The sequence below is a fragment of the Grampus griseus genome (genome assembly GCF_964374135.1).
Source record: "Grampus griseus genome assembly, chromosome: 2".
In the NCBI taxonomy this organism is placed as follows: domain Eukaryota; kingdom Metazoa; phylum Chordata; class Mammalia; order Artiodactyla; family Delphinidae; genus Grampus; species Grampus griseus.
The window spans coordinates 176,836,314-176,908,402 of NC_139018.1; the positions used below are offsets into that span (position 1 = coordinate 176,836,314).

Here is a 72,089-nt window from a genome sequence, read left to right on the forward strand (position 1 = left end):
AAATATATTAGATATTGTAAGACATTTAAAATGTATATCATGATGATTTGATATAAATATACATTGTGAAAGGATTCCTCCCATCTAGTTAAATGACGAATCTAACATGTAATTTATACAAATGATATTTATCACTGGAGCTTGAAATGGGATTTCCAATAGCTGCATCTTAATCACTTAGAAACTAAGTGAGTTTTGGTATTTCCATATCCTCTTTGAATGCTTCAATAAGGAACTCTTCTCCATCAAATTTGTGTAAAAAGTAAGGCTTTTCTAACTTTGTTCACCTACTTTTGACCCCACTCCAGTGCTGTACTCTTTTGAGCTTGCACTTAGACATTAACATGGTTTTAAAACAAATCTGAATTCCTGTATTGTGCACATTCTTCAAATTTTTCCAAAGTTGGAAGAGAAAATCTAAAGGAAAAAGTCTATTTTTGATTTTATCTCCAAGTATAGAAATTGAAGAAATCTCCAAAAATAAATTTTATACACACACACACAGTAGAACTTCAATGGGTGTTCGTCATATTATTCTTTATAACATATATACATTACCCATATTTTCTTATAAACGTGAAAAAAATTAATGAAATAAAAACAAGAGTACAGGGTTGCAATATTATCAGATTAAGCAAAATTCAAGGTCCAAATGAATTAAACAAGATAAAGGGGCGTTTATGTAATGACAAAAGGTTCAAGCATAAAGAATATGTACATTCTGTTTCCTTATGGACTAAATAACATAAAGCTAAAACATGTAGCTCTACAGGAACTTGATAAAATCATCTATCATGATAATATCCTTTAACTCTTTCAGAATTTGACAGCTCAAATACACAAAATAACAATGTTATAGAAGATGTGAAAGATACATTTTTTTTTTAATTTTTATTTTTTTGCGGTACGCGGGCCTCTCACTGTTGTGGCCTCTACCGTTGCGGAGCACAGGCTCCGGACGCGCAGGCTCAGCGGCCATGGCTCACGGGCCCAGCCGCTCCACGGCATGTGGGATCTTCCCACAAATATATCTATTAAGTAAAATATGGGGCTTCCCTGGTGGCGCAGTGGTTGAGAGTCCGCCTGCCGATGCAGGGGACACGGGTTCGTGCCCCGGTCCGGGAAGATCCCACATGCCGCGGAGCGGCTGGGCCCGTGAGCCATGATCGCTGAGCCTGCGCGTCCGGAGCCTGTGCTCCGCAACGGGAGAGGCCACAACAGTGAGAGGGCCGTGTACCGCAAAAAACAAACAAACAAACAAACAAACTTTGTTCTCTGTAAATGATGTGTATTAAATTTCTAATATCCATGAAGCATTTTAAAAAATGAATCAAAATTCCAACTCTATTATTTATTAGCTGTGTGACCTTGGAAAAGTTACTTAATTTTTCTGAGTTTCTATTTCCTTCTCTGTAAAATAAAAACTGTCACACCTGCTCACTGGATTGTTGTGACAATTTAATAATTTTTTTCTACCACTCTTAGAGACATCTGTAACACATGTGTCTTTACATAATGTATTCCATGCAGTACAGTGTGGTGAATGCATTTGAAGTTTAATGATTAATGAGTGAAAGCCAAGCACAGGAACTGGCACCTAGGAGATGGTAAATAATAGCGTTTTTTTTCTTTCTGTAATTATCTCTCTTCTTGGTACCATCTTCTCCAACTTGCATACTAGTCCTTTTCATTCACATCACAGCTCTCCTCTACTTGGGAAATTTAAATGCTCTGAACTCAGCAACCCCACACACTGCAACAGTGTGCCAGGTAAACTGCTCTTGCCCTTGGTTGCCCTGGGCTATACAACTGCAAATCTAAAATAAGTAATGATAAAATATGAACAAACCAAACAGTAATAAAAAAATTCTTGGCCACCAAGAAAACCTTAAAGAGTCCCCCAAAATACAGAGATTTTATGTTCCACATTCTCTAACCATAACTGAATTGTAAGCTAGAAGTTTACAAGAAGAAAAACTAACCTAAAGAGAAAAAAACAAAGTCCTTACAATATGAAATTAAGACACTCTGAATAGTTTCCTACGCAAACATATAATTAAAATACATTACAAATAAAAGAATACTTGATATCAAAATATCTGGAACATAGCTAAACTATATACAGTAGAGAATATTTAAATGTTTCTATTACTAAAAAAGACTGACAATAAATAAGTATGCAACTAAAGAACACTTTATAAAATTATAATAAATCAAAAGAAAGCCGGAGAATTAAGAATCAAGGATGACCCAGCCCCCCACACTCCTTGGGGGTCTGGGTCATCATCCTTAATGATGCCCAGCCCTTCTGGGCATCACACAAATTTTTCATAGCAGCTTTGTTTGTAAAGCCCCAAATTGGACAATTAAAATGCCCTATAATAGGTGAATGAGTAAATGAACCGTGTACAGCCATATTATTAATTACTACTTAGCAATAAAAATAAAAGAACTGTTGATACATGCAACAACTTGGATGCATCTGAAGGGCATTGTGCTGAGTGAGAAAAAGCTAATCTTAAAAGGTCACATACTGTATGATTCTAGTTACATATTGGGTTGGCCAAAAAGTTCCTTCAGTTTTAAAGTAAAAATAAAAGACACATTTTTCGTTTTCACCAAGAACTTTATTGACCAACGTATTCACCCTTTTGTTCCACTACCTTCTGCCATTTCTCAGGCAACTTCATAATTCCATCTTCCCAAAACTTTTATCTTTTTGAGCAAAGAACTCTTCCAGGTGCCTTTTACAGTCTTCCAGGGAATTGAAAGTTTTTCCATTGAGAGAACTTTGTAAAGAATTTTGTAAAGAATAAATGGAAATCCAAAGGTGCAATGTCTGGTGAATACGGCAGATGAATCAGAAGTTCCCAGCCAAGCTGTAGCAGTTTTTGCCTGGTCGTCAAAAGAAATATGTGGTCTTATGTTATCCTGATGGAAGATTATGCATTTTCTGTTGACTAATTCTGGACACTTTCCATCGAGTGCCACTTTCAGTTGGTCTAATTGGGAGCAGTACTTGTTGGAATGAATTGTTTGGTTTTCCGGAAGGAGCTCATAATAGAGGACTCCCTTCCAATCCCACCATATACACAGCATCACCTTCTTTGGATGAAGACCGGCTTTTGGTGTGGTTGCTGGTGGTTCATTTCACTTGCCCTACGATCTCTTCCATTCCACATTATTGTACAGTAACCACTTTTCATCACCTGTCATAATTTGTTTTAAAAATGGAACATTTTTGTTACATTTAAGTAGAGAATTCCATGGGGAAATATGATCAAGAAAGTTTTTTTTGCTTAATTTATGTGGAACCCAAATATCAAAGTGATTAACATAACCAAGCTGGTGCAAATGATTTTCAGCACTTGACTTGGATATTTTGAGTATGTTGGCGATCTCCTGTGTGTTATAACATTGATTGTTCTCAATTAATATCTCGATTTGATCGCTGCCAACTTCAACTGGTCTATCCGACCGTGGAACATCCTCCAATGGGAAATCTCCAGTGCGAAACTTCGCAAACCACTTTTGACACGTTTGATCAGTCACAGCACCTTCTCCATACATTGCACAAATCTTTTGTGTGTGTGTTTCAGTTGGGTTTTTAACCTTTCTTGAAATAATAAAGCGTAATATGCCAAAAATGTTGTTTTCTTGCATCTTCAATATTAAAACTGCTACACAAAAATTCACCAGTTTTGATGTTTTTTTTTAATGCACGCTATGACAGCTGTCACAATACAATCTAACAAACTTGTTTCGAATGAAGTTAAAGACAGCCAAGTACTACTAAAGCCATCATACGGAAAACCAAACAAACTTCTTGGCTAACCCAGGAGCATTCTCGAAATGACAAAATTATATAGTGGAGAACACACTGGTTGCTGGGGGTTAGGGATGATGGGGGAAAGGGGAGGCATGACTATAAGAGGATAGAACAGGAGAGAGCTTTGTGTGATGGAACTATTCTGTATCATAAATATGGTGGAGGTTACACTAATCTACATATGTGATAAAATGTAGAAATACACACACCTATTGGACCAACGTCAATCACCTGGTTTTGATATTATAGTCATGTAGGATGTAACCACTGGGGGAGACTGGGTGAAGGGTGCATGGGACCTCTCTGTACTATCTTTGCAACTTCTTGCAAATCTATAATTATGCCAAAATAAAAAGGTTTTTTTAAAAATAAAGGATAAAATTATTAAGTAGAATTTAAAATATTGATAAAATAAAATCTTGTTCTTTGAAAATACAAATAAAACATATTAAACCCCAACAAGTCTGACCATACAAGAGAGAAAATGACAATACATAGTTAGGGGATAAGAAACAAGGTAAAACCCCAACTACAGAAGAAATTAGGAGACCTTATATATTCATCTATTTATATATGGCAATAAATTTGAAAATTTATGGTAAACTCATCTACTATAGGCCACTTTTCTAGCTAGGGCCTCCCTGGATGGCCACACAGCTTGTGCTCACTGAATTCACTCCCATAAAAGACGCCAGAAGTCTACAGGGTGGAGGGGGAAACACAATTGTATGCATGAGCTGCCCTTTTCTTGGTGCTGAGGACAGATCAATTTACAAGATTCCCTTGAGATAGCTTATAGATGCAAGAGCTACAAACATGTAAGTTGAATCCAGTAGAATATTTTTAAAAAATACAATTCAGACAAGTAAGATATATTCCTAGTATGTAAGGATGGTTTTGCAACAAGAAATCTTCAACATGATTCCTACATTAAACAAAACAATGAAACCATTTGCTTGTATCAATAGGTGGCAAAAAATAAAATAAAATTGAAAAAATTCAGCTGCCATTCCTAATAAGACTGAATTCAAATATTAAAAGTAGGAATGTAAACCAATATTCTAATTAGGCTATTTATTGAAATAAAGAAAAAAGCAAATAGTACATTAAAAGGCAAAATACTGAAACTATTGCCATAAAATCAGGATCAGATAAAATTATCTTTACTCACACATATTATTATGAACCTAGATAATAAGAAACACTAAAGAGATTAGTATTAATAAATTCATTAAGATGATGTTTATAAGAAACATATAAACTAATTTTTCTTTATTACAGAGAAAAAGAAATAAGAAAAAAACCCATGATATACTATAGTAAGAATAAAATGCCTAGGAATATATTAACAAACATAGCTAGGGGGTTTATATGAAGGAGATTCTAAAATTTTATTGAAAGACATAAAGCAAGAACTCAGTAAATGGAAAGATATGCCATGTTTCTGGATGGGAAGACTTTTTAAAATGTCAGCTTGTAAGTTAATACATAAATATAACGAGGCTCCTGTCAGAATTCCAAAGAACTTTATTTTGTAACTGGATAAAATGATTGCTGAGATAAGATGTTAAAAAAAAATTGCAAGGGGGAAAACGATTTATAAATATATTGCAAATCAAATCATTATTTGGACTACATTTGTGGAACAGAATAGAATCTAGAACTAATTCAACTGTGTATCTATTGATTGAAGAAACATCCATGACCCGTCTAGTACTTAGGCCTCTTCACCCCACATCAGGCACTCATACCTGTTTGTAACTGTGATCTACTCCCAGAATCTCACTAGCAAGCATCTCTCCACTGGTGCCTGTCTTTCTAGCTCACTTGCCTTGATATATCGATTCCAAAATATTTGACCCTACTGGGAACACCCATCCTTTGGTTCTACAGTTTCCCCCCATCAACAATTTCTTGTTGACCTTGCTAGTTAACAATGGCTGTTCATTTATATGTGGAATCTAAATAATACAACTAGTGAATATAACAAAAAAGCAGCAGACTCACAGATATACAGAACAAACTAGTGGTTGCCAGTGGGGAGAGAAAAGTGGGGGGGGCAGTGTAAGGGTAGGGTATTACAAGGTACATACTATTAGGTATAAAATAAGCTATGAGGATATACTATACAATATGGGGAATATAGCCAATATTTTATAATAATTATATATGGAGCATAACCTTTAAAAATTGTGAATTACTATATTGTACAACTGTAATTTATATAATAATGTACAGTAACTATACTTCAATTAAAAAAATGGCTCCAGCGTAGGAGGGTACCCCCAAGCACGTGAGTTTGTTTGTATGTCCTCCCAAAAACATGTTAAAAGTATATTAAAGAAATTGAAGAACAAATCTTCTTAGCAGTGAGGAACATTATTATTCTAGATTTATGCAAAATGGAGAAAAGGTGAATGGCTCTATTGGATAAAAGAGGAGAAACTGTAGGTCTAGAATTCGCAGGTGGAGAATACAAGAGGCCAGAGCCATTCTGCCGGGGGTCACAGAGGAAGCCCCAGGCAGTGTCAGGCATAGTGGAGATGGGAGGAAGAAGGGGACCAAACATTGTACACAAGGGAACTTTTGGATGTCCTGGTAATAGGAAGGTTCCAGATCTTGTGATAGCGGTTACATAAGTGTATGTATTTATTAAGACCCATCAAATTACAGTCCTAAAATGGGTGAATTTATTTTATGTAAAATATACTTCAATAAAGATTTTTTAAATTGCCTTAGGAACTTATCCTCCACAGATACGAAACAACACATACGGTTATTCACTGCCCATTCACAGGCAACTGGTTGAATAAACTGTGCAACCCAGGACAATGGAGGACTTGCAACCATAAAAAAAAAAAGAGGAAGAACGCTACAAACTGAGGATACATGGAGTGATTTTTCAGGTTACACTGTTAAGTAAAAAAGCAAGATTCACGAGTGTCTACAGATGCTACCTTTTGTATAAGAAATGGAAAAAAAGAATACTGCATAATTTTTGCAAAAACAAACATAGGAGGAATAAACCAGAACCTATTGATAACGACTACATATGGGGAAGGCAGGATCACAATGGGGTCAATAGGTTTGGGAACGTGACTTGTCTGATTTAGCTTTTTATATGGTATTGACTTTTGAGCCATGTGAAATGTTTTAATTATTCAAGACTAAATTAAAAGGGATGAAAAAAGTAACCCTAAAATTGAATATATGCAGGAACAAATGAACTTATATCAAAATAGATAGTAAGACCACATAGAAAAATATGTATTCAAGTAATTTGAACACTTGACTGTACATCCGTAGTGAGATAAACACCTTAAGGTTAAAAAGAATGCAAGTGAATTTTGACGTTTTCTTAGCAGGTTCATGCTTGGTAGATCTACTGGTATTATAACTCTGAAGTCATTTTGTAAAGAGTGATTTATTCGTATTTCTATTAATGAAAAGTGAACTGTGCAAGAGGTACGTGTAAACAGACATGTTTATTAATGTACATGGTTATTTATGCTCTCTATCCAGCACTGCAAGATTTATTAGTGTTGTTTTAGAGAAAACTTAGATGTTGTTTGTGTTTCTAACCGAAAAAAGGTGGTATGAGTGTGACACACAGGAATATTTAAGTAGCTTAAAATTCCTAGTGAAGGAAATATGGCTAAAGGCACGTGAATCTCAAGAGGACAGCTGCCTCGTGGCCAGGAGCCTGTCCTATTTCCTGACATGGTGGCAGGTGCAGACTTCAGAGGCTGGGACATGCAGGATGCCTTAGAGCCTGACGTGGGGTTGGCTGTCAACATCTAGGTCTTCACAACGCAGGGAACCTGGCAGCATCCTCAACAGGTGCCTCATTTGCACTTATTGGCTCTCCTTAGAAATCACTGTATCATTTATTTCCAGTTCACTCTTCTATGCTAGTTTTTGCCTGTTGAAAAGACCAAAGAGACAAACTGCTTGCAGAAGAAAAAAGGAAAATTCACATGTACACGTATGGAATGAGAAACTATAACCTTAGAAAAATAATTTTCAAATGAGTATACCCAATTTTGTTCCAGAAAAAATTTAAATCTCAAAAGGAAAAAAACCCCACTGTTTTCTCTATGTGAATTATAAAAACTGACTTAAGAATAGAAAAACTAAGAAGACCAATAATCATGATATGCTAATAATAGCTAAGCTTATTGAAGTGTACTCTGTCAAGCTTTATACTCCCTAATTCATTTAATGCCCAGAACAACCCTACAAAGTATTGAGACTATTATTATCCCATTTTCAATTTGAAGAAACTGAGAACCAAGTCTAGGAAACTTACAACAAACAGGCAATACCCATTTTTAAAATTAAGTATTCCAGCATGTAGAAAAAGATAGAATCCCCAATTTTATGAATCTTGCAAAACATGAGGTTAGCACCAACAGAAACAATAGCCAAGTCTCACTATGACTACGTAAGAAAAAAGCAGAAAGCGGTGGAAAGCTCTCCTAGGGAGAGCTCGGCCTGTGGAATTCTAAGAAGACCCCTGGCCTTGGAGAGGCTGGGAGGGCTGGTCGAGGAGCTAGCTGCATGTTAGTTGCCTCTTTGGAAGGCCGCAGACCCTAACAGCAGTTGTGAAATGGGGGGCTCCCTCCAAACACTTTGTCAAAAAGAGATTCAAAATGATATTAGAAACAAAACAGATGGCTGTAATTTCCTCTGAATAAATATATGTATTAAAATTACAAATTACATTTTTTCTATTTTACCTAGAAAACAAAGAAACCTTATTTTATTTTATTTTATTAATTAATTAATTAATTAATTTTTGGTTACGTTGGGTCTTCGTTGCTGTGCCTGGGCTTTCTCTAGTTGCAGTGAATGGGCGCTACTCTTCCTTGCGGTGCGCAGGCTTCTCTCATTGCAGTGGCTTCTCTTGTTGTGGAGCATGGGCTCTAGGCACACGGGCTTCAGTAGTTGTGGCTCGTGGGCTCTAGAGCGCAGGCTCAGTAGTTGTGGCTCACGGGCTTAGTTGCTCCATGGCATGTGGGATCCTCCCGGACCAGGGCTCGAACCCATGTCCCCTGCACTGGCAGGTGGATTCTTAACCACTGCACCACCAGGGATGTCCCAAGAAACCTTATTTTAAACCAAAGTACCAAATTGATTAGTCAGCTGGATAGACAGAAAAGTCAACAGCTTTTCCTTATTAGCAACAAGTTCATAGATTCTGAAATGAGAAGACCAACTCTACACACACACACACACACACACACACACACGAGTTCTTAGGAATAGTTTTGAAAAAGAAGGTTCAGGACCTATGTAAAGAAAACTATAAATATAAAAACAGTATAAAATCTGAATAGACAGAAAGATATCTCATTTCCTAATGGCAAGTCTTACCATTAAATTATCAGTTTTCTCATAATTAACATAGAAATATTTATCAGGTGATTCCAATTAGAATTCTAGTTTTTACAGACTGAAATGATTAAATTCTGAGTTTAAAAATTTTAATTATGCACTATTTCAAAGAAATTCAAAAGACAAACCACTAATTGTGACAAGACTTCAGGAATATATATTAGTGACAAAAGACTAGTATCCATATCACATTTTATAAAAGACCTCTATTAAAAAAAGGAACCACAAAAAGGAAAAATGGGCAAAGGATAAAGTGAAAGAATCATATGTAAAAAAACAAATTGAAAACAGTGAGAAAGGACTTCCTTATCAGCCATGAACATATTATAGAGCCACTAACGTCAAAACCTTTGTTTTGCCAGGCCTCTGCTACAGTCTGATGGAACCCACAGAGCCCTTCTAAGAACATTTTTTAAACATAAATGAAACACACGGGACTAAAGAAAACCAATTGCACTGAAATCCATAACCTTCTAAGGTGAAGAGAGCCCAAAACAGAAGGCCAAAGTAGATTCTAGTACTTACGGGAATTTTATCTAGGGCAAGATTGGGGTAAGTGGGGTAAAGAAAGTTTATTTAATGTGTAGTACTGACACAACTGGCTACCCATATGAAAAATAAGATGGCTCCCTACTTTGTGTCATAAGCAAAAGTGAATTCTAAGTTATTAAGGATTTAAAAAGAAAAAAGTAAAACAAAAGTCTCAGAAGAGGTTAAGGAGATTGCATGTACAGTCTAAGAGCCGAGGAACCCAAAAGGCATAAAATATTAAAAAATAAATTGTAAGAAAAAATATAGCATAAACAAACTGAAAAACAAACACTGGGTTAGAAAAAAATGCTTAAAACTTACATATATATGGGTTAGTATCTGTACTATACAAAGAGCTCATATAACATAATAAAACCAGGAAAAAAATTGAACAGAAAAACTGACAAATGATATGAATAACCATTTCAAAAAAGAGTAACTCCAAATAGCCTACAAACATGAAAAAATGCTCTGCAGAAAATGCAAACTAATGTACATCAAAGTGGCAAAAATTAAATTTTGTGAACACCTCCTACTGCTGATGGGGAATGCAGGGGGAAAAACAATACCCTTACATATTGCTAGTAGAAATGTAAATTGTTACAGTTTTTTTTTTGTTTTTTTTTTTGCGGTACGCGGGCCTCTCACTGTTGTGGCCTCTCCCGCTGCGGAGCACAGGCTCCGGACGCGCAGGCTCAGCGGCCATGGCTCACGGGCCCAGCCGCTCTGCAGCATGCGGGATCCTCCCGGACCGGAGCACGAACCTGTGTCCCCTGCATTGGCAGGCGGACTCTCAACCACTGCGCCACCAGGGAAGCCCTGTTACAGATTTTTGGAAAGCAATTTATAAGATCTATCAAAACTAGAAAATATATACACTTTCTTTGGCCCATAGATCCAACTCTTAAATATCTATCCCATAGAAACAAAACGATATGTGTACAAGGATACTTATTGCAGCACCATCTGCAAAGGCCAAAATGGAAACAATATAAGTGCCCATTCCTAGAAGAATGGTTAAATAAACTGTGATAATCCATACCATGGAATATTAACATTGTACAATCATTGAAATAGATAATAGATGCATCCAAGTTGGCTTAGAGGTATTTTCACAGTCTATTGTTAGGTAAGAACAGCAACATGCAGAGATGATTATACAGACAATCTCATTCTTGTAAAATAACAAGAGTAAAATAATGTATATATACATACTTGCATACGATTAAAGAGGCATGGAGAAATACAGAAAGGGTATACATGCCAGGTTGTAACAATGATTATCTCAGGTGGGAAAGGGGAAGAGTGAGTGTTGGGATGACAGAGGAAATTAAACCAAAAAACATGAGACCCTATAAAATAAGGAGTCCTTAAAATTATATATATGTATATATCCACAAATAAATATATGAAATAACCTCACTAAAATATTAAGTTACTTAAGAATAATGGTTTTTCAAGTGATAGTCATCAACGTACTGAATTCAATGTACAAAGAGCCCCTACAAAGACCATATACACTCACAGAGCATACATTTGGTTACAAGAAAAAAAATCCAACTCAAACTGGCTTAAACCAAAAGGGAATTTATTGGCTCACATAAGCGAAAAGTCCAGAAGTGTAGCTAACTTCAGGTCCAGTTTGATCCAGGGGCTCCAGATTGCATCAAGGGTCCAACTTGGACACACTTTTATTTTCTTAGTACCGCCCTCAGGCTGGCTCCTTTAAATAGAAAAGCTGGCTGCAGCAAGTTCAGAATTATCACACCACATCTCCAAGAAAGTGTCTTCTTCTGCAGTTCCTGAGGAAGCCTCAGCAAACATCTTATAACTAAGTAGCCTCATCTGAACCATTTACTGTGGGGACTTGGGGGGAAGTGGCACTGGTTAAAGATAACCACGTCAGCTCCAGAGCTGAAGGTGCGACAGTCCCATCCAAACTGCATGTGTGATGATGGAGGGCAGTTATCCAAAGAAAAAGTGGGAGGTGGATGCCAAATGGGCAAGCACAACATAACAGGAACAAGGAATAAAAGAAAATAATACAAATATCCAATAAAATATTAAAAGTGCCCAACCACACTAGTAATCAAAGAAATACAAATAAAATTACATAGTTTATTGTTTATCAGGTTAATAAAAGAAAAAGAAACATTGCTTTTGTGTGTGAGAGAGAGATGGTGAGGGGGCAGCTCCTGTGAGAACAGAAGCTCACAGTACTATTGGAAACGTTTGTGACAAAACAGTTGTAACTAAGAGGCACTAAAGCAAACTTTATACCACTATCAGAAATGTTACTGATTCCTAAATATGAAACAAAAAGCTAGCAACAAACAGTAAAATTTAAAGCCCATAATGTAACAGAAGTTGAGCATGTTTCTTTTCCTCCAACCTGATAGATGTTCCCATTAAAAATGATAATAAAAAATAAAAACGGAGATTCCTGGGTAAATCTATATTCCTTAGCTCCAAGTGTTGACTCAGCTTATTTCTTTCTGTTCTCTTCCTTCAACATTTCCAGACAAAACCCAAGATGAAATCTATAGTTGATTACCCTCAGCATAGCTGGGGCCAGAACTAGTATATCTTCTAAAACTGATTAAATGCTTTTATTCCTATCTCTAACAAGGGAAAATAAATGAAGGACGCAAAAACTTCATAAGTATGACTGATGAAATGGACCCCAAAATATAGAAGCATAATGCTTGAATACTGAAAAGACCTACAAGCTGTTGGATCTGGAGGATTATCCCAGTTCACTTGAAAATCAGTTAGAAAAAATATATATTAAACTGTATTTAAAGACATTATAGATATGAGGTAGGTTTGTGCTATCCCACACTTAAAACAGAATCATGTAATCATGTATATTTCAAGTATGCAAATTACAATGAATCAAAATCAAGTCCAATTTCACTGTATTCAGTTAGAAAGCCAAGTGTGAATTTATAGATGGCAACTGAGTACTTGAAATGAAAACATCCCCTAGATTTCAATTTTGAGCTGAAAGGCTGTTCCCAGATTTAATAACTTTTCCCATATCCAATTACAAATAGGAAATTAAGGTGCCCTAAGTCTCCTGATTTTGTACCTTTACTAAGTCAAAGATTTTCACTAAGAGACCACCTACTCTACTACCTTAACTTCTAGGTCAAATGATTTACACAGTTGGTTTACATCAATGGGATTTACTCTATAACCAAAAATCCTGAAAATCTTCTATTACACATAACAAAAGAATGATAAACCTGCTATGTTAAAACAAAAACTAGCCGTAGCAGAGGGAGCGGTGGTTAAGAGTATGGACTCAGGAGTGAAAATGCCTTGACTGGAATCCAGCTCCATCACTGACTAGCTCTGTGATCTTTGGGAAGTTACTTAACCTATCTATGTTTCATTATCCTCATCTTTAAAATGGGCATAATGGCAGTACCAACCAATCTCTTAAGGTTGCTGTGAGGTTTAATGACATAATCCAGCACTTAGAACTGGACCTGACACCCAGTAAGCTTTCAATAAATGTTAACTATTACTGTTAATATAAATTGAAGTTATTTTTTTGTTTAGGTCTGTCTCAGTACTCCCAGACTCAAAACACTATATTCTAATTGTTCTGATTTTCTCCATCTGCAAAAGGCACTTTAAAACTACTACAAATGACTGAGAAATGAAGAACTGACAAAATCCTGTTAAGTGACTAATTTTAGATATCACTACTACTTCACTTAGAAAACCTACACTATGAAACAAGAAGCTTGCAACAAAATAGTGACAATGGGAATAACACTGTATTCAGGACTTCCTCAGCTGATGAGAGTAATAGGGAAATGTATAATACTTCCTGCACAAATGCATCTAGGGAAAGCAGGCTATATTTATTTAAAAACTATAAAGGTTACAATATAAATCAAACAAAATTAGTTGTTAAAAGTTAAGTGACTCATATGTATCCAAATTCTGACCAAATCAAGACAATCCAATGCACAGAAAGAGTATTATATAGTTCAAGGAGCAAAAAGCAATAAACAGAAATGTCAATACAGAAACTACATAAATATACAAATCTACAGTTTTAATGTAACAACAAGTCGTTAAGTACATGTGTTAGCTATCTTTCTCCAACATTAAAGTAGTATATGTTTCATATTTAGTAAAAACATACATAATGCAGAAAACCTTTAATCAAATGTAATGTAGTCTAACAAGTGTGAACCACGTAGAATGTAAGGTTTTCTTATGTGAAGATGTACATTTCAGCCCATTATCACATATATTGCAAAGGTGACCCACAAAAATGTTTATCATTTGCACCTGTATACAGAGAACAAACTGCCTAGAAATTAATATTTCTTATTAATCTTACTGAGGGGTATTAGAGTAACCTGCCTGAAAGGACAAATTACTTATCTGGAGGCTTAAAATAGCAGAGATCAATGTAAATTAAATATATGAGTGAAAAAATATACAGTGTACAACAGCAAGAGGTTAGAAAACTGAATACTGTGGAGAAGATTTATTAGTCTGTACAAGTTGGTTTTGATAAACTATTGGCTACTTGTTACAGTAAATTACCAAGATTTTCATTGCAACAGTATTTTCCCACACACATCAAAATCTGGAAGCAATATGCCTTTCTCAAATTATAATTTAGTGTCTTTTCCCCCAACCCTCAAAACACAGAAGTAGGCTTTTGAGTATCAACTAGCCATTTATGGAAGTCATAAGATACAGATATTCATTAACATTACACAAGCTACGACTGAAGTGCTTGCACAAACACCACCAACATTTATGGAAAAAGGTGTTGTTTCTAAAAGTGGTCAAAGTACTACATGAGTTACGTAAACACACCATTCCTGTCCTTCTGAAAACAAAATGGGGAGAAACCTTATTGCCATCCTGTCAAATACCACATAAGCAAAAATGCTGCACAAAGGGTCATGAATCCCATGTACATATCACAGAATTAAAACTCCAGTTAAGCAACTGAGCTACTTGTGAACTAAATTAAAAGTAAGACCAAACTTCTTTAACATATCGATGCTATTTTAGAAGCATCATCAGAACAAACAGAGATTTAATTATAAATTGGCCTGGACTACATCCTGTAAAGAGAAATTTGCTTAGTACTAAAAGAGAATCCATCAGCAAACATCCTAGAAAAGTTATGGAATCATGCTCTTTGTTATTTCTGAAGGGAAATTTGCCAGGTTTGATGATACCTGTATGTCTCTCAGTGGTCCTAGGAGTTCTACATACCAATTAATTCAGTAATTGATGAGTATTTAAATGAAAAGGACACCAGAAATAGACCTTGTATCAACATACACTAGATAAGTGGATTTTTAAAAAATCACATGATGAATGTAAATCATAAAATCAAATGTACTTATAAAGGTACACCTATTTTATGTTACATAAAAAACTGCAGATTGCAAACTATGCATGCTTACCATAATGTTTTACCTGGAAACAGTCGATAAGTGGGATTTCTCGCAAGTATTTACTGCCATGATACAAAACAAATATGTGCAAACTGCAAGGACCCTAAAATAGCAGTTGAAGAGTTTATATACAGAAAGATGACGTTATCCGATCAAATATGCAAGAGATGGAGCTCCCCAGAGTTCATAACACAGAGCAGTAACCACCACAGGGCCCTCCCCCTTGCCCTTCTTCCCTGTGTGTCAGTTTGACTCCTTTATTCTGGTTCTCACTTTCCCACAGTCCAGGCGTCTGAATGATCTTTTCAACAAGTTCCTCAAAAGCACACTGTACGCCATCACAGGTTTTTGCACTTGCCTCTGAAATTCAAGGAAAAATGTCAGAGTATATTCTCTTCTGATCATATTTCTACGTTTTTCTGGAAAACTATTACAGCAGAAATATCAGCTGATGATATATAAAAAGCCAAATCTCTCCCCACAGGTTTAAGATTAGCGAATTTCCTGCAACTCTCAAAGTTGAGCTATTTAAGTTCTATCTATAAGACTAGCGGTATATAAGCCCAAGATTTTGTGATAGAGTTGTAAATTTTAAAGCCCTACTCAAATACTACGCCAAAGTTCTTTCCTTAATTTTTTTAGTTCTTAATATTAGCCCCTGAAGCAGGTATCATTCCCGTTTTAGAATAAGGAAATCTAGGCTCTAAGTTAAACAATCTGGTTGCTCTGTGCCTGGGACCCAGCAGCTATAGGTGGTTGGATAAATGACATACAACCATGAACACTAGTCCCATTTTAAATTTATGCTTATGAGACGCATGTGGACACTTAGCCCTGCTCCCCAATCCAGCCCTGCTCCCCAATCCCGTATTTCCCCAGTGACTACCTTTTTTTCCAGTCTGAGATGACTATTTATTCCGTCATCTTAAAGCTCCTCTACCTCAGCTGATGATCTAGCTCTATATTGAGAAAACCCGAAACAACCTGGCAAGAACTCCTGATCATCCCACTGACAGGGTTCCCAGCCCACCCACATCTGTATCCTTAGGCTTTGCCTTCACTCCTGTTACAACAGGTGAACCATCCCGGCTGCCGTCTGAGGCCCCCCTTTGTCTAGTTCCCGGGATCCCATCCCTTCTCATTCACTGAAAAATCATGTGCCCTCTCTTCTGGATTACACCAGTCAGCTTCAAAGCCCACCAAAATTATTGTCCGTCTCATTAAACACCCACCCGCCCAACCAAACAACCTGCCCTCCAGCCCACACCTCCTCCAGTAGCCACCTAGTTTCTCTACTCTCTCAAAACTGTCACAAAGAGTTGTCCATATAAGTTGTTTCCACTTTATCTCAAAATTTTCTTCAAACTACTCTGATTAGACTTTTGTTCCCACCACTCCATGGAAACTATTCTTTTCAAGACTACCAAAGCCTGTGCCTTGTCAAATCCAACGTCCTTTTCTCATTTGACCCCTTGCAGCATTTGATGTGGCCGACCGCCTTCTTCCTTTAAACACTTGGTTCACGTGGCCTGCAGGACACTGAACACTCCCGGCACCTCCTCTCTCCCTGGCGTATCTTTCGCAGCCTTACTTGCTGGCACTCCTCTTTCTGCTGACTTCTGATTGCTGGAGTGCCCCAGCGTTCAATCATCAGCCCTTTTCTATCCAGTTTTTCCTGTAGTGATTGCTCTAATCCCATGACTTTAAACGCCACCTAAATGCCAGTGACCACGATGTCCACTGGTTGTCTGAAAGACAGGTCTTACGTCTAAGCAGAACTCTTGGTTCCCTATTCCTCTGCCTAAACCTGTTCTCATCTCAAACTTCCACATCTCAGTTACGGCACCACCATTCACCCAGCTGCTCATGCCAGAGACCTGAACTTATCCTGACTGCTCTCTTCCCTTATCCTCCACACACAACCTATGTGCTGTTAGCTCTACCCTCAAAGCGTCTCCTGGATCTGCCAACTTCCCACCAGCCATGACTGCCACCACAGTCAGCGCCACCAGCACCCCTCATCTAGGCCACTGTAAGAGAATAAGCACCCTCTTGCTTCTGCTTCTCACGGGCCATTTGCTACACAAATGAGTCTCTTTAAAAGAATATCAAGTCACAGCACTACTCCCTTGCTTTCCACCTTGCTTAGAATAAAATTCATTTCTTTACCATAGCCTAGGAGGTCCAACATGACCTTTTAAGATCTCTTGTCCCATCATCACCACCCTTTCCTCCAGCACACGCTCTGCTCCAGCCCACAGGCTTCCTTCCTGTTGCTCAGACACACTAAGCTGGTTCCTACCTCAGGAAATACTCGTTATTCTCTCAGCCTGAGACACTCTCCGTCTTGATCTTCATACCACAAATTCTTGCTCAAATGGCACTCTCTCAAAGAACTTTTCCGTATTACCTCCCACCCTGGTCATTCCCTCTTCCCTTACTATGTTTTATTTCCTGCATAGCACTACTTACTTATACGAGTCTGTTTCCCAGCCTGGAATGTAAACTCCCTGAGGACAGGAAGTTGGACCATTTTGTTCACTGTTGTATCCTCAGTGTTCAATAAATATTAATTGAACAAACTAACATATAGAAATGAAAGACACCTAGCAAGTAAGCAGTAGAGATACTACTCAATCCCTGTCTAAAATTCCCTACACCTTCCACTTACACCACCCCACTTCTCTTTATATGTGATGTTCTCCCATTTCCATTTCCTGATTCCTACTGGGTTCTAATACAGTGGAATAGCTAAAACAGTAATTCCTAAGGCTGGCTTCACATCAGAATTAACTAGGGTGTTTCTTATAAACTGCCTTCGAGGCTCTGTTTCAGACCCGTGATAAGTAAGGCCCAGAGAGTGTAACTTTTAAAAGCTCCCAACTGGTAGAGCCAGTCCACTATGCCAGACAAGGGGCCAACAAACATCTTCTGTAAGTGGCTAGAGAGTAAATATTTTAGGCTTTGACGCCATACTGCCTCGCACTGTAATGGCAACTCTGCCATGAAGCACAAAGGCAGCCACAGACAGCAACGCAGGTGAGCGGGCATGGTGTGTTCCCATACAAACAGTGGGGCCACATCTGGCCCGTGCTGTATTTGCCAACACTAGCTCTACCGTGCTTCTCACATATTAACGTGCATACAGATCACATGAACATCTTTCTCAAATGCAGATTCTAATTCAGAAAAACTGGGCTAGGGTCTGAAATGAAGCATTTCTAACAAGCTCTCAGGCGGTGCCACTGCTGCCAGCACATGAACTAGCAGGTGCGACTGCAGGGCTGGGTCCCTGGCTTTCCTGAAGGAGAGGAATGGTGTGACTCTTCTGTAAGGCTTCACATGATGTGAGATCCTATTCTTTTTCACAGAAAGAAAAATAAGGAACCTGGTTCTACAGTTGGTTAGTTTCATAGCACAAGACAACCATGAGCTATATACACACATTTTATGGTTCATAAAGAGAACAATGTAACAGAAACTCCATTTAAAAACTCTTCATTAATAATGAAAAGATAAAGAGTCACACACCTACCTATAAATAACATGGAATGCTTCCGTGCAAACTTCAGGCCTTCATTTCTGTCAACTTCACGATTTTCCTAAAAGATAAATCAAAGATTAAGAAAAGCTACCAAAATATAGAGCCAAACTGCCAAGTGTCTGACTTCTCACCTTATCAATTTTATTTCCAACTAGCATGTTTACTATGTCATTTCTCGTGCAGTACGTTTCCAACTCATTTAACCAATTATCCAGTTTAACAAAGGTGTCTCTTCTTGTGACATCATAAACTGAAATAAAAAGAATCATTTATTAAATATCAAAAGTAAGAAACAATGGCATTACATTTCTGATATGTACTAGGAACTGACATTACTATACAGACAAGTCTGTTTTTTAAGCCTTCAATGCTTAAAAATCAGTGCCTACTGATCCAGATGGAAGAAACAAGTGTATTTAAAAAAAAAAAAATGCATTTACATACATACTTCAACTTTATTTACATATGTTGTGAGAGAAATGAAATTATATCCTATGTGATAACTGAAAATTAAGCAAAACAACAGCTGTGTCTCCATTTATAACAATAAAAAAAGTTTGTCTGAAAACCAAAAGGTGTTTAGATTCAAATCTGTGGCAAAATACCAAAAAATTTTACATAAATTTCAGCATCTATGACCCTGTTACTTTATTTCTCACAAGGACCAGAATTTGAAAATTTGAAAAAATATGTAAAGTTAGTGGGTGGAATCCTGATCGTCTTCCTCTGCTTTCACTTTCATCTCCCATCACTCTGCATTTTACTAAAGAGCTTATTAATTTAAAGTGTTTTCTAAACTTAGGAGATGCGGAACCAAAACTATGAGAGTCACTGTCAAATTAACAGAAATGAAACCAAAGCCTCACAAGTCATGATATATAAGAAGAGATTTCTCCCTACAATTGATCAATATTCATTTTAAACAGTTTCTCAGGAATATTAAGAACAAGCACTTTTCAATAAATTACATTGAAAATCCACACTTGGCTTTTAAGTTCTGTGCGATTATAAATCAATAGTACTAAGTGCTCTGTGCTATTTTTCAAGACTAAGAAAACAGATTCTGCTAAGCAACCAACACTCTCCTTCTTTTATAATCTGGCAGTTAATATTTGTAAGCTGCTGACTAAAGATTGGTTTCTGGTAATACTCTAAGACAGACCAATGACAGGAGGACTGGTCCTCAATTATGTCCTCAGCAACACGCGCTTTTAAACCAGATAAATTATAGGGGTGTTTTATTTTAGGTAAGCGATTTTTAGGTTGTACTTTTAAAAATGTTTTCTATGTATCTTCTTTCAGAAAAATGCATAAATCCAAACCACTCCTTAGTACATGTGTCTGATCTTTATTTTTTAATTGCTAGACAAAGGGCTGAAACAAAATTTTAAAAGTGTAAATATTCATTAATATTACATGAAGTTAATGTAACTTCAAGTCACATAAAAGTAGCCCTAAAGAAAAATGAAAGAAAAACTTATTGACCTTCACAAACAAGGAAAATTAGAAATTCCCCAGTAATAAAACAATATTTTTTAAACGGTATATTAAAGTAAAACCTTACCTAATATAACACCCTGTGCCCCTCTGTAATAGCTGGGAGTTAATGTTCTGAACCTTTCTTGACCAGCAGTATCCTAAAAGTGGCAATAAATTATTATTAAACAAAACAAAGTATAAATAAAAACCTTCAACATACTAATTTAAAAGCAGAAAGTTGAACAGCATTATTAAAATATCAAGCTCATTTAAAACTTAAAATTTAAATAAGACATTTTTTTTTTTACTGACAAGTGTAACATAAAAACTAACAAATACTGCCTCATCTCTAGAAAAAATGTAACAAAGTATAGGTTTTCTACAATTTTGAATTTAAGATTTTTATCACACATGAAACTCATTTCATTGAAAGCCATTGTTCTCAACTCCAGTGGCACAATAAAATTTCCTGGGAAATGAAAATACAGACGCCTAGCTTGAACCCATGAAGATTCTGACTTAACTAGGGTATGACAGAAGTTTTAATACTCTTCCCACCAGGTGATTCTGACACAGAATCAAGGTTGAGAACCAATGATTTAAAGAGAATTACAGGGGTGTTTTATTTTAAGTAGGCAATTTTTAGGTTGTACTTTAAAAAATGTTTTCTATGTATCTTCTTTCAGGAAAATGCATTAAAACCAAACCACTCCTTATTACATTTCTGACTCATATTAGGGGTAATGAATATAAGACGTACGTACACAAGCTAGGAAATGTAAATTTCACAAGGAAGGGACCACATCTGCTCAATCACCAGTTTAACTCCAGAACCCGGAGAAATTCCTGCCATAGAATAGTTGCTCAACTTTTGTTGTAAACTAATTAGCAAGTCTCTTCTTCTGGGCCTGGTTCCTTCTGTCTTCTTTCTACCATCCTCGGACTGTGGCTCAAGTCTACCTAAGATTAAGCAAAGCAGCAGTTGGTAAACTGCTGCCTCAGCCCACCACCTGTTTCATTATATGTTTTTATTAAATAAAGTTTTCCTGGAACACAGCCAGACCCATTCACTTATGTACTGCTGGACGGCCCACCTTGGGGTTGAACTAAATATCTTCCAGTCTTTTAAGAAAAAGTTTGCAGTCTGCTAATGTAAAATAACCTGAAGAAAAGGAAAGACGTACATCGAATGTCAACAACTGCCGTCCCATGGCTGTAAGTGTGAGTTCAGCTGTGGGGCAAGCAGAAGCTCAGATGGATCAGAATTTATAACAACTATATAATTTATATGTTTAAATAGTCAGAAGTTAGATCTTTGCTTGCCTTCAAAACAGGCATTTGCAGTAAGTAATAACATCTTTGTAAGATAAAGGAAGCAGAGCTTATTATATGTGGTTTTATTTTCTGATGGAAGAAGAGAGGATTATTCAAGACAGAAACGGACAAAGCTGGAAAGGATCTAGAAAGGCTAAATGACAGAATGTGGGGAGTAGAAGTGAGGGAAGGATGTAGAGAAGAACCACCTCAGAGGTGGGTGCCAAGTAGGTCATGATGTGTGGGCCGCACTTTCGGGGGCACAGGAGGCAGGGCTGGGCCTGACTCTATTCTGTTTGAATAATCCTAGAAGGAGCATCCAAGTGGGAGAGGAGCTGATTTTATTTACATGAAGTAGATTCATATATTTCTAATCCTGAGTGAGAAGGCCTTCCTAAATATGACATGACACCCAGATGCATGAAGAAAATAACTGATTTAATCATGTAAATACTGAACCCTTGGTATGGCAAGAACACCCCTCCCCAACACCATGCTCTCTCCCCGCGCCCCCCACACTCATCCTCAACAAGATTTGAAAGTAAATGACAAACTAGGGGAAAAAGTCTGCAGCATATGACAGAGTTAGTATTACACACAAGAACATTAATGTATACTCCTCTTAAATAAGATTTTAAAGACAAATGACAGAGTGGAAAAAATGTGGCACATGACAAAAAGCTAGTATTTTTATTATATAAAGACTTTAATCATGAAAAAGATGAACACTAATATAAAAAGGGCAAAGCATATAAGAAAATTCATTAAAATATAATCAATAAATATGCAAGAAAAAAGCTCACTAATCAAAAGAAATGCAATATAAGTGAAAAATTATTACTCAGAAAGGCAAAAATGAGAAAGATTAACAATATATAGTACAGAAGACCTTTTTCCTATACCCCAATGTTAAGTCTTCATATTCTTTGAGACAGTAATTCAGCTTCTAAGTATACACTGTAAAGTAACTGGACAAGTACACACAGATGTAAAAATTAGTATGCTCATCACAGCACTTCTGATCTTTGTGAAAAACTATTAACGGTGTAAATATCTTAAGATGGTCATTTAAACTGATGTACTTCTATATTTATTGACACAGAACAATGTACATAGTGTGTTGGGGGGAGGGTGACAAGCAGGTGAATCCTTTCTTTCAGAAAGCTGCATATACAACACGTGTAACAATGTGCATGTGTCTGACATATTTTATAGGATGTTCACTAAAATGCAGACATTGGTTAAAGATGAACTTTCTTCTCTATTAATTTCATACTATTTTGATTATACTTTTTAGAATGAAACTATATTATCCTTGCAGTCAGGAGAAGCCTCTCTTATTTAAAAAATATTTATAAGCCTATGATAAAGATGTCACTTCAGTAATACCTGCCAACCTTTTTATTGAGCAGGAACTAGAAAGTAAATTAAAAACAAACAAACAAAAAACCTCTTGTATGAAAGTAAGATCTCACAGCAACCATCAAGCCTCAGATCCTATTCTAAATTGTATATGTCACAGCAGGAGCAAGGGCAGAAGAGGTAATAAATCAAACAAGAAAAACACGGAAAATCAGGCTCCACTTCAGTTCGGAAAGAAGGGAGCATTCTTAAACTTCAATATATATTTTACTATGGTCTAGTCCAACATTTTCCAAATTGTTTCTTGTTAGACATTACTGTACTGATTGATATTAAACATATTTTGGGGAAGGGACAAACAGGCTACCAATCATGTAAAGCATTGTATCTTAGAAAAAAACACAAAAAAAACATAAGACACACAGTCATTTGGAATAAAGTGTGTGTTAGAAATAGTGTGCCATTCAGAGAATGCCATTAACATGAATGAGATCATACAATGCATGAACACTTGCTGTTTCAATCTGTAATTGACACCCACCCAGCCAGCATTTACTACTTAGCCACCGAAGTATGACTCAATTTGATGACTGCAGACCAGTCCTAATATTATTATCATGTTATAAAAATATACTTAGATATTTAACTATAGCGTATGTGGGAATTAGCTTATGAGTATATTTTTATATGTAATATATTTAATATATAAGCAATCGTACTTAGATGGAGAGACAGAGATAGGAAGGAAGGAAGGAGAGGCGGAAAGAGGAGCAGACGGACGCAGACTGAGTAACCTGGGCGTTCCGGCAGCTAGTGCTACCTCATTCAGCACTACCAGGAAGAGGTCTAGTTAGCAGAGAATGCGGATCAGAACAGTTGGGTTACCAGGCAAATGAAAAGACGCTAGTAAGTAAACACTCAGCATCAGTATTTAAAAAAAATCCAAAGTTGGCAAGCTCAAATTTTATAGATATTTACACTAACAAACATGAAAAATCATTTTTTCTATCGCTTCATTCCCTTCTCCACAACAACTGTCTTTAGCATTAGTTCAGAGTAGGTTGTCTTTTTAAAACTTTAACGAAACACATTCAATAACAATGATTCTCTCTGGCAGACGATGATTTTTTTAATACTCTGTTTTCAAATATTCTGAAGGGATTATATATTTTAAAAATCTGAGTAAGTAAAACAAGTCTCTGCCTGATTACAGAATTATAAGATGTAACTATTTATGTCTATCCTTTAATCAACATCAAATCTCCCAAGTTATTAAACACACATTGTTCATTCACCTCTAGAACACTACACACATCAATTTCTGCTTCTTCAAAAGGTACAAGTTTAATATTTACACAGAATACATTTTAAAAATTCTTACCCATATTGCAAGTTTAGCCTTATTTCCATCCACTGAAATTGTTTTCACCTTAAAGTCAACACCTTGGAAAAATGAAAATTTTGATAAGAATTCCAGTAAAACATACATTTTAAATCAATTACCAAGAAAATGAAGAAACAGAAAAGCCACTTTATTAAATGCCCAAATTCACATCCGAATTCTTAGAGTTATGGATGTGAAGACAGAAGAAAAAGTGTCACTAAAGTTTAGCAGCTTAGAATTTAATCGAGAAAAATGAAAACCAAATGCTTGTAAAATTTATTCACCTACCTGTACTTCTTGAAAAAGCAAACGTTTTATTGAAAAAAATGAAAGTGTAAGGTGTAAGGTGGTGATCGACCCGGCACATTAAAAGCCAAGAGCTAGAGTTCACCGTGCTGATGTAGAGATCTCTGGCTGACTGTGGGTTGGGGCACTTTCCCAGGGCCCCCTAAGCTATTATTAGGAGCGTTGTCCACAGCTCGCCAACACCCTAAGTCAGATTCTGGCTGTGGGCAGCTTGGAAGACTGGTAAAATTATAAAGGGGCCCCTCTTTTCTCGCCTTAAGAATTCTTTGTTTTTGTTTGTTTTTATCCTAAAAAAACAGTATTCATTTTATATAACCTTATCAATAATCACTTGCTACTGCACAATTGCAAAAAGAGAATTTACACACAAAAACGTTTATGCCCAATCCTTTAAGAATCTTCATAAGTTAAAGAGGAGTGCTCGAAGAGCAGTGAAATCTGTATGTACTGATTTACATGAAGAGAAGACAAGTTCCGTAAGAAGTCACATTGGGCTCTACTACAGCAGCACCCAAAACCTCTCCCTGCCCTGGAAAAGGACTTGACACATGCCATCTGGCTTAAATGACAGTAACTGCCCACATGTCTTAAGAGAGTATCAGAAATAATGTGCAGTCTATCCCACTGGCCAGAGGGAAAATATTAACTCAAGACACTTGGAAAGAAACTTTCAAGAGATTTTAGCTTATCACAATTAATTCAAAACAGCCACAACTAAGATGATATATGTAAATGCTCAAATACTAAATGCTTCCTAGAACACCTGTCGCCAATATGGAAATATATTAGTAATTCTTGGATGATTTCTGATAATCCATTACACACACAAATTAGGTAATAAAAACGCATTTCAAAACATGCATTACACCAGGTCTTTCTGCATGCCAAAGATTAAAAAAAAACAGGTGTCTTGGGCTAAGGTGATAAAGAAGTTGATGAAGTCATTCCTAGAATGTCAGGCAACCACAAGTTAAAGGACAGTGCCAATTGCACAGTCCAAGGAAAACCTAAGTGCAGTTTCTTTGAGGCAAAACAAACAAAAAATTCTATATATTAAGTAATCTTGTATTCACCAGGTCTAGATAAAGAAATCTGCCACACCATTTTTATAAAAAATATGAAATTATTTACTTTTTACTCATATAGCTTAAAAAAAAGACACCCAAACTTGAGAAAATGTGGATGAAGAAATGGTTCTGACTTGGTAGAGGTACTAAATGAAGGCCACTGGTAGACATCGCAAAGAGACGGCCTGTCACACATGCTCCACAGTTAAATTCTCAAGGTTCTTCAGAGAAGATAGAAAGAACTTTTCTATTCTTAAACACCTAAGACAAATCTGCTCAAGGGCAGACTGCTACCAGCTAGTCTACCCAGGAAAAGAAACTCAGTGTTCCCGGAATGTTTGTGTTCTCCTTCCCTCCCCCAATATCCTCTTTCTCTTTTATAATTTCCTGCATATATTTCTTGGCAGTCTAATGACTTTCTCTGTCGTACGTATAATTTGCATATCAATAACTGTCTCCAAGTTACTCTTCTGACATGTTAGATTTGAAAGCTACAGATAACACCCTCAGGAAACACTGCCCCTGGAGTCCTACCATCAAAGTCAAGAGACAGGCAACCTGAAAGGGTACCTCTCCTGGACACAGGACCTTCAGTTCTCATTCATCCTCCCTTGGTTCCTCTGGTGGATCTCGTGTGCAGACATTGATCTCTTTAGCTCTTAGATGCTCAAACTGCTTCTTCACCAAGTCTGGGTCTTCTGTTTTGCAAGTGGCTGTTAATTTGCCTTATTGGTGGCAGCAGTGGGAATATTTCTGATAAATTTTATTTTGCCAACTTCTCACTACATTTGATTAAACTATCTTTTCAACCTTCTCATGTGGATGACAAACAAGGAGCTCATAATAGAAGCAGACTGTTTAGGAAAAAACACTCCTGTGTTTCTCCTCTACAACATTGAACGCTTCTGTGACCCAATACGTAGGGTTTTTCCCACAACTACCAATTCTTTGACTTTCCAGGGACACCAGCTGGGTGTCCCACGATTCAATTCAGTTCTGACACGATCTACCTGAAGTTAAGAGATAGATCCCACAGGGTAAGGGCGAAGTCCCACAAGACTGCCACACCCCCATTTCAGAGTCCAATCTCAAGTCCACGTTGTTACCTGTGCTTCTGACCAACTGGCTATAAATCAGAGGTTCCCATAATCCCTCCTCAATTAGATTAATTTGATATAGTAGCTCAAAGAACTCAAGAAAACAGTTTACTTACTTACTAGATTATCATTTTATTATAAAAGGATACAACCCAGGAACAGCCAGAGGGAAGAGATCTGGGCACAGGGCAAGGTATGGGGAAGGGACACAGAGTTTTCATGCCCTCTCCAAGCATGCCATCCTTCCAGTACCTCCACATGTTCACCAACACAGAGCTCTCTGAACCCGTGGGGTTTTTTTATGGAGGCTGGACTGATTAAATCATTTGCCTTTGGTCATTAAACAAAACCTCCAGCCCCTCTCTGCACCCTGGAAGTGAGGGAGGTAAGATAGGGCTGAAAAGTTCCAACCCTCTAATTATTGAGTTGGCCAAAAAGTTTGTTTGGGTTTTCCATAGCATCTTACAGAAAAACCTGAACGAAATTTTGGGCCAACCCAATACATGGTTGGTTCTCCTGGCAACCAGCCTCTATGCTTAGGGGCTTTCTAGAAGTCACATCATTAACATAAACTCAGGTGTGGTTGAAAAAGGCTTGTGATGAAAATACAAAAGACATCCTGGGAATTCCCTGGTCGTCCAGTGGTTAGGACTCGGTGCTTTCACTGCTGGGTGCCAGGTTCATTCAGTCCCTGGTCGGGGAACTAAGATCCCATAAGCCACGTGGTGCAGCCAAAAAAGAAAAAAAAAAAGAAAAGAAAAACAAAAGACATCTTTAATGATTCTTATCACTTAAGAAAATCCAAGGGTTTTCGGAGTTCAGTGCTAGGAACCAAACATATATTTCTTATCATAAATAACAAAATCATAGAAGAACTGTCACTTCAGCTTTTCTCTAGTTGTTCATTTGGGCTTGCATTTTTAATACAATATTCAATTCTGTTCCTCTGCAGGAATCTTTTTATAGGCACACGCCTATTTTATGAAGGTTAAGTTAGTTAAAACTAGATAATATAACCAATAAAGCCTTTGAAACAAGCAATAAGTGAGACATGAAAATTTACCAAAAGTAATATCAACTACACTGTAAAGAAATACCAATGAATGGGAAACCAGAACATATCAATGGAATCATCTGCCTTATCAAAAGAAAAACCAGCAATCAAGAGAAACTGACTCAGAACTAGCAAAGATGTTAAAACTAGAAAAAAAGGATATTAAAAACACATAACTGTATATCACATGTTCAGAAAGTTAAGCTGACGTGAGAGAGATTTGAAAAACCCATACCAAACATCTAGAGATGAAAACGACAATGTCTGAGATTAAAAAAAAAAATACACAGGATGGGATTAACAGCAGATTAGAGAATGCAGAAGAAAACACAAGTGAATACATAAGAAAAACCTGTAACTAACATCACATACTCATTGGTGAAGAACTGAAAGCTTTTCCCCACAGATCAGAACAAGATAAGGATGCATTCTCTCACCACTTCTATGCTCAGAGTACTGGAAGTCCTAGCCAGAGCAATTAGGCAAGAAAAGGAAATAAAAGGCATCCATATTGGGAAGGAAGAAGTAAAATTATCTCTGTTCACAGACAACATTTCTTACATGTAGAAAATCCTAATGATTATATTCCATACACATACAAAAATATTGTTAGAACTAATAAGTGAATTCAGCAAAGTTGCAGGATATAAAATCAACATGCAAAACTCAGTTGCATTTCTATACCCTAGTAATGAACAATCCAAAAAGAAAAATTTTAAATATCATTTCATTTACAATAGCATCAAAAAGAATAAAATGCTTTTAAAATAGATGACAATGATAATAATAATAATAGTATTCAGGAATAAATTTAACCAAGGAGCTTTAATATTTATACACTGAAAACTACAAAACACTGCTGAAAGAAATTAAAGAAGACACAAATAAGTGGAAAGACATGCTGTGTTCATGAGTTGGAAGGCTTAATATTGTGAAGATGACAATACTACCCAAAGCTATCTACAGATCCAACACAATCCAATAAAAATTCTAAGAGCTTTTTTTGCAGAATGGAAAAGCTGACACTCAAATTCGTATAGAATTACAAGAGGCACTAAATAACAAAACAATATTGAAAAAAAAGAATAGTTGGAGGACTCAAACTTCAAAACTTACTACAAAACTACAATAATTAAAACAATGGTACTAGCATTAAGTACAGACATTGAAACCAATGTAATAAATAGAGAACCCAGAAATAAACCCTCACATATATAGCCAACTGAGTTTCAACAAGGAAGCCAAGACCATTCAATAGGAAAAGGCCAGTCCTTTCAACAAATGATGCTCAGAAAACTAGATATCCAGATGCAAAAGAATGAAGTTGGACCCTAACCTTACACCATATACAAAAGTTAGCCCAAAATGGATCAAAGATGTAAATGTAAAAACTAAATCTTAAAAACTCTTAGAAGGATAGGAAAAATTTTTCATGACATGGGATTTGGCAAAGATTTTTTGGATATAACACCAAGAGCACAGGCAACAGAAGAAAAATAAACTGGACTTTATCAAAATTAAAAACTTACATGCATCAAAGGGCAACGTCAAGGGAGTGGGAAAAAAACCCTCACAAAATGGGAAAAAAATATTTGCAAGCCAGTTATCTGATAAGGGATTAGTATTTGGAATATATGAAGAATGCCTATAACTTAACAACAGAAAGCCTTATTCAAAAATGGGGAAAAGGATTTGAATAGACACTTCTCCAAATAATATACCCAAAAGGCCAACAAGCACAGGAAAAGATGCTCAACATCATTATCCATTAGGGAAATGCAAATCAAAACCACAATGAGACACTACTTCATATCCATTAAAACAGCTACAATTAAAGAAAAAAGTGAAAAATAACAAGTGTTAACAAGGACATTAAGAAATTAGGATGCTTGTGCATTGCTGGTAGGAATGTAAAATGGCACAGTCACTGTGAAAAATAGTTTGGCAGTTCCTCAAAAAACTAAAAATAGAATTACCATATAATGTAGCAATTCCGCTCAGGTACATACCCAAAAGAACTGACAACAGGAACTCAAACAAATAATTGTACAACAATGTTCACAGCAGTATTATTCACAAAAGGCAAAAGGTGGAAGCGACTCAAGTGTCCATGGACAGATGAATGGATAAACAAAATGTGGTATGTACATATAATGGAACATTATTAGCCATAAAATAGAATGAAATTCCAATACATACAGCTATAAAATGGAATGAAATTCTGATATATGCTACAACATGGATGAACCTTAAACACATTATGCTAAGTGAAATAAGCAAATTACAAAAGGACAAATATTGTATAAGTCTACTAATACAAGGTATCTAGAACAGGCAAATTCATAGAGACGGAAGGTAGAACAAGTTACCAGGGACTGAGAGGAAATGTGGAGTGGGAGTTATTGCTTAATTGGTGGAGTTCCTGTTTGAGGTTATGAAAAAGTTCTGGAAATGGATAGTATTGATGGTTGCAAAACAATGTGAACATAGTTAGTGCCACTGAATCATACACTTAAAAATGGTTAAAATGGTAAATTTTACCTTATATATATTTTCACAATAAAAAATAGATAACCGGAGAATCTTATATCTATGAAAGAATTTAAATCTGTGGATAAAACCTTTCCATGAAAAAACTCCAGGCCCCAAATGAATTCTACTGAACATTTAAATAATAATCCATTACAAACAAACTCTTGCAGGAAGCTGAAGAGGAATGAATACTTCCTTAGTCAGTCTATGAGTTCTATAGTACCACGATACCAAAACCAGACAAAGACACTATAATTAAAGAAAACTCCAGATTACTATCCCTCATGAACATAGATGAAAATCCTAAACAAAATTTTACCATAAGTCATCCAAATAGGTGAAAAGAACAGTACAGCACAAGCAAGTGACGTTATTTCAGAAATGAAAGGTTGATAATAACATGGGGATAAAAAAAATCAATGTGGATTTTACTATTTTAAACCAAAAAAGAAACTTCATATGAACATCTCAACAAATGTGGAAAAGGAATTTAACAAAATCCAACATGCATTCCTAATGAAACCGCTCAGCAAACCAGAAATAGAAGGAAACTTCCTCAACCTGATAAACAGCATCTATGAAAAGATACAACTAACAGCACACTCAGTGGTAGAGACTGAATGTTTTCCCCTTAATATCAGGAACAAAAGAAGGATATCAGCTCTCATCACAACACTGCACTGGAGATCTTCAGCCAAGGCAATAAAACAAGAAATAAAAGGCATCCAGATTGGAAAGGAAGAATGTAGCAACCCAATGGAATCTATGGGATTAAAAAAGCACCTAGAACGAATAAGCAAGTTTAGCAAGGTTGGAGGACACTAAATAAACATTTGAAAAATCAACATTATTTCTATATAATAGTAATGAAAAGAAACAATATTTTTTAAAAATTTACTACCATTGTACATAAAAACCTATAAAATACTTAGGGCTAAATCTCACAAAAGATGTGAAAGGTATGAGGCACTCTGAGGCATTTTACCTGCACCTAAAGGTCTCAGGTGTTTTTGCTGCAGCACCTACAGCACTGTGGCCTCAGGAGACCCCAGAAGCCAGGAAATAGGGTCAGGCCTGGGCCTCTGGGGTGGGAGCACTGAGTCCAGGATGCTGGACCACCAGAGAATTCCTGTGCCCAGGGAATATTAATCGGTGTGTTCTCTCTTGGAGATGTCCAGCTCGACCCCAAGACCCAGCTCCACCCAACTGCCTACAGGCTCCCATGCTGGAACACCTCAGACCAAACAACTGGAAAGACAGGAACACAGCCCCACCCATCAGCAGATGGCGTCTAAAGTCATACTGAGCCCACAGCCACCTCTAAATACACCCTCTTGACACGGCCCTGCCCACCAGAGGGACAAGACCCAGCTCCACCCACCAGTGGACAGGCACCAGTCCCTCCCACCAGGAAGCCTGCACAAACCCCATGACCAGCCTCACCCATCGGGGCAGACACCAAAAGCAAGCAGAGCTACGATCCTGAAGCTTGCAGAATGGAGACCACAAACACAGAAAGTCAGACAAAATGAGGTGGCAGAGAAATATGTTTCAAAGGAACAATATAAAAACCTGAAGGACTATTAAATGAAGTGGAGATAGGCAATCTACCTGAAGAAGAATTTAGAGTAACAATAATAAAGATGATCCAAGATCACAGAAAAAGAATGGAGGCACAGACCAAGAAGATACAAGAAATGTTTAACAAAGAGCTAGAAGATTTAAGGAACAAACAGAGATAAACCATACAATAACTGAAATGAAAAATACATTAGAAGGAATCCATAGCAGAAAAAATGAGGCAGAAGAACAACAAGAGAACTGGAAGATAAAGTAGTGGAAATCACTGCTGTGGAACATAAAAAAGAAAAAAGAATGAAAAGAACTGAGGACAGTCTCAGAGACCTCTGGGACAACACTAAACCCACCAACATTTGCATTATAGGGGTGCCAGAAGGAGAGAGAGAGAAAGGGCCTGAGAAAATAATTGAAGAGATTATAGCCAAAAATTTCCCTAACATGAGAAAGGAAACACTCAAGTCCAGGAAGCACAGAGAGTCCCATACAAGATAAACCCAAGGAGGAACTTGCTGAGACACATATTAATCAAACTATCAAAAATTAAACAGAAAGAAAAAATATTAAAGGCAACAAGGGAAAAGCAAGAATTAATATATAAAAGAATCCCCATAAGGTTATCAGCTGATTTTTCAGCAGAAACTCTGTAGGCCAGAAGGGAGTGGCATGATATACTTAAAGTGATGAAAGGGAAAAAACCTACAACCAAGAATACTCTACTGAGCAAGGCTCTTGTTCAGATTTGATGGAGAAATCAAAAGCTTTACAGACAAGCAAAGGGTCAGAGAATTCAGCACCACAAAACCAGCTTTACAAAAAATTCTAAAGGAACTTCTCTAGGCAGAAAAGAAAAGGCCACAGCTAGAAACAAGAAAATTATGAATGGGAAAGCTCACCAGTATGGAGGTTCCTTAAAAAACTAAAAATAGAACTACCACATGATCCAGCAGTCCCACTCCTGGGCATATATCTGGAGAAAACCATAATTTGAAAAGATACATGCACCCCAAGGTTCACTTCAGCACTATTTACAATAGCCAAGACATGGAAGCAACCTAAATGTCCATCAACAGCGGAACAGATAAAGAAGATGTAGTAGATATATACAATGGAATATTACTTGGCCATAAAAAAGAACGAAATAATGCCATCTGCAGCAACATGGATGGACCTAGAGATTATCATACTGAGTGAAGTAAGTCAGACAGAGAAAAACGAATATCATATCACTCATATGTGAAATCTCATTTTTAAAAAATGATACAAATGAATTTATTTACAAAACATAAACAGACTTACAGATTTCGAAAACAAACTTATGGTTACCAATGGGGAAACATAGAGTGGGGAAGGATAAATTAGGAGCTTGGAGTTAACATATACACACTACTATATATAAAATAGATAACCAACAAGGACCTACTGTATAGCACAGGGAACTCTACTCAATATTCTGTAATAACCTACATGGGAAAAGAATTTGAAAAAGAATGAATGTAAGTATATGTATAACTGAATCATTATGCTATATACCTGAAACTAACACAACATTGTAAATCAAATATACTCCAATAAAATTTTTTTTAAAAAAGAACATTATAAGTGAAAATTAAAAAAAAAATGAGCCATACACCTAGTGTAAAATAAAAAACTATAAAACTTCTAGAAGAAAATGCGGGAGAAAATCATTGCAATCATCTGTTGAGCACAAGATATAACACTGAGATCATCATCCATAAAAGAAAAAAATTGGTAAGTTGGATTTCATCACAATAAACAACTTCTGCTTTTAGAAATAACCTGTTTAGAGAATGACAAGAGGAGCCACAGACTAAGAAAAACACATTTACAAAGCATATTTCATCTAATAATGGACTTATATGCAGAATATATAAAGAACTCAAAGCTCAACAATAAGAAAAAAACCAATTAAAAACTGAACAAGACTTGGACACTTCACACACACACACAAAATATATACATATGGATAGCAAATAAGAACTTTAAAAGATGCTCAACATCATAAGTCATTAGAGAATGCAAAGTAAATCACAATGAGATTACCAATACACACCTATTAGAATGATTACGATGTAAAAGTCTGACCATACTAAGTATAATGGATGGGGCTACAGAAGAACAGGAAAGGGGCTTCCCTGGTGGCGCAGTGGTTGAGTCTGCCTGCCGATGCAGGGGACACGGGTTCGTGCCCCGGTCTGGGAAGATCCCACATGCCGCGGAGCGGCCGGGCCCGTGAGCCATGGCCCCTGAGCCTGCACGTCTGGAGCCTGTGCTCCGCGACGGCAGAGGCCACAACAGTGAGAGGCCTGCGTATCGCAAAAAATAAATAAATAAATATATATATATATACTGCTAGTGGGAATGTAAAATGACACAACCACTTTATAAAAAAATGGACAGACTGTTTTCCAAAGTTAAATATGCATTTACCATATGATCCAGCAATTCCATTATTGGGTAATTACTCTAGAGAAATAAAAATTAATTTTCATGTAAAATCCTGTACTTAAATGTTTTTAACACGTCTATTTATTATCACCAAAAACTGGAAACAACCCAAATGTCCTACAATGGGCAGATGACTTAACCAGCTCCGAAATGGAATACAACCCACCAATAAAAAGGAACAAACTATTGACACGCAAAAACTCAGAGGCAGTTCAAAGGCATCATGCTAAGTGAAAAAACTCAGGTTGGAGGTTACACACGCTATTCCATCTATATGACATTCTCAAAAACACAAAACTATAGTGATAAAGACCTAGCAGTGGCTGCCAGGGAATAGAGACGGGGAAAAAGTGTGCCTGAAAAAAGATGGCACTAGGGGAACTCTTTTGGATGTTGGAACTGTTTGGTATCCTGATTGTGGTAGCGATTACATAACCATATACATTTGTTATAACACATATTAAATTCAAAGAACTCTATACCCCCAAAGAAGTCAATTTTACTATATCATAATTAAAAAAATATTGCTATCTACTTGGAACATAATAGATCAAAAATACTTTCTGAAAGAATAAATTATCAGAGAACATGTAAAATTTCTGCTTCTTTCCAATTTATTTTGCTGCCGAAGTAAAGATGGATTTTGTAAAACTGTTCCATGGGCTTTTAAAATAATTAGTTCTTCATTCAAAATATTTCTTGACTGTGTTATTCTATTTCCCATGACCTTATCTGTATCTTTTGGATCTATCTAATTATGAAAGAGACATAACAAATTTCCTAATATAAATGTATTTTCATCAAATTCTTCTCTTGTGTTTTAAACAGACTTGCTTTTATATATCATTTCTGTGTTTGGTGCCTACTTGTTTATGACTATTATAGCTGTTTTGTTAATTAATTTGGCTTTTCATCATTACATAATATCCTATTTGATTTTGTCCAGTGCATTAGCCCTGAATTCTACCTTAAATCATGTTATATTACCACCTCTGCTTCTATACTGGTGCATCCCTTTATTTCAACCTTTCCATATTTCTTTTAAGTACTTTTCAGCTCCAATCTGGCAATGTGAATTATTAGGAGAATTGGACCCATTTACATTTAATTAACTGATAAATCTAATTTTGCTGCTTCCCTCTTATGTTTAGCATTTCTGACATTCTGTTCAAATCTGTGTTTGATCTTTTTCATTGCTGAGTTGTAATTCTGTGCTGTAATTAAAAGAATACCAAGTCAGGAGGCTGGATTTAGTCTCAGCCCTCTTACTAAGGTCTCGATAGCCAACAGCTTATTAATTAATCTCTTTAAGTCAGTTTCCCCCTTCTCATGAAAGAATATAAAAATTCCTGGTTTATCTGCTATTTAGTTATTTTGGGGGAGGGGGTAGAGGATAACAGGAGAGGGGGCATCAAGACAGATACGATAAAACCTTTAAGGATCCAAGGAGAACAAGATTAGGAGGACCTAGATCCCCAAGTCTCAGTTTACAAACAACCTAAAAAGTATTAACAATGAAATGTGCTAAGTGCTCTGCTCCCCCAGAAGACAGAGCTGAGAAGGAGTGAGCACTGGAGGCGAGGAAAGACGGTGAACAAGGTTACAAAGATCCAAGTCTGGGAAATGAAGAGACACCAGGGCTTTCCGTGGAGACTACTTAGAGGGAAAAATGGTTATGGTGCCTGATGGTCTTATGGCGGCTAGCAGTAGCAAGATAAGAACATCTGGAGGGGAAAGAGGAGTGTGGAGGAAGGTCTTGTCAGAAGTAGGCTAAATTCTGAGGCTAACCTGACTCTTGCTGATGGACATGAGGCTGGCAGAGGGGTGTGTGGCTTTACTCCAAATGGAAGTCATTATCCAATAAATAAGAAATAAAATGACCAAAAAAAGCCTGGAAATTAGGAAACACATTCCTAAATCAAAGATTTCAAATATTCAAAGAGGAAAGCAAAACTGAAAATTTAAACTATGCAGAGAGCAATGAAAAACAAACAGCCTATCACAACCTATGGGACACAGTAAAACTTGTTCTTAGAGGACATCTTTATTAAAGAATAAAGACTAAAAAGAAGGGAACTTAATACTCATCTTAAGAAACTAACGAAATAAACCAAAATAAAAGTAGGAAGGAGAAAGAGGGGAAAAATAAAGCAATTCCTCAAACAATAAAATAGATACATTCCTTAAGGAAAAGACAGACCAAAAAAATGTACAAGTTTAGAAATGAGGGAACGTGAACACAGATAATGAAGAGTTTAAACGAATACGACAGGGACTTCCCTGGTGGCCTGGTGCTCCCACTGCAGGGGGAACGGGCTCCACCCCTGCTCGGGAACCAAGAACTAAGATCCTGTGTACTGGCCAAAAAAAAAAAGATACTACATGCAACTAACTTAACAAGTGAGTTGGGATTTTCCTTCCTAGCTGCACTCCTAAGACTGTCCTAAGAAACAGAGAACATGAAGAGGTTGTAACAGTGAGGAAGAAGCTGGATCAGACTGACTCAGATGAAATATAACCTTCATAGAACAGATAATTCCAGTAGTATTTAAGCAAGTAAGGACAATTTAAAAAGACGGAAAGCTCCTTCATTGTATAAACTAATACAACTTTAATACCAAATTCTGATTTTTTAAAAATACAAAAAAGGAGAGTCCATCTTACATATAAAAATAGATGTAAAAATTCTAAATTAGTCAACAGAATCCAGAAATACATCAAACAAAATGAGTGAAGGCTTATCTAGGAAAGCAAGGACATTTCAGTATAAAAAGGTCTATCAACCATTAGTCAGTGCTGAAAAGGCATACAAAGAACATCACAACCTTTCCTAATAAAGCCTGTAAGTAGAATGGAAGAAAGAAACAATCTATATATGATCAAGACCATTTGTCATTATTCTAAAGAAAGAAATGTCAGAGCCATTTTTATTACTTTAACATGTTTAATTGAATGAAATATTATGAAATAGAATAGTTCTACTTTACTTTCTGAATTATCTCATATTCCCAAGTATTTTAACAAGTTTATGTTGTGGCATTAAACAAGACGTATAAACTACTTTGCATTTTAATTAAATTATCTTTCTGTTAAGTAAGCCCAAACTATAAGGTAACTTGTGTATGAAATCTATCTGACACCTGCCCTTAGAAGCCAAACAGTCATGGGTATTTCTAAAAACTTACCAAGGGAGTGATAAGAATCACTGATCTAAAGTCAACCAACAACAAGCAAAATTTGTCTAACTTTAGTTGAAATGTATCAACCCTCAAAAAACACTTTCACATATTGTAACAATTATAAGTCTTAAAGATTAAGAAATAGTTTGTGAGCCTGTCTTAAGTAGAGAGCCAGTTTTAAATTTTCTAATTTTTTTACTTGAAAATTTTTACTTAAAGTGCTCTTTTTGTATTCAAAGGTTACCTAAAATAGGGTAAATTAAAAAAACAAAAACAAAAAGCAAATTTTGCCTATTTGATCATACTATATAAAGTTAATGTAACTACTTTCTATATCCATGCTTAAATTTCAACCAATTGTATCTATGCAGTTGATTAAATACCTCAGGTAAAGACCTGATTAAGCACCATCTTATGGCCTGACCATAGCAAAAAGAGAAATCTAATGCTTATTATTTCCCCCCCAAATATTCCCATGTAACAAACAAAAACCTGGTCAAAATATTCTTACAATTTTGTCTGTGTGTTTATTTTTATGTCAGATACGTTACCTTGGATTATATATCATTAAATATTGGTTGTGTTTCATTATGTTTCTTCTTTTAAGACTCAAACATACTATGTAAAATCTCCTTTTCTGATTTCCATATCTATCATTTTCTCACTCTAATTTAATATTCTTATTCATTTTGGTAAATTCTACCCACTTTTCCATTCCTAGCTTCTATGTTCTTTATTGTGTTTCCCAGTTTCTACTGTCCCTTGTGATCCTTCCAATCTCACCTTCATTTCAGTGATGGTTTTATTTTCTTATCTTTTCTTTCTTTCCACTCAATCAGCTCACACTGCATTTTCTCATGTAGTCGCACTATCTCTTCCCCGACCTCTTATATCACTGTTTTGTGCTCTCACTGATAAATATTTCCATTAAGCCTTTTAAATTCATGGCAAAATGTTTGGTCATTATTTTCATCTTCTTTACAGCAATATTTTTTTCTGGTGAGGATTCTTCAACTGTCCTTTGTTTTTCCATTCCTTTCTTCCTTTTCGATTCTTGAATGGTGGTAGTGGCCTTGAGCTGGATTCTTTTTTACTAAGTCATAGTTGAAAGTGGTGAGGTTTTCCTGGACAAGCTATTTGCAGGAGGTTCATGCAGAAAGCCATAGTGGATCAGTTCTGCACTGGAAAAATTTTGTCTTGATTCAGGGTTTTACATGAGAATCAGTTAGTTTTTTATTTCTCAACATTCAGAGGAGATAGGCAACCCTGAGGTTTTTCAAAGGCATCTATCTCCTCCCCGACTGCTACAGAGACAGACAAAATGCAAAAATGGCTGGTTTGTATGACTCCTTGTTTGGCTTCACCTTCCCAACTTCTTAACACCAAACCAGATGCAGGGCAACTCCTGCCATTAGCTTAAGAAGCCATTTCGCTTTCACAAACAAGGGATATAGGTTTTGCACCTCACAGTGGGCCTCTCAACCTCACGAAGCACCTCTTGCTGGCTCCGAGCTCTGCAGCCCTGGCATCGCCTACTTTCTCCTGCAGGCGGCCTGTCTGTCCCCACTGCTCTTGGCAGCCATTCCACCTGTTTTGTGGCTTGGTGTTTTAGCTGCCTTCTAGTATAGTGGTCTACGGGGCTGGGGTTTTAGTTTCTCCCTCTCTTTGTTATTAGTCAATTGCCAGAAAGCAAAAGATGAAAATGCCAACTCTATAGTACCATCTTCAAGCCCCAAATCCCATAATTACCTTAATAGAGTATGTTATACAAGACAGAAACTTGAGTGTCTCACTGTATTACTGAAAGATAAAGGTGTGCTTTCCTTACTATTATACTGTGAGGTAAATACTAATTTTCATATGGCCAGTAACAACTGGGCTAATTATTTTTATTTCAAAAACTCATGTATATTGGTTATAACCTAAGGCAGAAAATTGTCTCATGCCAAAATGTAAAAGATACTTTTCAAGACCCAAGGCCCATAAGGGGAACAAATTATGTATATTCTCATCAGTATGCTACAACCTTGGTATTTGCTTTTGAAGCAAAGCCTTTTTAGTAATAAAGACAACGAACGACCTGTCAAGCTGCGAGTCCCCAGTTACGTTTGGGTCTGAAATGCAGACAGATAATTCACAGTTTATGTAAGATCGCTCCCTTAGGAAAACTGTAACTGGGCACGTTTATCTCACTGCCAGTTGCTATTCTTCTACTCCTCGCTTATCCAGTAACAGGCAGGTTCTGCACAAAGTCAAGTTTTATTAGTAACTGATTTTTAAAGGAGCAAATGATACAGCAAAACCAAATTAAATAGATTTTGAATTACCAGTGTTTTAAATGATTCCCTTTTACACACGTGACAGTAAATCTGTCAATGTTAACGTGTCATCCAAAAGCTAAGTAATGCCTGATATAATTTATTAAACATTTAGAGGCACTGGGAGCTCATACTGATAGAAAGAAACAGAGAATTCTCCTTTACAGAATTCTAAATAAGAAATGGAAATGGAAGGATGGAATTTGACAAACCACCATAGTTGGAATGACAGGATGACAGTTTACAGTGGAGAGACTTGGTGTACATCACCTTAAGGAAGCAAGTCCCATCAGCAGTAATGGCACAAATATACATCATGCTCTGACAAGCACGTCTGAGGAACTCCTGACCAAAATGCATAACCTGAATCTAACCAGGAGGACACACGGACAAATGCAGTTGAAGGATATTCTACAATAACTGGCCTGTATGTGCTCTTCAAAAATGTCAAGGCCATGAAAGACACAGAAAGAGTGAAGAACTGTTCAGATTAAAAGAGACTAAGGAAAAATGACAACAAAATTCAATATGTGGGCTTCCCTGGTGGCACAGCGGTTGAGAGTCCGCCAGCCGGTGCAGGGACGCGGGTTCGTGCCCCGGTCTGGGAAGATCCCACATGCCGTGGAGCGGCTGGGCCCATGAGCCATGGCCACTGGGCCTGCGCGTCCGGAGCCTGTGCTCCGCGACGGGAGAGGCCACAACAGTGAGAGGCCCGCGTACCGCAAAAAAAAAAAAAAAAAAAAAAAATTCAATATGTGATGCTGGACTGGATTCTGGACCAGAAACAATTCTTTTTCTTTGGTATATAAGACATTAGTGGGACAACTGATGAAATCTGTCTGTATACAGGAGGACACTATCCATGTTCATCTAGAAAATACACATTAAAGTACTCAGAGGTTAAAGACATTGAAGACACTCTGCAATTTTCTCTCAAACAATTTGAAAAAAGCAAGAATACTGTGTATGTGTATGTAGACAGTGAATGATAAGGCATATGTGATAAATGTTAACATTTGGGGAATTTGATTAAGATATACAGGAATTCTTTGAACTATTTTTACAACTTTTCTCTAAGTATGAAATTATTTAACAATAAAAAGGAAAAAAAATCAACCCAGTTAATAGAAACACAAGGATCATCTTTACTACATTCTACTCATCAGATCATGAAATTTTAGAGCTGGAAGAAAAATGTATTCTCTCACCAAAATTCCTCAACTTACAGAAGACAAGGAAGTGAATGACTTGCTCAAGATGACAACGTTCAAGGCAGAGCCAAGACTATTATCCTGCTCTGACTCAGCTCTTCCTAGTGCTGCAAGCTGTCTCTTGTTCCTTTACATTGTCACCTACTCCCTAAACATGTGACACCAGAATATTTAGCTCTATCTTCTCATATATCCTAATAAGCTGGTGTGACAAACCACTTTCAGGCAATCTAAATTTCATTTTTAAAAGGCAGTTATGTATTACTGCTTCTAACAGTCTTAAATAACTAATATCAATAAATATGCTGCCAGAATACATGCCAGATACTGTACTGAGTGCTAAAAATACAAAATTAACACGCTCTACTGCTGGGTGATACTGCTAGGTCCATTATGACAGAGACCAAGTCTGCATTATTGAACATTATAACCCACCTCTCAGGACAGTGCCTGGCATGCAATAAACATTCAAATGACTGTATGCTGCTAAATAACAGACAACCCATAGCACAGGAATGTGTATACAGATAATCGTAATATCCACAGTGTTAAAAAAGTACCATGAGACAACAGAAAAGGACGTTTTTTTGCTTGGTGAGATCTACAAAGGCTTCAGAAATTTAATGACTACCAAAGTTAAGACTTGAAAGACAAATAAGATTTTGACAGACATGGAAGCAATGGGGTGGTGAGAGGATGGGTAGGGGGAGTTAGATGAAACAGCCTGAAGCAAGAAAATATTTGGCATTTCTACTGAATTTTTAAACATAGGCTTACCTATTGTTGCTGCAAGCTCTGGATCAAAAGTATCATCTGTGAACCTCAAGAGCAGGCTAAAAGAGATGTTAAAAAGACAGATTAGTAATTTGTCTTTTCTTTCTAATCACTTGATAAATCTTCCTGATTGTTTTATTTCGTCACTAGTTAGATGCAGATAAGAATAGCTGATGTAGTCTGCTCCCAGAAATACAGCCTCAGGGCAGGTATACACAGAGGAATTAAATTATTGGAACGGCAATTAAAGAGTCCCAAAAGCAAAGTAGTTTTTACTAGAAAATATGTTCCCTATGCTCCCCTGCTCAATTCCCCACGTGTGAAAACGACTGTGTTTTTTGCTTTTTTATAACTGTATTGGTATGTCCTTCTGAGAAAATGATATTAGCAAACATGTGACACTTTAACTGACATGGACAAAAAGGGGAAAAGTAAGTCTTTTGGAATGCAACAAATTAATTTTTTAAAAAATCTAATGCATAATTCACTCTGAATTCAGGTAAAAACAGAAAGGTGTGAAGTCTAGCATTTTGAAACAAGTAGTTAAGACTATTACCCAAGTGGAAAGAGATATAATAAAAAGTGAAGGCAGAAAGGTCACATGATGGCCAGAGCAGGTAGCCTCTGGCAAATGCTGGGTGGGGTGTATGAAATCAAGGAGGCAACATGGAGCTACCAAAAGCTTTCACCGAAAGGAATGGCAGGAACTTCTCTTTATCTTGAAAACTTAATGCCAGCAATAAAATGCAAGAAAAACAACAGAAGACAACTGCCATGATTATAGTAAGAGATCATGAAGGACTAAACCTAGGAAATGGTAAAGAAACTAGAAAGGAAGGCATGAAATGAAGATACCGTAAGAGTACTCCAAGATTTTGTCTCCCAGAATTATTTTGTTTAACATAAGGCAGAAGTGTCAGTTATTAGCTCTTCAAAATAAAATCTAAGCTTTTGTTAAAGCCCTAGATATATAAAATTAATCAACTGCCCCTCACGTTATCTCCTAAGTAGGACGAGACCATTCTATTGACCTATTTGCATTAATAAAATCAAGACAAGCCCTATCTCATGTCTGAATTGCAGCAAAAAAATGTATGAATATTTCTATAGATTATAATTATTGCTGCTTAAGATTTTTTTTTGCCCACAGGGTTGCAAAACGTAATGGCCTCTTGGTAGCGAACCCAGTGTCATTAATTCTATTTGAAGGATTAACTCTCCGTTTCCTGGTTTTGCTTTTTTGTTGATCATAAAACCAGCACCACAAAAGCAAAGTAAAAAGAATCATATTGTAGATTTTTCTACTTAACATTGAACACTCTTGACTATAACTCATTTTACTTACCTCCAACATGAATTAGGTGACAGCACTAATAAGAATCTTAAAACACTACTCATAAGAATTTTCTTCTCTGCCCAGCATTAAACTTCAAATCAATAAAAGTGAAGATTTCGCTGAAAATTTCAGTTACTCACAATTTAAGAATAGAAAGGTTGTGCATCTATACTCAGTCACCAAAGAAAATATTATTACAAAAACGTAGAACCTTGTTGAGTAGTAATAATAACACCATAATAACATAAATAATAACAATGGTATTGGCTATTATTTATTAAACATCGACAATGTGGCGGACACTGAGCCAGCCATTTTTCTTTGCTTGTCATTAATGGTATTTTGTCAGGAAAGACAAGGGTGTAAAGCAACAAATTTTAATACAGACTTCGAGTATAAGGCAGCAGATCTTAGCCAGGGGTAAACTATTAGCTCGAAATGTATTCTAAATTCTATGTGTACATTTTTCTAGGCAGGGAGTCTATTTCTCTATTAGATTTGACAGGAACCCACAACCCGAAAATGATTAAGAGCCACTGCTCTAAAGGATGTACGTTTAAGCCTTCATATTTTCAAAGTTAAAGGAGCAAAATACTCTCCACGCAGAGCTATAGATGGAAGGAGACCACCAATCCACTTGGAGACCAAATCTGTCATTAATCAGTGCGATTATAACTAACACGCATTTCTCAATTTACAAATGAAATTGGTCAAAAAGGATGGGACAGAAGGGGCACAGGAGGGACAGCAACTTAAATAACAGAAGGTCTCTATAATCCCTCCCAGTTTCTGAAACACCTGGCTACTTCTTCACTTCCCTATGGCTAGCCACGGAATCAAAGACCATTACACATTTAACACTTGATAGGGTCTGAGAGATTTCTACCCAACCTCACTTTTTGAACAAAGAAATGAGGGCCTGGAGTGTCTGAGTGACAAAGGTCACACAAGTGGCAGCACCAGTTTCATCATTCGCATCTCCTGGCTCCTCTCACACATGCTCATTACACTCCAAGTACGGAATAAACTGGAAAAATAACCCACTAGTTTGAATTAGTTAAGATGTCCTTTGTTGTGCAATGATTTCTCAACAGCACAAGTGAGAATCACAAGTGAGCATCACTTCCACTAACTCTAGATTTATAAAGAAATAGAAACCGTTGGTTAGAACAACCCTGTAAGATTATATCCATGACAAGTGTTTTTGTACTTACCTTAAAAAGATAGGCTTCTAAAGTCATTTATTCTCATCTTATCCAGAAAGTGTTCAAAGTTTTTTCCATAGCATATGACATACACCAAAAATGTATATCTAGCCAGAAAAATAAGCCAACTTTCTCCTTAAATGCAATCCTTTCTTGAAAGAGGTAAAGGTGTTAAAATTTTGCAGTGAGTAGTTGATAATTCACCACTAACTATTGAGAAAAAGTCTGGAGCATATTAGATCCAAATAAATTTGTTTGAGGGGAGGGAACCAAGGGAACCAGTAAATCCACTTAACAGATTTTACTCTAGAGGAAGAACTTCAGTTATGTGAACACTGCACTGCAGTTAGCTTTCAAGTAATCACCCATCTAACACATTTAGAAAAGGTGCCAATCCACCATGTTTGGGGCTGAACCACATGAAAGGACATTCAACCATTCCTAACTTCAAAATCAGCAATTTCATATGTCTTAACCTAAATGAGGGTCACATCTCAAGAAGAAAACGGTCACAAGGCCAAGGAATTCCTATTAAGACAATGTTTATATATTACCTAGCTTTTTAACCCTCAAATACAATAGATGGTGATCATGAAAATGATTTTATTCAGCCCTTTAAGTAACACACACACACACACACAAATCATACTTATCTTTTTAGCCCATAGTGTTTCATTAAGTTATTCCTTCTTAGGTACAAATCCCTCACTCTAACATACAGAGTACATTAAATGAGAGAAACTATGAAAATGTACTGTCATGCTTTAAAAACACATAAAGTTTCAGAATATATTTACAGAGTAAGGTTTCAAATACTCAAGTATTTTATTTATTTTTCTTTTTTTTTTTTTTTTGCGGTACGCGGGCCTCTCACTGTTGTGGCCTCTCCCGTTGCGGAGCACAGGCTCCGGACGCGCAGGCTCAGGGGCCATGGCTCACGGGCCCAGCCGCTCCGCAGCATGTGGGATCTTCCCGGACCGGGGCACGAACCCGTGTCCCCTGCATTGACAGGCGGACTCTCAACCACTGCGCCACCAGGGAAGCCCTCAAGTATTTAAAAAAAAAAGTAAGACTTCACGAAGTAATGTGAAAGGTAAGTTTATCAGGAGGTATAGCTAAAATATGAAATTGCTTGCAGCTCCTGGAATTTGTATATTATTTGAAGATCAAAGCAGCGTAGAATACAAGGAGCTCGTAATCATACGGCGAGGATACCTTCACCTGGAGAACTTTGTTCCAGGATGTGGATGAAATCACAGCCCTCTTGCGATACGCCCCAGGCTCCACGTCTTCCCTTGTACTCAACTCTAACTACTGTCAACGTTACTTTCCCCCAAGAAAGAAGAGACACATGCTAATGTGTTCTTTTACCTCTATATGATGCGGCACAATGACAAGTAACAATCACACTTGATTTTCAAAAGCGGCCCACAGCTTAAGCTCTACCTTCTCAGGCTAAAGTGAATTATTTAAGCAATCAGAAAACTGAAGAGTTCTTTCACAGCTGACTCATTTAAAAAAAAAGAAAAAAGAAAAAAAAAGCGGTTGATGGGTGCACCGTAATAGGCCAGGAATGCGACCTACGGCGTCGCGAAACTTCCCGTGCAGAACTTGACGTATTACGAGGCAGGCCGGCCGAAACTCCAGCGGTAGAGCTACACCTCTCAACTCGCGGGGTGCAGGGAGCCTGGCCCGGGGGCCCAGAGGCCTCGCCCTCGGCCGAACTCGGGCCCAAGCCCGCCCGCCGCGCCCTAGGCTCCTCTACAGCAAACCGCCGGCCGGGCGGCGGCCCCGGAACTGTTTTCCTCTGGGTGCGACAGGAGGCGAAGCGATCCAGGGAGCCGGGCCTGGCAGAGGCCGTGGACCGGGCGGCGGGGTGGCGGGGCCGCGGGGCCGCGCAGCGAGAAGGCCCGGAGGCCGCGGGCGGAGGCCGCCCCAGCTCGGGCCGCGCCCGGCCGTCGCCGTTTACCGTTCCCGCCGCGGCCCAGGGGACAGCGGCCACCGAGACGGAAAGGGCCCTGTCACCCTCGTCACGGCTCGCAGAGCCGCCTCACCTGGACTTGCCCACGCCACTCTCGCCGATGATGAGGATCTTCAGGGTGGTCAGCACGTCTTCGTCCATCCTGACCCTGCTCCGCTCGGCTCACAGCTGGCCGCCCCGCTCCGCCTCTCAGCCCTTCCCCAGGGGAAGCTGCCGCGCATGCGCCCCGCCCCGCCGGGGCCACCTTCCTTTCACACCGGGTGTTTAGGTTGCAGGAGCCCCGCACGCCCGGGTTCCGCCTGGAGGTAGCTCTGCGTCGGCGCAAACCCAAGTCCCAGGTGTCCTTCCGGGGAGGGCAACTCCTCCCTTGCGCAAGCGCAGAGGGAGAGCGCCGGGTGTGATTTCACCCGGTTCGCAGGCTCTTCCCTTTCTCCAGCCCTCATTTAACCGTCCTTCCTTGGTGCACGTACTCGGAAGAGGACTGAGTCAGGGGAGTATGGTTCTCTTTGATTTCAATAGCTGCTCGAAACAGCTGCATTGCAGTGGCAAGAGTCTTGTGCGCGAAGGCAGATTATCTTAGTTTTAGGTCCCAGCCACCGTATAACCGCTTTGCATTACCTAGACTTCTGAGCCTGTTCCCCTCAGTCGGCACAATTATACTTCTAAGAACAAGACCGGCGTCTTAGAATTATTATGAAGATTAAATGAGTTAATTTCTGATGGCACTTTGTAAACTCAAGTGCTCTATAAAAGGTGTGATCTGGTATTATTAACTTCCTGGCTGTTTGACAAATACCCTTCACACCTCACTTCATATTCAGAGAGATGTAAACCTCACATAGATCAGGTGCATACAGATCTCTGGTGGTGCAACTCAAGCCAACTGTTACTCATAAGAGCTGCTACACCACAACTGCAGGAATGTATGTACATGCTTTGTCTTCTTGGCAAGCTATAAATCTTAGTGAGGGCGCCAAACCTCATGTATAGTAACTAACAAAGTGCCTGGTACGTGGCAGACACTAAATAAACATTAGCCTCCCATCTTATCTTCTTTTACCTGCAGCTAATGCCAGATACAATAGATATTTAATTAAAGAATACATGTTAATAAAAGTTAAAATAAATTAAGGAATAATCTTTTTAAATACCCAGAAAAGCTCTTGTGTTAGATAACCAAATGATATCCCACCCGCCGATACCCTTCTCCTCCTTCAGGTCTTTGCTCTAATGTTGCCTTCTTAATGAAGGCTTCCCTGTACACACTACTCGAAATCTGCAAATCCTTCCAACATTCCCTATACCTCTTTCCATTGTTTTTCTGCATGTATTTACTGCCCTCCGATATATATTCTACTACTTTGTTCACTGTCTAATCTTCCCCAAAGAAAAGGGAAGCTTCATGAAGGCAAGGATTTTGTTTTGTTTTGTTCGTTCTACCCTCTGTGTCTAGAGTAGTTCCCGACATATAATATGTGCTAAATAAATATTTGTTAAATGAATTAATTGAATGAACATTCTTCCATTCCTAACTTTGGAAGGTGATGTCAACCAGGCAACCTCAACCTCTCAAAATAGCACTTGAAACCTCAATCAAGACTATCCAGCCTACTTTTGGCCATGGCATCAAGAGCTTATTAGTGAGACTCACAATATTGTCAAGTTCTCCTGCTCTGGGGCAGTGATTCTAAAAGTGTAGTCCCCAGATCCCTAGAGATCCCCTTCAGGGGCGAACACAAGATCAAACTATGTTCACAGTTATTCAAGATGCTGTTTACTTTTTTCACTCTGGTTCTTTGATACGACAGTGGAGTTTTCCAGAGGCTATATACAGTGTGATAGCAAAACAGATTGAAGGCAGAACCAGATCTTAGAATTCAGCTATTTTCTATTAAGCCAGACATTAAAGAGATTTGCAAAAACGTAAAACAGTGCCACTTTTTCACTAATTTTTTGTTTTAAAATAATTATTTTCATAAACATTTATACTAACTAGTAATAGGTTTATTATGTTTTAAGATGGTTTAATCCATATGTTTAAAATTTTCTCAGTTCTAATTTGAATAGTAAATATGAATAGTCATCAGCTCTTTCAAGTCCTCAATAATTTGTAACAGTGAACAATAATCTGTACAACCGAAAAGTCTGAGAACTGTTGCATGGCACAGCTGCCAAGATGTCTCCACGTGGGTCTGTCCAGGTGCAGAAAACCAAGCTAAACATGAATCATGCTGATGTCATCGTCTTCTCCTCTATACTAGCTTTTCCTCCTGATTTCCTTTTTATGGAATGACATTAACAGCCACTCACCTTCCTCAGCCTCACTACCCACATCCCTTAAGCATCCTGAAATGTATCCACTTTCTTCACTTCTACCATCACTGCTAATGTCAGGTCAGCACCTCAGTTTCTTGCTGGATCACCTGCCCTGTTAGCTGCCCCGCTGGCCTTCCTGCCTTCATTCTTCTCTCCCCTCAGGCTCTTCTCTACCCTGCAGCCAAAGTGGCACTGCTGAAGTGCAAACCCAGTCCAGTCATCCCACCTTCTTTTTGTTGCTCACTGCCCTTCCAAGTATTTATTATTTTATCATAGGCCCTGGTTATCCCTCCAACCTCGTCTCTTGCTATCTCACGCCTTGCACTCTGTGTTCTGGCCAAATTAAACTCCTTTCATATTTCCAGTGAGCTGTGTTTGCCAGTCTCCAGGACCTTGTCATCCCTTCCGCCTGGAGTCCTCTTCTTTCCTCTGCCCCGAGTCCCTGCACATACACACACTTTTGCTTGGGCAGCTCCTACTCATGCTCCATGTTCCAGCTTTTGGATCTATTTCTCTGGAATGATTTCTCAGGCCTCCCAGGTCAGCATTACATTGTGTTCCGATAGTGTCCTATGCGTCTATTGTGGTATGTACTCCACAGTATTATAATTGCTTGTTCTCCTACCAGAATGTGTGCTTCTTGAAAGCAGAATTGATTAGTGTCCTGTTCACTGTTCTGTCTCCAGCATGCAGTATAATGCCAAGCGTAGAGTAGCTGCTCAAAAAATATTTGTAAATATAAAAACCTCAAATCAACTTCAGAAATTTGGAACAGTGAGGTCTTCTTTTTTATTTGTTGCTTATCTGGGTTGGAGTGTCTCTTGAATCTCTGTCTTGAACATTAGGGGAAGAAGAGCCTCGGGAACTCTTAATGCACAACCATTACCAGGTATTGCCAGAAAGGAAGCAAGCATCTTGCACAGGTAAGGCAGGGGAGTATTGTTTGTGCTAAACAGGTGACACAGAAAGTAAATGCTCTGAAAATTCAGACAAGAGTAAGTGACCACTGAGGCTTAGGGCCGCCAGAAGAGGCTTCAGGAAGGAAGCAGGACTTGAAAAGGGGTACAGTTTAGACAAGTGCAAGAAAGGGGTACCGCTTCAGGCAGAATGAATCTGGCATAAACAAAGGCGTCAGGACTCTATGTACAATATAACCTTTCCGATGGATAGATCTGGCTGTGCACAGGAGGGGTTAGGGCACAGACAGGAGTAAAGACATTGCGGACAAAGAATGCCACCTGCCATATCAGTGAACAAAGGGTGCCGCCACCAAGCTGTCAGCTACTGCAGCCGCACCCAGAGGTGTACCCTGAGGGGGCTCAAAATCGCAAAGAATAGGATACTGGCAGTAGACAGTGAAGACGCATATCAAAGGAATGATTTCAATAAGCCCAGACCCCTGCATCTTCCCGTGCATAGAAAAAAGGCTAAATCCATTAAACTTACGACAGAAATGGTGACGAAAATGGGTTACATTTCAACCATGTTGAATTTTATGTGAAGGTACACCCTGGAGGCAAAATTTTTCAGAACCCTTTTAGAGCTGTGCTTCTGAAATTCAGGCCAGATAGCAAGACACCAAAACAGAAGTATCAGGAAGATGACATTCCTGGCCAACAGTCTGGCCTGGGGGATCTGTTTCCCATATGCACTGTTTTGTTTTGTTTTTAACATCTTTATGGGAGGATAATTGCTTTACAATGTCGTGTTAGTTTCTGCTGTATAACAAAGTGAATCAGCAATACGTATACATATATCCCCATATCCCCTCCCTCCTGAGTCTCCCTCCCACCCTCCCTACCCCACTCCTCTAGATGGTCACAAAGCACTGAGCTGATCTCCCTGTGCTATGCGGTTGCTTCCCACTAGCTATCTATTTTACATTTGGTAGTGTATATATGTCCATACCACTCTCTCACTTCGTTCCAGCTGACCCTTCCCCCTCCCCGTGTCCTCAAGTCCGTTCTGCATGTCTGCGTCTTTATTCGTGTCCTGCCCCTAGGTTCTTCAGAACCATTTTTTTTCTTTTAGATTCCATATATATGTGTTAGAATATGGTATTTGTTTTTCTCTTTCTGACTTACTTCACACTGTATGACAGACTCTAGGTTCATCCACCTCACACAAAAAACTCAATTTCGTTTCTTTTTATGGCTGAGTAACATTCCATTGTATATATGTGCCACATCTTCTTTATCCATTCATCTGCCGATGGACACTGACATTGCTTCCATGTCCTGGCTATTGTAAATAGTGCTGCAGTGAACATTGCGGTACATGACTCTTTTTGAATTATGGTTTTCTCAAGGTATATGCCCAGTAGTGGGATAGCTGGGTCATATGGTAATTCTATTTTTAGTTTTTTAAGGAACCTCCATACTGTTCTCCGTAGTGGCTGTACCAATTTACATTCCCACCAACAGTGCAAGAGGACTCCCTTTTCTCCACACCCTCTCCAGCATTTATTATTTGTAGATTTTTTGATGATGGCCATTCTGACAGGTGTGAGGTGATACCTTATTGTAGTTTTGATTTGCATTTCTCTAATGATTAGTGATGTTGAGCATCCTTTCATGTGTTTGTTGGCAATCTGTGTATCTTCTTTGGAGAAATGTCTGTTTAGGTCTTCTGCCCATTTGTGGATTGGGTTGTTTGTTTTTTTGATATTGAGCTGCATGATCTGCTTTTATATTTTGGAGACTAATTCTTTGTCAGTTGTTTCCTTTGCAAATATTTTCTCCCATTCTGAAGATAGTCTTTTCGTCTTGTTTATGGTTTCCTTTGCTGTGCAAAAGCTTTGAAGTTTCATTAGGTCCCATTTGTTTATTTTTGTTTTTATTTCCATTTCTCTAGGAGGTGGGTCAGAAAGGATCTTGCTGTGATTTATGTCGAAGAGTGTTCTTCCTATGCTTTCCTCTAAGAGTTTTATAGTGTCTGGCCTTTCATTTAGGTCTCTAATCCATTTTGAGCTTATTTTTGTGTATGATGTTAGGAAATGTTCTCATTTCATTCTTTTACATGTAGCTGTCCAGTTTTCCCAGCACCACTTATTGAAGAAGCTGTCTTTTCTCCATTGTATATTCTTGCATCCTTTATCAAAGATAAGGTGACCATATGTGTGTGGGTTTATCTCTGGGCTTTCCATCCTGTTCCACTGATCTATATTTCTGTTTTTGTGCCAGTACCATACTGTCTTGATTACTGTACCTTTGTAGTATAGTCTGAAGTCAGGGAGTCTGATTCCTCCAGCTCCATTTTTCTTTCTCAAGGTTGCTTTGGCTATTCGGGGTCTTTTGTGTTTCCATACAAAATGTGAAATTTTTTGTTCTAGTTCTGTGAAAAATGCCCTTGGTAGTTTTATAGGGATTGCACTGAAACTGTAGATTGCTTTGGGTAGTAGAGTCATTTTCACAATGTTGATTCTTCCAATCCAAGAGCATGGTGTATCTCTCCATCTATTTGTATCATCTTTAATTTCTTTCATCAGTGTCTTATAGTTTTCTGCATACAGGTCTTTTGTCTCCTTCGGTAGGTTTATTCCTAGGTATTTTATTCTTTTTGTTGCAGTGGTAAATGGGAGTGTTTCCTTAATTTCTCTTTCAGATTTTTCATCATTAGTGTATAGGAATGCAAGAGATTTCTGCGCAATAATTTTGTATCCTGCTACTTTACCAAATTCATTGATTAGCTCTAGTAGTTTTCTGGAAGCATCTTTAGGATTCTCTATGTATAGTATAATGTCATCTGCAAACAGTGACAGCTTTACTTCTTCTTTTGCAATTTGGATTCCTTTTATTTCTTTTTCTTCTTTGATTGCAGTGGCTAAACCTTCCAAAACTATGTTGAATAATAGTGGTGAGAGTGGGCAACCTTGTCTTGTTTCTGATCTTAGAGGAAATGGTTTCAGTTTTTCACCATTGAGAACAATGTTGGCTGTGGGTTTGTCATATATGGCCTTTATTATGTTGAGGTAAGTTCCCTCTATGCCTACTTTCTGGAGAGTTTTTATCATAAATGGGGGGGGGGTTGAATTTTGTCGAAAGCTTTTTCTGCATCTATTGAGATTATCATATGTTTCTTACCCTTCAATTTTTTAATATGGTGTATCACATTGATTAATTTGCATATACTGAAGAATCCTTGTATTCCTGGGATAAACCCCTCTTGATCATGGTGTATGATCCTTATAATGTGTTGGATTCTGTTTGCTAGTATTTTGTTGAGGATTTTTGCATCTATATTCATCTGTGATATTGGCCTGTAGTTTTCTTTTTTTGTGACATCTGTGTCTGGTTTTGGTATCAGGGTGATGGTGGCCTAGTAGAATGAGTTTGGGAGTGTTCCTCTCTCTGCTATATTTTGGAAGAGTTTGAGAAGGATAGGTGTTAGCTCTTTTCTAAATGTTTGATAGAATTTGCCTGTGAAGCCATCTGGTTCTGGGCTTTTGTTTGTTGGAAGATTTTTAATCACAGTTTCCATTTCAGTGCTTGTGATTGGTCTGTTTATATTTTCTATTTCTTCCTGGTTCAGTCTCAGAAGGTAGTGCTTTTCTAAGAATTTGTCTGTTTCTTCCAGGTTGTCCATTTTATTGGCATATAGTTGCTTGTAATAATCTCTCATGATCCTTTGTATTTCTGCAGTGTCAGTTGTTACTTCTCCTTTTTCATTTGTAAGTCTGTTGATTTGAGTCTTCTCCCTTTTTTCCGTGATGAGTCTGGCTAATGGTTTATCAATTTTGTTTATCTTCTCAAAAAACCAGCTTTTAGTTTTATTGATCTTTGCTATTGTTTCCTTTGTTTCTTTTTCATTTATTTCTGATCTGATCTTTATGATTTTTTTCCTTACGCTAACTCTGGGGTTTTTTTGTTGTTGTTGTTGTTCTTTCTCTAATTGCTTTAGATGTAAGGTTAGGTTGTTTATCTGAGATTTTTCTTGTTTCTTGAGGTAGGATTGTATTGCTATAAACTTCCCTCTTAGAACTACTTTTGCTGCATCCCATAGGTTCTGGGTCGTCATGTTTTCTTTGTCATTTGTTTCTAGGTATTGTTTTATTTCCTCTTTGCTTTCTTCAGTGATCTCTTGGTTATTTAGTAGCGTATAGTTTAGCCTCCATGTGTTTGTATTTTTTACAGTTTTTTTCCTTGTAATTGATATCTAGTCTCATAGTGTTGTGGTCGGAAAAGACACTTGATATGATTTCAGTTTTCTTAAATTTACCAAGGCTTGATTTGTGACCCAAGATATGCTCTATGCTGGAGAATGTTCCATGAGCACTTGAGAAGAAAGTGTATTCTGTTGTTTATGGATGGAATGGCCTATAAATATCAATTAAGTCCATCTTGTTTAATGTGTCATTTAAAGCTTGTGTTTTCTTATTAATTTTCATTTTGGATGATCTGTCCATTGGTGAAAGTGAGGTGTTAAAATCCCCTACTATTATTGTGTTTCTGTCAATTTCCCCTTTTATGGCTGTTAGCATTTGCCTTATATATTGAGATGCTCCTATATTGGGTGCATAAATATTTACAATTGTTGTATCTTCTTCTTGGATTGATCCCTTGATCATTATGTAGTGTCCTTCTCTGTCTCTTGTAATAGTCTTTATTTTAAAGTCTAGTTTGTCTGATATGAGAATTGCTACTCCATCTTTCTTTTGATTTCCATTTGCATGGAATATCTTTTTCCATCCCCTCACTTTTAGTCTGTATGTGTCCCTAGGTCTGAAGTGGGTCTCTTGTGCACAGCATACGTACAGGTCTTGTTTTTGTATCCATTCAGCCAGTCTATGTCTTTTGGTTGGAGGATTTAATCCATTTACATTTAAGGTAATTATCGATACGTATATTCCTATTAACATTTTCTTAATTGTTTTGGGTTTGTTATTGTAGGTCTTTTCCTTCTCTTGTGTTTCCTGCCTAGAGAAGTTCCTTTAGCATTTGTTATAAAACTGGTTTGGTGGTGCTGAATTCTTTTAACTTTTGCTTGTCTGTAAAGGTTTTAATTTCTCCATCAAATCTGAATGAGATCCTTGCTGGGTAGAGTCATCTTGGTTGTAGGTTCTCCCCTTTCATCACTTCGAATATGTCCTGCCACTCCCTTCTGGCTTGCAGAGTTTCTGATGAAAGAACAGCTGTTAACCTTATGGGTGTTCCCTTGTATGTTATTTGTCGCTTTTTCCTTGCTGCTTTTCATATCTTTTCTTTGTATTTAATTTTTGATAGTTTGATTAATATGTGTCTTTGTGTGTTTCTGCTTGGATTTATCCTGTATGGGACTCTCTGCACTTCCTGGGCTTGACTGACTATTTCCTTTCCCATGTTAGGGAAGTTTTCAACTATAATCTCTTCAAATATTTTCTCAGACCCTTTCTTTTACTGTTCTTCTTCTGGGACCGCTATAATTCGAATGTTGGTGTGTTTAATGTTGTCGCAGAGGTCTCTGACACTGTCCTCACTTCTTTCCATTCTTTTTTCTTTATTCTGCTCTGCAGTAGCTATTTCCACTATTTTATCTTCCAGATCACTTATCCGTTCTTCTGACTCAGTTATTCTGCTATTGATTCCTTCTAGAGAATTTTTAATTTCATTTTTTGTGTTGTTCATCAATGTTTGTTTGCTCTTTAGTTCTTCTAGGTTCTTGTTAAACGTTTCTTGTATTTTCCCCATTCTATTTCCAAGTTTTTGGATCACCTTTACTATCATTACGCTGAATTCTTTTTCAGGTAGACTGCCTATTTCCTCTTCATTTGTTTGGTCTGGTAGGTTCTTACCTTGCTCCTTCGTCTGCTGTGTGTTTCTCTGTCTTCTCATTTTGCTTAACTTACTGTGTTTGGGGTCTCCTTTTCACAGGCTACAGGTTTGTAGTTCCTGTTGTTTTTGGCATCTGCCCCCAGTGGGTAAGGTTGGTTCAGTGGGTTGTGTAGGCTTCCTGGTGGAGGGGACTGGTGCCTGTGTTCTGGTGGTTGAGGCTGGATCTTGTCTTTCTGGTGGGAAGGACCGTGTCTGGTGGTATGTTTTGGGGTGTCTGTGACATTATTATGATTTTAGGCAGCCTCTCTGCTAATGGGTGGTGTTGTGTTCCTGTCTTGCTAGGTGTTGGGCATAGGGTGTCCAGCAGTGGAGCTCACTGGCTGTTGAGTGGAACTGGGTCTTAGCATTGAGACGGAGATCTCTAGGAGAACTCTCGCCAGTTGATATTACATGGGGCTGGGAGGTTTCTTGTGGTCCAATGTCCTGAACTTGGCTCTCCCACCTCAGAGGTTCAGGCCTGGTGCCCGGCTGGAGCACTAAGACCCTGTCAGCCACACTGCTCAGAATCCTTGCTGAGTTCTCTCCGCCTGGCACAACTCCCTCCCCAATGTCCCGGTACGAAGGGCTGAGGTAGGGGGGAGGGGGCCTCATATGCACTATTATCCTTAAATCCCTAGAAAAAAAATAGTCATTTTTTCTCAGGCTTCAGACATTGTTCTTTTCTTTATGGATCCATGCTTCTAGTATTAAGTCTTTCTGCCATATTGAGAAGATATGATCAGCTCATAAAGGTACATCTAAGGGAATATTTTTACGACCTGAAGCTTGGGATGACCTATGAGCAAGCCCAGTATGGAGGTAGGGATTGTAATTAAGAAATGACCTGGAGGTGTGATGGGAGGGCTTCTGGAGTCTGTGCTGTCTGCAGCATGCCCACAGCAGCAGCCCCAGAAAGGGACAGGACAGCAAGGGAGAAAAAAGATCAAATTTGGACCTTTGATTTTTCTGCACCTTTTTGCTGTTTCTCTCAGCATCAGTGCAGAGAAGACTAGAAATGCTGCTGGCAGAATTCACATGCTCTGAACAGGCACCAACACGAGCGTTGTGACTCATGGCTTATATGGGGCTAATTGTATCCGAGCGTAAGAGGCCTTTGTGGCTACAGCTCGGGTGCTCCTGGTGAGAAGAGCCATACAGTATCCCTCTCCTCCCTCCACCCGAGCCCATTTGCCCCGGCTGAGCAGAGGCTCCAACAACCCCCACCTTCCAGACATCTCCAGCTTCTGCAGATATGCATAGGAGCCTGGGTTTGCAGTCCAGGAGGAGTTGTTCCCTTGTGTGGCAGTTTTACTAAGGCCCCAGGGACTTGGGAGAGATGGGTGAGAGGGAAAGTCTCTGGAGGAGGTAGCTGGCCTGCCCTCTTGGCTCTGTGGGTGGGATTTCACCCTAGGATAAGAGAGGTCAAGGTCAAGAGCTGGAGTAGCCAGAAGAGGCTTTGTTGCTTGACACAAACAGTGCTGTCTCAAGGCCCACGGGACGGGAAAGCTTAGACTGGGAAGAGGGCCTTGTGCTGTAATTGACTCTAAAACCCACACAATATCACTTCCTACCTGCAATTCACATCCTTGATACACATGGAAGATGTCAGGACTTGTCCCACGAGAATATAACTTCTCAACCCAGTTGTAGTGTCAAAGGAGTGTCTATTTAGGAATAGGCTGCCAGCCCAGCACCACTTCAAAGCCTCTTGCCCTTTGCTCTCACCTCAGTGTGCTTGTGTTAAGTATGTCTATAGTTCCAGTATACCAAGAGGCACTGTCAAATACAGAACATGGCAAGTCTGGGCCCCTACCTGACTCTTGTCTACCTGGAGCTCTTGAGAGCACAGGTCTTCCCTACTGTCAATGCTAGGGTGTCAGTGTCTTCTGGACATCTAGCCAGCTGGCTGGAAACTGCTTCCCACTTCATCCCTGCCAGCCCTATTTCCTGGAGGCTGGGTCTTGTTCTTGGTTTTCGCTAGTTCTGAGAACAACCTGGCTCTGTATCTATGCTCCCACTGGCCTCGTTCCAGAGCAGGTTTGTGTCCCTTGTCCTTTAGATCAGGTTCTCCTTGTTGATAAACTGGACTGAATCTGTCCACTTTTGTTAGTTTTGGTCTTTTATTGCTAGAAAAATTCTCCCACCTTCTATTTATGATATTTTTATATCTGCTTTGTGTCTTATTGCACTGACTAGCATTTCGGAAAAAAATATTAAATAATAATGATAATAATGTGCATCACTTTTTTCTAGTTCTTAATTTTAATGGGACTACCTATAGAGTTTCACCTATTGTTTGTTATAAGTTATTAATGTAATATAATAATGGATTTTGTTATATTATTCTATGCCAAGATAAATCTTGACTGATTTTGGTGAATTATTCCTTTACATACTGTTCAATGATATTTTCTGGTATTTCATTTATGAGTTGGCTTATATAAATATATTCCTAAGTGAGACTGATTTACTTTCACTTAGAGATGAAAGAGCACAACAGCATTGCTCTAAGATGATCACAGGTAGAGTGTACATACAGGCAATTCTTTGTGGAAGGGCTTATTGTGGTAGGCATCTGCTGTTTCTTCTACTTCCCCTTCATCTTGCTAGCACTCTCCTAATTTCCTCGGGAAATGCCTCCCTCAGTGTCATTTGGGAAACGATCTCCATATCACTAATTTTAGGAAGAGGCACACGGCCAAGGCCTGGCTCATCAGCTCAGTCCCCTAGTCAAAGTGATTTAATTCATGGATGGACACATGATTCAATGGGATGAAATTCTAACACTCTTATTGAAATTGTCGGAAGAGAGAATTGCATTTTACAAGAGCTGCTGAGAGGTTAGAACATGGGAGTGGAGCTATTGGGAGCCCTGTAGCTATCATGGATAAGGAACCTGAATGGAATAGAACCCAGAACCCAGAGGAAGAAAGTAGGGCCAAGATGTGGAGCCAGAGGGCTCCTGATCAACCTGATTGAGCCAGTTACGCACAGATCTTTCTGTTACGTAAGCCAGAAGTTTCCCCTTTTAAAGAAAATTAGGCAGTATTTTAAACATATAGATCAGAGTAGTGAATCATACAGTGAAACCCAGTTTTATCAAATCTGTTAAGCATCCATACTTTAGACGTTTTTAAAAGAAAGCATTAAACATTAAAGACAGATTTGAGATACCCTGATCCCTCCTCTCAACCCAGAGACAATTACTGTCATAAATTCAGGGTTTATCATGTCCATACATGACATTATATTTTTACTACCTATCTATCCTTAAACTTTTTTACATATTTTTAAACTTCATAATTTTATCAAATTATACAGATACTTCTTCAACTTGACATTTTCATTCCATGTTATGTTTTGGAGATCTAACTGTGTTATGAGATGTAGCTCTAGTTCACTTAAAGTGCTGTATTCTAAATTCCATAAAGCTATGTATTCATCATTCTTTTTTTTTTTTTTCGGTACGCGGGCCTCTCACTGTCGTGGCCTCTCCCGTTGCGGAGCACAGGCTCCGGACGCGCAGGCTCAGCAGCCATGGCTCATGGGCCCAGCCGCTCCGCGGCATGTGGGATCTTCCCGGACCGGGGCACGAACCCGTGTCCCCTGCATCGGCAGGCGGACTCTCAACCACTGCGCCACCAGGGAAGCCCTGGGCTGTATTTTTGGACACATTCAGAACATTATTGGAGTTTCTGAGATGCCTAAAACTGAAATGGAAGGGAGCTCCAAGGAGAGGTTGGGAAGTTGCAATGCTTTTCAACCCTCTAGAAACACATGGAACTTTTAAACTATCAATGCTGGACCTTACTTACCCCTCAAGAGATTCTGATGTCATTGGTTTAGGGTGGGCGTATTTTTTGTTTGTTTTGGTGGTTTGGGGAGGGTTGTAATTCTTCAGATAATTCTCACATGCTACCAGGGATGAGTTCCACTGGGGTAGAGAATTCTCTGAGTTCAAGGTCTCTTGTGCATTGAGACAGTGTAAAGTGGTGGTTTTGGTGATTCTGGGAGCAATAGCTTCACATGGAATTAGTGTGAGCTCTGCTGGGAGAGCTGTAATCACTTATCAGAATAGATAATACCCATGGAACACAAAGAAATTTGGGAGTTCTTGGGTGACTAGGAGAGAACCTCACCTAGGGAGGGCTCACGGGCTCTAGGAAATCCCAGGAAGAGGACCTGGGAGGTTTCTCTCTCCTCTTGAACCTTTAAACCACAATATTAAAACAGTCACTACATGTTCAATGACTTGTGTACAAATAATGTGAACAATTCTGCTTCATGTGGTGAACTTCTGATTGAATGCAACACAGTAATAAAACCAAGTTACTCACTGCAGTGCTCTTGGTTAGAGAGCATATGCTGGCATATACAAACCCTGTCATTAGAAAATGTTACCCTAATTGGTAGAGGGAACAAAGAGGTTTCTGGAAAGCTTGTGATGTTGTGTTTCTTGTTCTGGATGTTGGTTACACAGGAGTGTTCAGCTTATAAGAATTAATAGAGATGTACACATATAAATTGTGTGCTTTTTTCAGTATGTATTTTATACTTCAATACAAAGTATTAAAAAAATAAAAAACCGACTAACCACTGCTTCCTTTCATGATGTGTATCAGCGTGGCTAGATATTTCTTATCAATGGGAAAACAAATGTCTGTGTTGAACTCTTCCGCTCACAGAGCTTGGGATGAGGAAAATGGGGGTGGAGTGGGGACATAGGAAAGACAGAAACTGCAAGGTCTGCCATTTCTTCAGAGCTGCACAGGGGTGAGCTCCGGAGAAGATGGATTTTCGTTTGGCAAAATGATAGATGCATCTTTGAATACGCAGAGGTGGACCCCAACCTGAGAGAGTGGAAAGCTAATTGCTCCGTAAATGAAGGGAATCTAATTTAGGGGAGAGCCAAAGGTGAAGGGACCTAGAGAATCAGGGAATAAGAGGGGATACCTGAGGGATAGGACTGATTAACCTGTGTGATGACAGATTGAAGCCTGGGGAAAAGATGACCAGAAAGAATGGGATGAATTCTGAGATGCAGTGGGCAAAGGACTTTTAAGATAAGAGGTATCTAATATTTAATGCCCAATTGTTCATGTGGCTGCAATGAAAACTCCCTCCACTGTTGCAAATCCCCACTAGCATCTGCTACCCTAGCTACACCTGCCGTCTAATATTACAAACCAGCCGCATGGAAGGGTAATGTAACTTACCAACCCAGAGAGAGTGTGGGTTGATTTGGTTATTTTAACTGGCCTGGTGCAGAACACTGCATTGAATTTTCTTTTAATGATGCTACATGCCTGCAACTTGGTGCTTTGGGGCCAGAATCTTAAATTGTAAAATGGAAAAGTGTGACACCCCATAAAAAATGACCTGGGCCCCTAAGGAGATAACTAATTCTGACACATAGATTATAGTTGCTATTTTTACCTCCAAGTATAAAAGATCAGTGTCTCACTGGCAGCTGTTATGTGGGACAAGAGCAGTTAAAACTGGAAGTCAAGATGGTAAAAGCTAGATTTCTTGGGAAAGATACTGAACATCTGTAAGTTTGTTTCCTCATCTATAAATGGAGGGAAATAACTCTCCTGTAGACATTATCCAAGATCTAAATAGAAGAATGTATTTGAAGCAAGTCCTTTAGCAAATGGCATATAGTAAATACTCAATAAATATTACCTCCTTTCCTTCTTCCACTTCCATAATATTGTATGTAGAACTATTTTGTAACTCATAAAGCCATAAAAACATTGTTGGTAAAATTAGTGGGAACTAAAATTTGTTGATTATTTGAAAAGCATATTACTTTATAAGAGAAAATTTCCAGAAGTGGAAACAGTATATTTTTTGTGTGTGTGCGGTACACGGGCCTCTCACTGTTGTGGCCTCTCCCGTTGTGGAGCACAGGCTCCGGACACGCAGGCTCAGTGGCCATGGCTCACGGGCCCAGCCGCTCCGCGGCATGTGGGATCCTCCCGGACCGGGGCACGAACTCGCGTCCCCTGCATCGGCAGGCGGACTCCCAACCACTGCGCCACCAGCAAAGCCCAGACACAGTATTTTTATGCAGTAAATTAAATTAATAGTTTTAGTACAGTGATTTTCAACCAGGATTGATTTTGCACCCCAGCAGACCTTGGCAGTGTCCGGAGGCATTTTTGGTTGTCTTAAGTGGGAGAGGTGCTACTGGTATCTAGTGAGTGGAGGCCAGGGATGCTGCTGAACATCCTGCGATGCACAGGACAGTGCCCTACAACAAGGAAATATCCAGCTCAAAATGTGGATGACACCACTGTTGAGAAACCCTGTTTTTGTGGTAAGGCAAGTGAGTCTGGTTAGTCTTGGTTTCAACTTCGTTGATGCCCACATACATATTAGCATTCCTTAAACTTAGCGCATTCCTTCCTTAGCCTGTGAACTCTCATAATGAATGGGAAAATTCCTTTCTAAATTGACCCCTATGATTATGTATTTAGACACATAAATTATGCACCTGTAATATCAATGCAAAGCTTGTGCTGTGCCCAGAAAAGTCTAGAAAACACTGCCATTAGACATTCTTCTTCACGACCCACTAAAAGATATATTTTATTTTGTAGAGTGTCACCTTTTTGTAGACCTGAACAGTGCTGCCTATCTCAAACAATACTTAGTAAACCAAATTCCACCATCCTCCACTCATTTCATGATTCAACAACGAGGATGGAGCTCTTCTTGGTAGAGAAGGTGATCGCTTCAGAGTAAGATCTGTCATTCATACCAATTCAAATCTTCATTTTAGAGATCAGAATGAGATGACTCTAAGGTAGAAAAAAATTGTTCAGAAACATTTCTATTACAGAATAGTTGTCAGGAATGTTCTTCCTGGCTATGACTATAACAGAGGGCGTAGCCATTAGGACCGCTCTGTGTAGCTTCTTCACCTCCCCTTGTCCAGGCTGACAGGGACAGAGTAAAGGGACAAAGTAGGTGATTAAATAGCGTTAATCCCACTAGCGAATCGTCAGTAGAGAGAGAAGCATGGGAGACCCTGTATAATGGTCACTCAAGAAAGCAGGCTTGCTTGGCAACAAAACCATGCAGTAGAAGCAGGAGACATGCCCTCAAACAATAAAACAATGGTGGAATGAGACCTACATCCAGCCCACTGAAGTCTGCAAGTTAATGATCCTTGAGAAGGGGCTTTTTTCTACGTGCATTAAGAGCAAAAATATAGGGGAAAGGTGACATTATACTGAAACCTGAGATTGTTTACCATATTTTAGTATAAGTTACACCTTTTTGCTCATTCCCATAGTGCCATGACAGTCTTGGTTGAGCCATATAGGGTGGAAAACTCCTCTGCCCAACATGTAGGAGGAGCTAATGACTGAAGACTCCCAGAATGAGGAAGAAGGTGGTTTTCTACCCCTCCCCACTTTTCCTTGATTATAAAAATATAGTTCACCCAGCTCTTGGGGCAGCACCCTCTTGCCTGCCCACTTGTATCTCTCACAAGCATCCTATACTATTAAATCCACTTCTTACCTCTCAATCACTTTGCCTCTCGATGAATTCTTTCTTCGTGAAGACACAAAGAACCTGAGCATCAATAAGTCCTGAGACCAGGTGTGCGGTTTCAATCAGAAGACTGTGGGTTTGAGTCCCCTCCTAAGCCAGGATTGCGGGTTCAAGTCCCATATGAGGTGCGACTGGGTTCGAATCCCATCCTAAGAGTGTGGTTTCAAGACCACTACTGCTTCTGCCCTATCACTGGCTCAGTGACAGAGCTTGGCGGTCCAACAGCAAGACCAGAGCTGGGTCGGGGAAAAGGTTCCTAGGAAAGTGTGCTGGAACAAGCATCACGGGGTTGTCCTAGAGTAATAATGACCCTCTCCTTTACTTTGTATTTTCACAACGCTTTACTTATTGGATGCTTTTAACAACCCAATGATGTAGGCAAGGTAAGTAATTTTATCCCTAGCTTACAGATCAAAGTAACAGACCTATAAAGTTTGAGTGTCTTATTCTAGATCATGCAGCTCTTAAGTGTCTAGATCTTCCAGCTCTTACTCTAGACTTCTGTACACAAAAATTTAAAGTTTAACCTTATGGTCCTTTCCTTTCAGTTCTCTTGATTTGATTTGCTTATCCTAGTTGTGAAGTAGAACTGGAGGTACGAGGTTGGCAGAGCAGGGCCTGCAGGGTGCAGAAATGGGGCAGAAATCCTTCACCAGAGCAAATATATGTTAACTCGCTGGTGTTCTCCAAACCAGAAAAGGAGCAGCCTTACAAAAATCTTTGAGAAAATCGTTTGTTTCCTAAAAAGTCATTTTCATATCATAATCAATCATCCTGGAAAGATTTTTTAAAGTTAGCCTTTAAATAAAATAATAAATAACTTTGTTCTTGCCTAATTTTACTCCATTACTCTAATTTAAACCATATTCCTGTGATTTAATATGTTTCCCTTCAGGACGATGATTTTAAACATTTGAAGATGGCTTGTTCTAAATTAGCAATGCCATGGCCTGAATGCATAGACTTATTCCCTTCATTAACTCTCTTAGCTATTTATTCTGCCCTGAAAGGATATTTAGTCCCCTTAACTTCCTCTTACTCAATATGATTGTTTTCATAGAGAACGTACAGATCTGTCTTTCTTTCTGAGAATGTGGAGTCACACGTGTTCCAGTTATAGGAAGTCATTTTGATGAGGGTTCTTTTGTGTTCATGTGTTCAAAGGTAGTTTTAGTTTTTATTTTTTGTTTGTTTTCAGAGGGGTTAAAAGTTTCACAGTGAACTCCTAGTGCTATTTAAAGTTATGAATTGTTTTATATAGCTACAAAATTATAGGTTGTCTTTATAACTATGAAGAACAAAACCAAGAATGTAGTATTCCTGCAGCAGTGGAGAGGCCGTGAATTAAAAATATGTACTTTCTAACTTCTAGAAGCACATCTCAGAGTTATCCTGTTACTCCTTTTTGCTACTGTACTTTGAAGACTCATAGCTTCAAAGATATACCAAAAGTCTGAGTAAATAGATATGATTCATTCACTACATCCATAATGAGAGAGGCTTCAGCGGGGGAAAAAACAGAACTATTCTGTTCTAGTATCATCTACCTTGTCCGTGAAAAATGTGTTGCCTGCCATATCAGTAAACAAGGGGTATCGCAGCCATCACATTACAGCCAATGACAGTGCGCCCCGAGGGAGCTCAGAATGGAAACAGGAAGCTGCCATTCAGCAGTCACCTGCTGCACGCCCCCAACCCCCCCGCATGAGAGCGCACAGGACAATTGTGCACCTCAAAGGAATGATTTCAGCGAGCCCAGACTCTTGCATCTTCCCATGAATAGAAAAGTGCTGAATTTTAACTTGAGATGTCTTGTTGTCTTTAATTGATGGTCATCCTTTGAAGTTCCAACTACCTGGTCTTTGTTGCAAAACCTCCTATATATCCTGGCTCTTCCCTTACCTCTTGAGAGTGGTCCCTCGGAGCTATGGGAGAGTCCTGTCTCCCAGGCTTGAAGTCCTCAGACTATCCATCAAATAAAACAACTCTCAACTTTTAGATTGTGCTTTTATTTTTCCAGTCAACAGCTTCTAGGAGAACACAGGGAGACAATTTTGTTTTTTGTTTTTGTGGTACGCGGGCCTCTCACTGTTGTGGCCTCTCCCGTTGCTGAGCACAGGCTCCGGACGCGCAGGCTCAGCGGCCATGGCTCACGGGCCCAGCCGCTCCGCGGCGTGTGGGATCTTCCCGGACCGGGGCACGAACCCGTGTCCCCTGCATCGGCAGGCGGACTCTCAACCACTGCGCCACCAGGGAAGCCCTAGGGAGACAGTTATTTTAAGAGTCACTATGAACTTAGAAATAGCACAGATCAAGAGGGACAAGAATGTCACCGGATGAAACTGATTTGCTTAAGTTCATCAGCTTTTTAGCATTTTAATCCTTGTCTATCTTTGAAATATGCACTGCTTTTCTTATAACTGAATGTTTCTTTTCTCATCTTCAATCCATTTTTTAAGACAGCAAAAATTTTATTGTTGCTGGCAGATGCGGCTTCAGTGAACAGTAAGTTTCTTGGGACCACATAAACCAAACCAAGAATCAATCAATCTCTCTCTCCTCTTTCTCTCTCTCTCTCTTTTTCTCTCCCTCTTTCACACACACACACACACACACACACACACACACACACATTTTATTGTGAACTATTACCTACATCTAAAATGTACATGTATATTTTAACAAATACTTAAAAACCATATGCCGGTGCAACCATCACGCAGGGAAACAGAAATGTTCTAACACAGCAGCAACCCACCTGTGTAGTCTTTCCTATCCCCAACCCCTCCTTTCCATGAGAGGACACCATTTATCCAGACTTTTATGCTAATCATCTCCTGCTTTCTGTTATATTGTTATCGTACATGAATGCATCCATAAATAATGTTTACTTTTGCTTGTTTTTAAATTTCTTAAGTGGGATGATATATTTTGTCTTGCTCTTTTCTTAATTTTTAAAATAAGATGCACCTATATTGTGTGCAGCTGTAATTCATCCCATTTCATTGCTATGAATATTTTACTTCATAAAATCCCACAATTTCTTACTCCTTTCTCTCAGTGATGACCATTTGTATTGTTTCCAGTTTGGGGTAATTTCATGAACACTGTTGTGAACATTCTTGAATATGTATCCAGGACATAGCTAGGAGTGAAATTTCTGAGTCATACCTGGTAGGCATATCCTGACCCTAACCATACAGCGTTAAACCATCTCCCAAATTGTTGTACCGGTTTAAACACTCCTTCATTCTACGTGTGAGTTCTTGTAGGTCCACAGCCTTGCCAACTCTTGGTATTGTGAGACTAAAAAATTTTCAGTCATGTAGCAACTTACATATTGCAGCCAGGAGGTTCAAGGAAAAACAAAGTTGGAAGGGAGGGGTACCATTCTAGCAACTTTTCTGGAAATTCAAAGTTTTTATCAAAAAGCTGTCTATGCTCAATCCCAGCTCACATGTTCAACCAGTGGAGCTCCACATACCATGTGTCTAGATACTTAAAAGGGATAAGTCCATTTTTAGGGCTTTCTGTCCTTTTCTCTTGGTAGAAGTTCTCTAAATGTTCTGAATACTAGTTCTTGGTCAGTTGTATCGTTTTTAAAAAGTCTTCTCCCACACTGTGGCTTGTTTTTCACTTCTTTTATTTTTTATTTTAATGAAATTCTTAATTTCAATATAATTGAACTTATAAATATTTTACTTTAGGTGCTTTGTTGTTATTTCTCATGTTTAAGAAATTCTTCCCTAGATAAATAACAAGGTTCTACTGTATAGCACAGGGAACTATATTTGATATCTTGTAATAACCTATAATGGAAAAGAATCTGAAAGAGTATCTATATATCTATATATATCACTTTACTGTATGCCAAAAACAAACACAACATTGTAAATCAACTATATGTCAATTAAAAAATTTAAAATTAAACAGTAACAACAAAAAAAGAAATTCTTCCCTTTCCTGAGGCAGTGAAGACAGTCTCCTTTACTGTCTTCTAAAACTATAGTTTTACCTTTCCCATTTTGGTCTTAATCAGATTGAGTTCAATTTTAGTATATGATATGAGGTTAGAGATTCAGCTTCATTTCATTCTATTCCATATGGATATCCAATTACCTCAGCACTTTCACTGAAAGAACTTTCCTTTCCTTCTATTCTGCCTACCACTTTCATACAGCAAGGTCCACATATGCATAGGACTGTCCACGAGCTCTCTATTTTGATTCAATTACTATTCATCTATTGCTGCACTAATAGCAGGCTTCTTAACTAGTAGAGCTTTGGAAATGGTCCTGATATCTAGCAGAGGAAATCCTGACACCTTACACTTCTACTGCAAGAATATTTGGCTACTTTTGGCCTTCTAAAATTTCATATACATTTTAAGTTTAGGCTTTTTTCTTTTTTGTGTAAATTTTGGAATCAACTTGTCAAGTTTCACAGACACACACACACAACAACCTGTTGGAACTTTTCATGAGATTTCACTGAAAAAAATATTATTGAGATTGTTTTGAATCTACAAATCAATTTGTGAACATTAAAATTTTTGCATTATTGAATCTTTTAATCCATGAACATGGTATTTCTCTTCATTCATTTAAATCTATAAATGTCTCTTAACTTTTTCATTTCTTCCTCTAAAGGTTTTGTATATCCTTAGTGAGATTTATTCCTAGATAATTGACTTTGTTTGATGCTATTGTAAATCATGATTTTAAGAATTTGCTGCTTTATGGAAATACAATTGGAGTTTGTGTATTGATTTTAAATAGAGCTACCTTGCTAAACTCTCTTATTAACTCTAATATTTTATTTGCTTATTATATTGTTTTATCTACAAACACAACCATGTCATATGTGAATTATGCCAATTTTATTTCTTCCTTTCCAACCATCAGACTTTTGTGTCTTTCCCTTGCTTTATTGCTCTGCCTAGGAGCACTAGTAAAATGCTGAACTGAAGAGGTGATAATGAACATCCTTGTCTTTTCTTGAACTCAAGGGAAACTTCCAGTGACTGACCATTATATCTGAAGCTTATGGAAAGTTTTTGGGTCTACAAATAATTTTCCTTCTATTCCGCAATTGCTGGGAGTTTTGAATCATAAATGGAAATGAATTTTATCAAATACATTTTTCTGGATCTGTTGAGGTTATTATAGGATTTCTTTCATTTGTCAATTAATTACATTTATAGATTTTTTTTTTTTTTTTTTTTTTTTTTTGTGGTACGCGGGCCTCTCACTGTTGCGGCCTCTCCCGTTGCGGAGCACAGGCTCCGGGCGCGCAGGCTCAGCGGCCATGGCTCACGGGCCCAGCCGCTCCGCGGCATGTGGGGTCTTCCCGGACCGCGGCATGAACCCGTGTCCCCTGCATCGGCAGGTGGACTCTCAACCACTGCGCCACCAGGGAAGCCCTATTGATTTTCTAATGTTAAATTTGTCCCTTCCATATAAACCCTCCTTGGTAATGATGGATTATCCTTTTTACGTGTTACTCAATTTGATTTGCATGTGACTTTGCTTTCCTGTATTACCCATGTGAGGCTTTAGTATCAAAGTTAGGCTACTCTCACAAAAATCAGTCTTCCCTTTTCTTATTCCTGTTATCTGGAACTTTTTGTGCAGATTGGTGTTCTTCCTTCCTTTAATTCTCGGTAGTCCTCACCAGTGACATCACAGGGGCCCAGAGTGTTGTGCTTTGTAGCTATTTGACTGGTATGATTTCTTAGATTTTAAAAATTGTTTATTTGATGATTATTAAAGTTTTCTCTTCCTTTTTGAGTTTGTTTTAAGGTTTGTTTGTTTGTTTTAGGAATTTGTCCATTGTTTTCCTATGTTTTTGGCATGATGTATATTTTGTTTTGTTTTATAATATCTTTTAATCTATTTCATTTCTGTAAATCTGGGAGGTGTTTCATTTCCATTCTTGATCACTGATAACTTTTCTTCTTTTCTTCAGTTGGTGTTCCCATAAATTTATCAAATTTATATCTTTTTAAAAAGAGTCAACTTTGGTTTTTTAAAATCCCCTCTGTTCTGTTGATTACCCATTTTATTTTTTTTTCCTTACTTCTCCTTGATTAGATTTATTTCAATGGTCTTTTTCTGTTTTCTTTTGATGGAGCCTTATTTCACTGGTTTTCAGCATTCCTTCTTCTCTATTATATTCCTTAAGGCAAAGTATTTCCTTGAAGGCTACTTTAGTTGTATCCCGTTATATTAATGCCTCACGTGAGTTGTCATGACAGTTTAGAATCCCAAGGAGCCTTATCCACAGATCAGGTCTGCACCCACCTGTCAACTCTATCCCATGGGCTTTCACTGAATATGCAGAGGTGGTAATCCAAAGCCTGAGAGCTGAAACTTCTGAATGTTTCGTTCAGTGCAAGGCATGGCCTGGCAGCTTCCTGTGGCTAAGGGGTGTCAGAGGGCTGAGACAAATCCCCTACTGAGTGCACTTTCCAAAGCCTGAGGGTAGGCTGCAGAGAGACCTCGTGAGGCCCTGGTTGGGGTCATAGTTGAAAAGCAAAGAGAATTTCCCATGGACACAAAAAGCTGGCAGCTAGAGAGAGATCTCCCAAGCAGAGAGATATCTCCCATGGTTTAGCAAGTTGGTAACTTGTCTATAGAACATAAAGAGATCTGTAGGGTCCCAAGCTCTGCTAAAGGGAAAATGCTAGTTCTTCCCTCAAAAAATTTAAAGCTAGTGATGACCTGAATCTAACAAACCGGCAACAAAGTCCACACTCATCCCAACTACAGATTAGATGAGCTCAGTCCCCTACGCCAAGAGCCTGACTGAAGAACTGAAATGCACTTTTCTGGGAATAAATATTATTTAATTTCCTCTCCATTTATCTTTTCTACACAATATCTCATCTAATTGCAAAAATTATGACATATTTAAAGAAGCAAGAAAATATGAGCTAGGGTTGAAAACAAGGAAACAGTCAATAAAAGCAGATCCAGAGAAGACCCAGATGTTGGGCTTATCAGACAGGGACTTTATGTAACTACAATAAACATGTTAAAGGCGCTAGTGGGTAGAAAATGCACACTGCACAAGTAGATGGGCAAAATCCACAGAGAGCCGGAAGTTGTAAAAAAGAAACAAATAGAAAATATATAACAGGTATGGGAATCATTCGGTGAACTTAGCAGACTGGACACAGCAGAGAAAGCAATCATTGAGCTTGTACACAAGTCAGTTAAAACGGTCCAAAACTAAACTAAACAGAGGTTAAAAAGAGATGGAATCTGAGTTCTGCCAGACAATAACAATAATAGCCTAACATTGTACATGTAATTGAAGTCCAAGGAGAGGAGAGAGAGTGACACACAGGAAAAATTTGAAGAAATAATGGTTGAGAAATTTCTTCAATTGATTATGATATCAATCCACAGATTCAAGAATCTCAGTGGACTCCAAGTGGGGTAAACACAAAGAAAACTGCTCCTAGACGCATCAGAGTCAAACTTTGCTAAAAAACAAAGACAAAGAGCAGATCTTAAGAGCACCCAGATGGGGAAAATCTTTACTTTCAGGGAAACAATCATAAGAATGATGGCTGAATTCTCTCAGAACCATGCAGACCAGAAAACACTAGAACCACATCTTTAAAGTCCTGAAAGGAGAATTAGGAAAAAAGAGCACCGGCAAGCTAAAATATTATGTCCACTGGAAACACCCTTCAAAAATGAAGGCAAGGGGGCTTCCCTGGTGGCGCAGTGGTTGAGTCCGCCTGCCCATGCAGGGGACGCAGGTTCGCGCCCTGGTCCGGGAAGATCCCACATGCCGCGGAGCGGCTGGGCCTGTGAGCCATGGCCACTGAGCCTGCGCGTCCGGAGACTGTGCTCCGCAACAGGAGAGGCCACAACAGTGAGAGGCCCGCGTACCGCAAAAAAAAAAAAAAAAAAAAAAATGAAGGCAAGGTAAAGGCATTACAGAGTAACGCTGAGAGAACTCACAGCCGACAGTCACTGCAGAAAACGTTAACAGGTTTTAGGTTGAAGGGAAATGATACCAAGTGGAAGCAAGAATCTTAGGGCAAATGAAGAGACCAAAAGCTAAATATGTAGCTTCAGACTCACTCGGCATAGAAGCTTGGCTTTGAAACCCATGTCACTGTCACCAACACTCTGCCCTAAGGGAAGGGGGGCTTCTCCACCCAGAGTGTGGGCTCTCCACCTGCAGTAAAGAGGTGGCCACCGTCTCCAGCTCTCCGGTGACATTTGGGAAAGCCTCCCCCCTACAAATGTTGTTCTTGGGGCTCTTTATCTCTTTCCTCTTGACTACACTCTTTAAAAAAAAATCATTTTATATCGAAACAGATCACTCCCTGCCAGCAGTGTGCCAGAAGTTTTATGTATCAGAAGTCTAGACAGATACGGAAAGAAAAGAGAGGCTTGGCAGGGCTGGGAGTGGGTAAGTGGAGTCGCTCTGACCAGCTTACAACAGAGCTCATACACAGAAGCCCAGCGGCTGAATGCCTCTTTGGTGTTTCCGTCCAAGAGAATTCCTTGTTCTAGGCAGGCCATTGAGGAGAGTCAATGTCTTTTTCCTTATTGCTGTTATCCCTGCTGCTTTAGTGTAGAATTCACAGCACATGGAGCCCCAGAATGTGTCCCTTAGACCACCCCCAGTGACACAATACTTGTCAGTGTACTTGCCTTTCAGCTTTGTAAACAGCTATTTTCCCCCTTTCCAGCACTTTTTCCAGCTGTTGGCCTTTTGTGTATCTTCTCGGGTATTTTAATGAGAAAGTTAGAGAGGTCACATCAGGTAAGTCTAGCCTGTTTTTTGACAACTTTTTGGTACTTAAATTTTCATATATACAGGAAAGTTGAAAGAATTTTACAGGGAATGTCCATACAGCTTCCACCTAGATTCAATAACTAAAGTATTGATTTTGCTTATTAATGATAAATTTTCATTTTGAGACACACAAAAAATAGAGTTTAATTTAAGCAGATTGTTATTATGCACATTCTCAGGATGTATGAGCATTAAATATGCTTTA

General features: G+C 38.4%; 1 protein-coding gene across 1 annotated transcript; it reads right to left on the bottom strand.

Annotated features, from left to right (window-relative positions):
• Positions 1-12,583: 12,583 nt before the first annotated feature.
• RAB18 (RAB18, member RAS oncogene family) lies at positions 12,584-46,678 on the bottom strand. Its single transcript, XM_082649104.1, has 7 exons — positions 46,465-46,678; positions 41,873-41,928; positions 24,282-24,343; positions 20,310-20,382; positions 18,877-18,995; positions 18,737-18,803; positions 12,584-15,561 (listed from the first exon to the last, which is right to left on the bottom strand). Exons 1-7 carry the CDS (start codon positions 46,530-46,532, stop codon positions 15,386-15,388), a joined length of 621 nt encoding a protein of 206 aa, XP_082505230.1. The 5' UTR covers positions 46,533-46,678; the 3' UTR covers positions 12,584-15,385.
• Between the last annotated feature and the right edge of the window lie 25,411 nt (positions 46,679-72,089).

Bases quoted from the DNA above. Each gene is read 5' to 3' on its own strand.
- RAB18 (XM_082649104.1), bottom strand. From the start codon at position 46,532: ATGGACGAAGACGTGCTGACCACCCTGAAGATCCTCATCATCGGCGAG. The intron at 41,929-46,464 runs GTGAGGCGGCTC...CATCTCTTTTAG, and splicing joins AGTGGCGTGGGCAAGTCCAG to CCTGCTCTTGAGGTTCACAG. The intron at 24,344-41,872 runs GTAAGCCTATGT...CATTTTTCCAAG, and splicing joins AGAGCTTGCAGCAACAATAG to GTGTTGACTTTAAGGTGAAA.